The sequence below is a fragment of the Diadema antillarum genome, unplaced genomic scaffold, assembly GCF_040938485.1.
Source record: "Diadema antillarum isolate AM-2024a unplaced genomic scaffold, OU_Dant_1.0 seq00000472_RagTag, whole genome shotgun sequence".
Taxonomy (NCBI): domain Eukaryota; kingdom Metazoa; phylum Echinodermata; class Echinoidea; order Diadematoida; family Diadematidae; genus Diadema; species Diadema antillarum.
The window spans coordinates 114,614-177,231 of NW_027271440.1; the positions used below are offsets into that span (position 1 = coordinate 114,614).

Sequence of the window (62,618 nt, forward strand, 5' to 3'; positions counted from 1 at the left end):
CACAAGCAGAAGCTCAGGACCGTTATTTTTTTATTTTTTATTTTTTTAGCGGCGTCGTCTTACGGCATTTCGACTTCTTCGAGGTTTGCCACAGTTTACAGTCAAGTCAGTCAAGCTACTATCTGCAAAGTGCATTTCTTGAAAGGAATTACTATGGCATATCTATAAGACAGGAAACTGAGATTACCGTTGTATCACTTTTATTTAAGCCTTCGGTGTCATTCATATAAATTATCAGTTCATAAGATACACCTGGGACATTACATGAAACGTATTGTCAAATATGTCTTTCTGACTGACATAGAACTACTGTTGTAAGCTACTGAAATCCCTGCACCTGATTGGCTTAGAGCAAATCTGACCGATAAATTTTCGGAAAAAGCTATATGTTCATGAAATGCCCCAGGTTATATCCCTAGTCCTTAGTACAAGAGGTCGCGTATTAAGACATCACTATGATCTTCTCCTTGCTTTAAAATCAACATGAACACAGAGATTCAGACGAATCAGACCAAATGAATAGAATTTGTGTATTTCATTCTTATATAATCATTAGCATGTGATAAACATAACTTCTCAGTAACTGGGAATCAGTGAAGGCAACGATTTGATCTTTAAGGATCATATTCTAAAGGGGTGCGCTTTGATTTATTGATAAAGTACACTCCTTGCGACAAACTTATACCGTAAGTGTTGTCGTCGGAAGAGTCCCTTTGGTGTATCGATGCATAGCAGTCAGTCAGTACACATAATAATACTCTAACTATACTCTATAGGGTACACACATACACACAGAAAGACGAAGAGGTACACAGACACACACAGGTACTCACACACACCAAGCACACACATATAAATATACATCAAAGAGAGAGATAGATAAAGACAGGGATAGAAACATACTAGTGAGAAAGGCTGCTGGGGGGGGGGGGGGACTGTACAACACGTTTATGTATCAGTACACTTTAGATGAATCGTGTTTTCTTATGGTCTAATGACTTTGTGCTGTCATTGACACAACCCTCTTAAAACCTCAGCTAAGAGAGCACCTTTGTGATCGCTGTCAATTATAGCTGTTTACTCAAACACGAGAAGCTGGAACTATCGGGTAAGAAATTCACCTCAGGAGGCCGCGAAATCAGCTGTTTCTTAGTTCTGAAAATGAGAAGGTGGATGAAGTGAAGTGCGTGAAAGTGACCTTGTACGCATTGTAAAATCTAGAGCTCTACCAAAACAAACAACGTGTGCCACTGCAGTGCTCTTTTCAGAAATTTTAATAGCTGGAAATCAAATATTTACCACCACATTGCCATTGTCTTGCTATTCGTGTTTATTCTATGCGGTCTCAGGATAGGCGTCCCTCATGCGTTTACCAGGAAAGAACATTCTTGTCACGTCATAGGCCTATACGTTTCAGTCGTGTAGATTTTCATTATGATGATCGGAGAGCTCATTCATGTCGGGATAGTGTTTCGACAAGGGCTAGAGATAACTTCCCTACATTTCGTACCCTGTGGTAACATTTCGTACCCTGTGGATCACATCAGTACATTTGTTATCATGGTTATTGTTTGAATGAGGATTTGAGGGCACGTTAAGAGCTGCTCAAAGAAAGAGTCGATACGCAATATGTCCGTTTTTTTCCTCACTCGGAAGGAAGAAAAAAAATACAATTTTTTTTCTACTCACATTGACAACAAGTCTCGTTTCCTCCTCCCCCTCTTTCTCCCTCTTTTCCTCTTTCCCTAATCCTTTCACTTTTTCCAGTAGCTTTCCTTCCCCTCTCCTTCTGTCACCCCTCCTTTCCTTCACCTGTTCGATTCCTTGAATTCCTCTGCCCTAACCCCTTTCTTCACCCCCTCATAACCCATTCGTCTCCTTTCCTTGCACCTCCTTTCCCTTCCCCTTTCGCCTTCCTTGCCCGAGGACCTAACCCCTCTCCTCACACCTTTTCTTCACGTGCCCCTCCCATATCCGTTCCTTCTCCTCCTTCCTTCTGCTTATTCCACTGTAAATTCTTATGACATTAAAACTCATAAACGCCGATTTGAAGACAAATATGACAGCTGAATGTTGAATGTGACATTGAAAACACGAGGCAGAAATATTTGCCATGTCAGATTCGTTTACATTCCAAATGCCTTTGCAGTATCAGCCAAGACAAAGCTATAAAAGTAAAGAGATAAAATTCATCCTATACAGTTCTCTACGAGCACTGACAGGGAATTTTCAATTTCATGTTTCGGGGAATTGGGAAATCGTATATTGTCACAGACAACATTGGGATGACGATGAAGAAAAGACTTTAAAACAAACTGCAAACGACTTCGAGGCAACAAACTTCGGTCTTTTTGGTTTAAAATTGCAGACACGTAAAATACTCAAAAGGTGACAGTATAGAGATACGGAAAGTATCGTTACCGTCAATCAATGATTTCCTGAAATATGCTTGAGTCGAATAAATACTTATTCAAGGAGATATTATTTCATTAAAAAGTTAGGCTATTCAACATGATATTCATGATTATTCGTTTCATTGCTATCTTGTCGATTTCAAGCATGAGATTAGATTATTCAGATATACATCACTCAACAGCAAACGGTATAGAAACATGGATTTAAGAAAAATATATAACATATACATCAAAGGGATGAAAGCATGTATGGGAAATTTAATTTCTGAATCTCTGACCGATCTTGAATTATAAACTTTTTATTAATCTTAAGTGCCATCTATTTCTTCCTGTATTGGACAAGTTTAGAATGTAATATGTGTTGTGTTCATCTGTGATAACAAAGAGTTTATTTTCATTTTGTGAAAAAGCAAAGTTATCATCCATACAAAACAAAAGTGATAAACCTAAACATAGTTCTGCATAATGGCAGTGTATGCATGGCGTGAACGTCAAATGTTTTTGAAATAGGATCCATAACATCAGGCAGGTATAATCTGCCTGATAGATATTTCTGTCTAAAACACATCAGTTTCTTACTCAGCTCAACCAGGTACCAAAGGACCAACGATACGAAGAAAATGTTTGACTCATGGTATGTATAGAAATTAAAAACAGTGCTTCTTTTATGATTTAGATCGCGTTTGCAGAAACTTTGTTTGGAGTAAGGACCTGGTAATTTTGTGTATGTTGCACTAGAAGTTGGCTCCGCTACGCGTATGTGTATAATACCAATGATGGGCTAGCTGTTAACAATTAAGTCATAAATATTTGTGTGAAAACACAAAATTTCTCTATTTAGTCACAGTCTCCAGGCATTCTTTGTGTTTTCTGGGGTCCGTTTCATGAAGTTATCACATTAAAGTCTTTACATAAATCTTAGTTTATGTATCTAAGGGGAGACTTTTAAAGAGAAGTAAAATCCATTTCATAAAGTCTCTCATAAGTGTGTCCTAGGAATGAGCGTAAATCGCTTATAAGACTTCCATAAAGAAACGGACCGCAGTACAATGAACGCACAAGAGTGCATGTTATGACTCACACAAAAACTAATGTTAAAATTCAATGTTGAACAACTTTCCTTATAGCTAGGCCTTAGACCAACACTTTCAGAACTTCTTAAGTCTCATGACTAGAGGAACAAGAAATCTGTTAAGCCTATAGATATACACTCTAAACTTAAAAAAAAAACCCCACACACACACAGGAGCACATCGATATTATCGCGGAATTTCCTTCGTTTATCTCCAAGTCTGCTGGTCTAGCTTACTTGTCCGTGTCATAGAATTATTGTCCTGGTCTCGGATATCTCAAACTCTGGCTTTATCCCAGGGAAATGTTCACGGATTCATGTTCATGACTGAATAGTATAACCGACAGAGGATGTTGTAATTGGAAAGCGTTATAGCGGCATCTCTCCTTCTCAAAACTTTTTTAAAAAAATCTTCACCTCAAAACAAAACAAACAAATTAAAGTGTTAAGTGATAATTGATTCAGGCCAATTTAAGCCATTTATTCGGCAAAATAAAACATATAATAGCGGCGTTTACAATGAGAGCCAGGCAGCCTTGAAAGCTTCTTGTGCTTGTACACGACTGTATTAGCATGCCTATACATGAAAAAACTATATACTTTTTACAATGGCAACATATATTACAAATAATTCTGTGTGAAGTCAAGTAGATTTGATAAGACACAATTACATTAATACATACATATCATATACACTCACACACACACACACACACACACACACACACGCAGTATACAAAATCATAATAATGCTAAATTTTAGATGACGATATACTATGCTTTAGTCACGCAAAAAAACCAACAACAACAACCCACATATATCATTTCAAAGTGCTTTGTATGTTTATGTTCGAGACATTCCATTATGAAATAAAAAGACTCCGCCAGCAACTGACCACCGTCACCAGTATTAAAAGAACTACTGCTAGAGTGGCGCCTCGTACTTCAATGTTCTCAGTTTGATGATTTGCATAGCAAACTTTTCGAGCAGATGACCTTATAATTCGATCGAGAACCATGGGAGAACTATTGCACAATAACTATATAGTTTGGAGTGTGCAGCATCTCCGCCGCGATGCCCTTCACCAATGTCATTTGCATACAATGCTGGCCGTTTAGCATAGAATAGGTAAGCCGTCAATTGAGTTAACTTTTGTAAGGAAACTTTTCTTTCAGACTTTTCAACAGTAATAACAAGAGAAACAAGAACCACTTTCCACCACTTGGCACTTTCTTCTGGGAATTGATGTCTTTTTTCCCCTTCAGGATTGAAACGATGGCTTGATGGAAAGTTTGTCATAATAACCGCAGTAGGTCACGGCTCTGCAAGTTAGAACAACTATACAGCTGAGCATGGGGCTTTGTGACCTTTGTTCTGAATCAGCTGATCGTCAACCATGGTCTCGTACAATCGTATTGCAGATGAGCTGAAAGAAACTAGGTTAGAAGACACCGTAAGCAGCTGGATCAGGACACGCCCACTGTAACATTTCTGACCAATAGCAACGTTGTTTCGCTGTTGGCACCAGCTGTAGTTTCGTGCTCCCTATTTATGTGGGCAGAAGATAGTGGCTTCGGTGTCGGCTGAATTTAGTGGTAAATACGACGACGTCCCTTCCTTGTCATTCAAACTGACATCTTGCACCATGAAGGTTACCGCAATCCTCGTCTGCCTGGCTCTTGTAGCCGCCCAGGTGAGAAACTTGATTTCTTTAAGTCTAAATTAGCTCTCATTATACCTTCTTTCACTGTATATCCATCTCCTTTTGATTGATTCTAATGATAAATTTATTGATTCATGGTCACGATTTTCCTCAGTGTTATTTTCTCAATTCTCTCTCTTCTCGCCATTTCTCCGTCTTTCTTTGCTGGTATGCCGCACTTCTATTATTTTGTTCTTGTTAGATTTTCCCTGCAATCTGTGTTTACAACGAATTGAATATTAGACAATTTATCTATGGATTTTTACTTATCCATATCTGCGTGTCTGCTCGTTCGTATATACAGCTCCTCTTTATTGTTTTCTTTTCTATCAATGTAATTATCAACATGATCGTCTGACGAAATGCATTTCAACACGAATTATTTATCTAGCTGTTATTAAAGTTACCTTGATAATAAGTTTATATCCCTTTACTGAACTAGTAAGGGAGGAAGTGACGAAGCTTTTCTTGATTCTGTAATTTGGCGCAAGTCAGATTTAGAGGTTAATTGACCATCGACTGGACTCAAATCTAAGCACATTTGATAACGCATAATGCTAATGTGTTCAAGATAATGGATTGCAATAAGTTTAACGTTTGTAATATATTTGGTTCTTTTACGATTGATTATATTGATACTATTGACACTATTGATATCTTTCAGCAATTCTTAAAGTCAATACTATAATGTCTTAGATTGTCCCTGATCTCTTATGTCTCAGTTCCGATTTAGTGCATACATTTTATCCATTTATTATGGACAATGATGGAGGCTAATGCTGCAGGTCGCTCGCAATATTCAAAGTAAAAGAAAAATATATATGTACATACATATATCAATGTATGTGTGTGCTTATACTCAGCAAAAAAAAAAGAAAAAAAGAAAGTAAACACTTTTTCGAGTTCATATTTTTCAATGTTTAGAAGAGTTTGATGAAAAATCAATGTATTATATACCATATTAAAAGTAATTTAATTGGCTAACATCCCCAATATAAATGGGAACGTTACGCATAAGTGAATACATTCGTTTTTCTTTATATTTTTCCTTTTTATTGACCTATCAGGTTGATAGCCTGTTAAGTTATCTTTCATAATGAGCATGGTATAGAATACATTAACTTTTAACCAAATATCTAGAAGAAATATAAATTTGAAAAGTGGTTGATATTTTCTCTTTGTTTTTGCTGAGTGTATATTCAAATTTCAATTCCTATAAGGATTTCAAATCCTATTAAGATGCATGGCACAAACAGATTATACAAGATATTGAAGAGGAACGTGGTCAAAGGTGGCATGAATCTTAATCGAAGATTCTTAATTATTTTTTATTATTAGCGGTATTATATTGCTTGAACCTAGTTCTCTTAAGCCTAGACGAACACGGCTTGTTTTGCAAATCTTTTTCATCCACTGAAAATCCCCAATTTTTTTCCAAAACGTAAAAGGAGAAAAACTTTAAAGAAAGTATTTTTCTGGTGGTTCAAATTTCTAACTTCCAATTGGAATTACGTTGTTGAGCTTTAAATTATGTATTTTCTTTATTTACTATCATGTTTATGATGCAAAATCCCAATTTTCAAATGAAAATGTGAGGCTGTGCGATTCGATTCAAATCACTCCGCGTGCAAATGTTCTTACAATGTAACGTCTGAGGTATCATTTTCAAGATTTGAATAACTTGCTGATAAGAATGGAGTTTTCTAAAATGGAAGGCGAATTTGTTGAATCCATGCTTTCCTCATTGCCGTGATTAAATGAAGTCACCTATGACGCTAACTGAATTTTGCACTTTCTTAATCTTTCAATACCTAAAATTACTGTCCAGCACAAATTCTTCGAATCCAACCACACCAGGATAATGACATGTGTGACAGAAAAAAAAAATACATCACTTTGTCATACTAATGACACGCCTGTCTCGAGATGTTAAAGTAAAACTTTCTAATAACTGACCCAATGGTAACTGACTTAAGCACCGTAGCATCGGTTTCACCTGTATACGACTGTAAAGTGTGCAATGATCCAAAGGGTGGGAACTTTACCGAAATTCTTTAAAAGCGGATAGATAAATAGATCCAAAGATAGAAAGATATTGTTAAGATAATAGTATCATTGAAACATAAAACAGGCAAACTTACAAACAAGCAAACACACATACGCCTAGATATGTAGCTATCGAATGCTATTTCCTGTATAATCAGGACAATTCTGAAAGTCTATGTTTATAAATGTTTGATTAGCGACGAGCAATCAGCGTCTTTCTTCCCATCTTCATCTACTGTGACTTTTGCCTTCTTCCTGCGGTAGGTCAGTGCCCAGTCCGCCAGGCCTGCCTACACCACCGAGGAGAGGGAGTCCCAGAGTTTCCTCCAGGCCGTCTACTCCTGGTTCGTGGACACCATCGGCAGGGACCCCCGTGAAGATGCCCGCACCCTTGCTGATAAGGGTCTTCAGCTTTTCGACCAGGGATACATGAATATACAGGATGCCCTGTCCAACTACGAGATCGAAACTCCCGACATTGACGTTCCCACATTCGACCAGGTGAGCGAGGATTTCCAGGCTAAGCTTGATGAGGCCAAGGCCAAGATTCAGCAAGCTTTCGAAACAATGAAGCAGACCTTTGAGGACGCCCTCGACGTCATCCCGTCCACCAATGAGGAGCCACGCCCAGAGCCCACCCCTCAGGCGGAGGAGGAGGAGCAACAGGGTTTCCTCAGCTGGTTCATTTAAATGAACACTTGATCAACAAACATGCCTAATCCAGTGAAAATGGACAACGCAGTGAAAACTTTCCTTGTTCCCTTCAAATTAAAGCTGATGTGAGGAGCAGTCACAAACCATCCAACAACACAACGTGAATAAATTTGAACTTGATTCAGACTCGGATGTCGCAAGACGTTTTTCAGCTTTTGGAGAGAGAGAGAAAAAAAAAGAACAACAACAGCAGAAATCTTGATAATAATAGAATAAATGAAGTAATGTTCTGTGCTCGATCCTAGCAATTCATCATAAGTCACTCTCTACGGATGAGCGTCGGACTGATTCAAACTTTGACAGGGTAAAAAGAAAATAAATAATAATCTGAAAAAAAAACTTTATGTCTTCCAGCAGTAATCTCTACCGGTTAAAATATGTAAAGATTAATTTATTCTCATCGTTTTGCACGTTTTCTAGGTGAAGATTGTACTCTAGAATAGGATAGATAAAGTTAGACAGGATGTGTATTACTTAGATGCAATACAGAAAATTATGTTCAAGAAATAAAAATTGTGTAAAATCAATGCTTCTTTTGAAAGCATGATGCATGGTTTTTAGTCTCATGGAGATGATTTGTGTGAGAGAATGCAAAAGACTCTAGGTATAGCTTGTGTGTCATAGTTTGATTGTATCATGAATAGCTGTGTGTATAGATACACATTAGACAATGTATCAGCGCACACATACAGTTACACCTGTCATAGCGGCCGCTGTCTATAGCGGTCATTCGATATAGGGCCACTAAAAAATTCCTTCCGAGAGAAAATCCATGTTATAGACCCCTTTTTGTATAGCGGCAATCTGTCAATGGCGGTCACCTTTTTCGTCCCCATTAGATGGCCGCTATAACAGGTTTGACTGTATGTATATTTTCATGTGAAAAGATAGCAGGTACTGGCCGCAATACAGAGTAATTGAGCACTTTCTTTTCAGACACTGGGCGGCAAATACGAAGAGAGTAGTAGGAACGATATGGCAAGTAGACATTTTTTTTCTTTTTCTTTTTTTACAATTTCAACCTTGTGTGTGTGGTTTTTTTTTTTTGAGAGCGAATGAATCTTACATAGAAAATAGATCAAAACAACGTACAACGACAAATAAATTTACATTGACAAAAAAAAAACAGTTTGTGAAATAACAAGAAATGACAACTGAAGCAATCCTATTAAACAGAGAAATATTTTGAAATCATCAGTGACATAATCACACAGATGGTGTATGGATTTGTGTGTGTGTGCGCGCGTGTGTGTGTATTGTGTAATCGTCCATATGCAATAAAATGGTCCGTACAACTTTACCGCAGAAGACAATCCCATCCGATTAGACAGATAAGAATTGTTCTTCCTGCTCAAAAAAAAAAAAAAAAAAAAAAAAAAAATCATTCAGCACACTGGCATACATGTTTGAAACGCACAACAAAACCGAACAAACACACAACACGCAATATACGCAATTATAATGCAGAAATACGGTTCACTGATATAATACTCATCCAACACAGACAAACGCATACTCAGGTCATAATCATGGCCGCAAATTGCATTTATGGGGAAAAACAACAAAACACCAAGAATGCTGACAAGACTTGAAAAGAAATCGCGATGAACTGCATGATGAGGGGAAGTACTTGTACATAGATGCACTTTTGGGTTCATTTTACATACTCATCTCGTTGAGGTATTTGTGGTCTCGTGATTTCCCCCTTCTTTTGTGTTTGCACAAAAAGGAGATAAATTTATAATCAAGAATAGAGAAAGAGAGAGAGAGAGAGAGAGGGAGAGAGATTGGGGGAGAGAACAGGAGAAGAAAGTAGCAGTTACCAGGCAACATACCATGCCGTAGGTTCGTCAATCAGAAAATCTAAAAAAGGTCTTTATTTTGACTGTTCATTAATCCGAAAATGGAAAAAAAAAGTTCGTAATTTCAAAGGTTTGTTAGTACGCACCGCCTTTCCGTTTTCTCATTGACGAACCTTCGAAATAACGAAACTTATTTCTTTTCGGAATAACGAACCTTACGAACCACCTTAAAATGAAAGTTCTGATTGAACCCCTTTTTTATTTTCGTTTTAACGGACCTCTGGGTGCACGGAATTTGCGTGTTTCGGAATAGAGAATCGTGTTTCATTTTCGGATTAACGAACCTTCGGAATATTGTACATCACACACTTTTCAGGCACAGCTAAGGATACAGGTTCGAGTTCCAGACTAGTCAAACTCTCAGCGGTTTCCATTGCTTGCATATCTGTGACTCGGAACTAAATCATCTGTTCCTTAGAAAATTAGCGTCGATTCCTTCGGTATTTTAATGCAAGTAAAAAGGGACAAGCGCCATCTCTAAAAACTTCAGGTAAGTAAATCATAAGATAGAGCAAAATACATGTAAAATATTGAAAGCGCTACTACCTCACTTATTGGTACATAACAAGGTGTATACTGTACTACTTCATGGGCGTCACCAGGGGGGGGGGGGGTGCGCTGGGTGCGAACGCACCCCCCTTCAGAACCTTAAAAACAAAAAAAAAACAAAAAAAAAACAAAAAAAAAAAAACGCTTCAGTCTGCGAGCGACGTCAACGCCGGACGCTAGATAATTGTTCTTTTATTTAATTTTTCTTCTTATTTTTTTTTTTTTTGCACCAGGAGGAAAAAAACAAAAACAAAAACAAAACAAAAACAAAAAACAAAAACAATCGCACCCCGGCTCTGGCAGCACTGATACTATATACATACATCACGTGTTTACCATCTATCGCCCGTACTGTATACGTAAGGTATATTTCATTCATTGTGCAACGGATTATCAATTCAGAAAATACAAAAGCTCCGTCGCATGGAAGGGAGATAACCCGCCCACACCCTCCCCCGTTATAGGTCTCCAATCAGTGGCGTAACTGGGGGGGGGGGGGGGGGGGGGGGCACGTACCCCCTCCCCCCAATCCGCTGTTTTTTGTTTTTTGTTTTAAAATCTAAATGGTATAATTCAAGGGTTGGTAAACTGCTTTTGAAGGGAGAGCAAGAAATTATTTTTTTTTCTCTAAGATTTCTTTTAACCATAATTAAAGAGGCATCAATAGTGTGAAACACTGTTCAAAAAGCCCGGAGCCGAATAAAAGATTGTGATTCATGTGTGATTCCTGGTTGGCATTCCGAATGATAAGCAGGATGGAGCAGTGTACTCAGAACATCCGAACGGCAAAGAGTCGCTGCAATGTTGCGCAATGTGATGTACAATGTACACCTCTGTACCTTACACTTCGTTATATCAAAACTAGATCACTGTGTGTTGCTGTGTACATACTATAGTCTATATAAAAAGCCTTGCATTGCCAATAATAAGACTTGACCTGGGCTATTTCCCAACTTTTCCATGTATAAAACACACACACACACAAACACAAACAACTAGGGGATGCTTTAAAGTGCAGAATTTGGACATCCTTCCCCCGCTTGGTCACTTCGACGCCCCCTCGCTGGTCATACCTCCCCCAATCATGAACATAAACCGACATCCTTGACTACCAGTGGCGCACCGCCCCCCCCCCCCTTAATTTCCAAAGCGAAAAAAAAAAACATAGTTATACAAACGGCAGTTTTTGGACTGTATAATGTCAAAATTTTCACGCTTGCTCGCTCCGCTCGCTCGTATTTTAACGCTTTGCCATTCTCCTGATGTTGCTGCCAGTATTCAATAATGCCAGCAGTTGCGCCCGGTGCGCCGCCCCTCCTTGATTTCCAAAGCGAAAAGGAATAGCTATAAACGGCAGTTTTTAGACTGTAAAATGTCAAAATTTTCAAGCTCGCTCGCTCCGCTCGCTCGCATTTTAATCAATTCAATTCAATTCAAACTTTATTTCAATTTTCGAAAAGAACATAAGCATTTCACTTTCTTTGGTAACATAGAATAAGGTTGCATAATCAAAACAAAGTAAATTGAAAAAAAAACCAAACATAATTGCGGAACCTTGGGTAACAAAAACGTTGTAAGGAAAATTGATTGACTGAAGTGATACAGACGATATAATCGTTATGCCATTCTCCTGATGTTGCTGCCAGTAATTGCTAGCAGTTTTGCCCGATGCGGCACCTCCCCCCCCCCTTGATTTCGAAAACGAAATAATATAGCTACAAACGGCAGTTTTTTGACTGTGTCAAAATTTTCAAGCTCACTCGTTCTGCTCGCTCGCATTCAATTTTATGCCATTCTCCTGATGTTACTGCCAGTAATTGCCAGCAGCTGCGCCCTGTGCGCCCCCTTAATTTCCAAAGCGAAGAATATAGCTACAAACGGAAGTTTTTTGACCGTAAAATGTCAAATTTTTCAAGGTAGGCGCATTTGAATCTTTATCCTATTCTCCTGATGTTGTTGCCAGTAATTGCCAGCAATTGCGCCCGGTGCGCCCTGCTTAATTTCCAAAGCGAAAAAATATAGCTACAAACGGTAATTTTTTTAATGTAAAATGTCAACATTTTCAAGCTCGCTCGCATTTAATCGCTTTGCCATTCTCTTGATGTTACTGCCAGTAATTGCCAACAGTTGCGCCCGGTGCGCCCCTCCCCCCCCCCCCCCCTTAAAATTTCAAAGCGAAAAAATGTAGCTGAAAACGGCATTTTTTAAACTGTTAAATGCCAAAATTTTCGAGCTCGCTCGCTTCGCTCGCTCGCATTTGATCGTTGTGCCATTCTCCTGACGTTGCTGCCAGTAATTGCGCGCAGTTGCGTCCGGTGCGACACCCCCCCCCCCCCCCCCTCCATTAATCTCCAAAGCGAAAATATAGAGCTAAAAACGGCAGTTTTTGGACTGTAAAATGTCAAAATTTTCAATCTCGCTCGCTCCGCTTGCTCGCATTTAATCGTTATGCCATTATCCTCATGTTGCTGCTAGTAATTGTAAGCAGTTGCGCCCGATGCGCCCCCCTTCATTTCCGAAGCGAAAAAATATAGCTACAAACCGCAGTTTGGGATTGTAAAATATCAAAATTTTCAAGCTCACTCGCTCCGCTCGCTCGCATTTAATTGTTATGCAATTCTCCTTTTTTTTTCTTTTTACAAAAAGTCCCTCCTACACCCTCTCCCGCGCGGTTGCTTCGCTCCCTCGCCGAAGATCTCACACCGTCACATAATGTACCTCCGTAATAGTCCTTCATAGTATTTTTATTTTCACTATGCTCTGTAAACGCGACTTTTACACTCTTGTTTTTACAAAAAGTTCCTACCGTGGGAGGGGGTATCCCCCTCCCACATCCTCCGCACTGAAGGAGAGGAATGGATCATCGCCGAGGAACTCACACCGTCACATAATGTACCCCCGTATAGTCCTTCATAGCGAAAGATTCGTGTATGTACACAATCACATGTATAATAATCTACATAGAGTATGTATAAATGTACATGATGACACAGGAGCCAATAAATCAATTTAAAAAAAAAATCTCACAGTTTACATTTACTGTCAAAACGCACCCCCCTTGAAAAACAGCTGGTGACGCCCCTGTACTTGCATGCTCGCCACCTCAATTACTAAGCTTCGTCGTAAGTTGGCGCTATGCCTAGAATCAGCACTATCAAATCAACTCGAATGTCCCCTGAGACTTACGGTGGTTATCCTGTATGGATAGACATTATGGAAATAAGATTAACATCCTTCAATTTTTTTCTTGCTTCCTTTGGTGACAATTTATCACATTCTAGACAATTCTTCAGGCAATGCACGTCCAGAATACACATTGATCGTTGTAGCGAGCTATTGGACTGTTGATGAAACCAATTCAAATTTGGATATAGGCAAAGAAGTTCATTAAAGGAGCATTCAAATCAAATTTGTACAAGGTCCATTGGAACAGTACATTACTAAAAGTACTGCGTTTTAAATTGAATGTTAAAAACGTCTTCATGTGGATCACACATGATGATGCAAATGAATTATATTATGTAAGATGAAAATCAGAAAACTGTAGGATGATCAAAGATGTCAAGTGAAGATTGTAAACACAATATATGCTGATCTTAATGAAAATAAGATGTGAATTAAAGATAATATTTGACAGCCATGTGATGACATGACGAAATGAGGATTTTATATTGACGTTTACATAACATGTTTAGCAAAAGAAAACAATCAGGATGTTCAAAAAAAAAAAACAAAGAAATGCTGATCATGCCTACGGATGAAATGTAAGATACAAAGTAAAAATCACATTCAATGACCAGGTGGACATAATCACTCTTGCCTATTCATAAGTACTCAGCATACGTGCGTTACGAAATTAAATGCTCAGTTGTGAAAATCGCTAATTGCTTAAAAACGAAATTGAAAGTGCTTTTCAGTGGTGCTTACCGAGACCGTCGAACGAATTTGAATGCACAAACTTGGAAATCCATGCCCAAACACGAAATTGAGTGCTCACATCCAATTGAACTTGTGACCACGAATTTGGGTGCCTAAAATCGAATCTGAAAGCATTTAAAGTGAAATCGCCGACCAAAGTCACTGCACCGTTTCAAACATACCAATTCGAATACACGTAAAAAGATATGACACGTGTACGAAATGACACGTGTACGAAATTAGCAGGTAAAACCTATATATTTCTTTTATCAGGACTATGAATGCGAGATTCATTGAACCCACCAAAATGTGGATGTGAGCAAAACAATCTATGTCATTACCTGATGCATATACAGGCCTACTAGAGGGTTTTATAATTATGTGAGAATTTCACTATAAGGATGAGAATAACTACGATGTAAACACACTGCAGTTTTATAGGTCTGTCATGATTATTTTGTCTTTCTTTTATTATACTAGGAAATTCATGCCAAGTTTTTAAAATAAAACCTATCTACAATTTAAGTTAGCATTAAATAAGCATATCGTGACTTCGCGAACATATTCCACGAATGTCGAGGGTATCTATACAATCTTTCTCCACCCCCCCCCCCCCCCCCCCACCCCACAGAGTGTTACAAGTACAACTGTATGTAGCAATTATTATGGCACCGCAAGCGATGGGTGCATCCTATTACCAAAGATTTTGAAGCTGGCGTAAACTTACATTCTGCGAGATATTGCGCAAGGATTACAAAGGTGGGTAATCCAATTCTGGAGTTGGATGGACGCCGCTATAGGCCTCGGTGCACCGCAAGCCTGAAAGATTTGAACTTCTAGCTCATTTGACGTTGTTATTACCTCTCACCCATCAACCGGGACCATGAAACACGTGGTAATTATCATGAGTTCTTTTGATAGACTGTAAACATACTGAATAAATTGAGATAATAGTTCGCGTTCTACAACATACAGTAACAGCGCCAAGCAAAACGCCACTGGTGTGAAATAGTCCCATGTACCTCATTTCATGTAGGGTGACATGCTGCGATCCCTTCGGCCTTCTCGCCTTTCCTGACACTAACTGTTAGTCATTTGCAACACTACAGTACGGTAGATTAGTTTACCGCATGAAACGTAAATGAACACGGATATTTAACGCAGTAAAATTCACCTATAACCTATTTTGATATACTGTGGCAGCTAGAATATATCAGTCCGGGAAACCCGCTCATGAGGACCGCTCCCAACCAAAACTATATACAGTCCTTTTATTACGTGCACATTTACTTTATATTACTTCTTTTACCTCCTATTGCTTGCATGGCTACCATTACATGCATACAGGGCTCTCCCAGTGGGGTAAAGTCAACAAGGCATGCTGGTCCTGTCTGTGTCCATGACGAGCCATTTTGATGCTTAATGTGTATGACAAAGGACGGAAGCTCAGTCACCATGGAAACAACAGGGAGTCCCTCACAGCAAGACTTCTGGATAGAATGCTTCTCCCGGAGGAAAAACCAACCTTATTACTTCAATCCAAAATCAGGACAGTCAGTTTGGAAAAAACCTGCCCAATTAAGAGTGGTAAATTGTTGTTTTCATCACTTCAATCTCTGCCCGTGTTCAAATGTAGAAATGAAATGTCAGTGCACTAATAAAGGGAATTCTTATCCATGGCAACTTTTCATGTTGTTCCCACATGAAATTTTTGACGTTGAATCCGTTCTTAAATGGGTTATTTCTTCAACTACCCTCCCCCCCCCCAAAAAAAAATCATACTTTGCATGATGAAAAGAAAAGGTGATAATTTTATGAATATCTCCTCGAGCTAAAATAAAGCCGAGATAATACGTATGTGATGTAGGTCGGGACAGAGATATTATTCTTTCGAGATAAACGTGCTACAGAGTAGCATGCCAGGGAATTGTTTCCCTCATTGTGCCTTGTCATAGTGTTTTAGAATTTAGATACATATGTACTGGATTGATGCAATGACTTTTTATTTTCCTAATCATAATTGTATCTGTATTTAAATACTGTAAATACTGTAAAACACAATATTTTCTCGATGGCCTTATTCGCAGCATGAAATTTTCATGAGTTGCCTCTAACATTCAATACATATAGTGTAGACAAAATATTTGGTGTGCATTTTAATTTCGCGAATCTGGGCTCTTGCAAAAATTTGCTAAATTAAAATGCTCACGAATATTCCTCGTTTTACAGTATAGATTTCATGTATATTGATGATAGTAGAATGGAAGAAAATAGTGTTTCCACAAAGCATCAGTTTTTATTAAGAACTTAATCTGATGATTATGTCTTGTGCACTTCTGTTTGAGAAATATGATAAATGAGAAATATAATTCTTTCCTGAACAGACACATGATGTGTTAAAATCAAGAACAGCAGAGACCAGAGAGATGATATCTCTGCAAACATCGGGGAAATTTCAGAAGTCATTGCCAGCTAAGGGGCACAAAGAGTCTGGTCAATTTGGAGCTATTTGTGCACTATCTGGCAGTGGAGGCCAAAGCATGGGGGGAAAATCTACACCCCTTCATCAGGCATCACAGAATAGAAAAAAGAAGCAGACCCAAGCAACGGCATCTCTAAGGGGGAGGAGTAAACCAGAGGGTCAGAAAGTGGACATTCCTCAAAAAAATGTTCCGTTGAAAGATGTGAAGGAGAAGAAAGAGAGGATCAGTGAAAAGAGTGATAGCAAAGAGTCTGGAGCCAAATCAATCCCAGGACACAAGTCGGAATTGAGTCCAAATTGTGAGACAGAGTCGGGAAAACCTCAGCTAAAGCAGGGACGTCCCCCAAGAAGAAAAAGGTCACTTGGTGATGAAATCTCTCGTGCAAACAATATTGAGAGATGTAGAGACTCTACCAGAAGGCGCTTAGACAGAGGTGAGAAATCAAAGACACCAGTATCCTGTCCAGTGCTAGGGAAGATTGATGAGAAACATAATACCAACTGTAACTGTAATAATACCTCCAGGAGTGAAGAGGTTAAATCTTCTAGGAAGGAAAAAGTCCACCAGGAGCTGGAGGCCCCAGCTCCGAAACGACATAAGGGTGAAAGTTCTTCAGTGCCTGAGAACAAGACTAGAAAGGAGAGGACAAAGAAAAGGAGAAAGGAGGAGAAAGTAGTGGCAAGATCTGAAAGAGGCTTGAAGGTAGAACCTGTCATACCAGAGACAACTGAACCTGTGATCAAAGCCTGTGAGAGAAGCAGAAAAGTTCCATCATCTCTGACACTTTCTGAAATAGACTCATCCAACTTTGACTCTTTAGTCCAAGGGAATGCCAGACTAAAAATTTCACCCCCTGGAAAGAATGTTAAACGTGATGAAGAGAAATCTCAAGATTCTGTTCCTCTCAGAAGTCAAGGAGCCAAAGCTCACAGAAACTGTTTAGATTCTAAGATTCAAGCCAAACAGAACCAGGAGAATAAAGATGGTGGACGTTCAAGTAATGACCTGAAGAAACCTAGGACTGCTTCATCCAAGGCTACCTGTGATTCAGAAGATTGTGTTGTACCTAGATGCACATCCCATACTGCAGATAAGTTCCAGAGTGAAGGGGTGTCTCCTGGAAGTGTTTTGAGTACAGACAAGAAGTTAATAGGTTCTACTAACCAGAGTAATCTTAGCTCCAGTGACAGAAAAGGCTCTACTGGTAATTCTTCACTGTCTTCCAAAATATCCACCAGCAAGAGTGCAGCAGTCGACCATGTAAGACCCACAGTGAACCAGAGCACGGGTCCTGTTAGCACTGAATCCTGCAGATTTCCAGAGGTGGAGGATCACCAGATTTCTGTCCCATCATATGCCATTAGCCACAAAGGTTCCACAGCAGTTTCATGTGACTTTAGCGACAATTCACCCTTATCCAGAGTGACTGGTACCAATAAACCATACCAATATTCATCTTCCAGTAAGCTAGACTATTCAGCAGCTTCCTGCTTCACAACCTCAACTTCCGAAGAGCCACAAACGTTTCAGGAAGTCCATCACCAGCCAGACCTGTCCAGCCATCATAAGCCGTTGCTTCAACCTGGTCAGTTACAGCCAAGTCCTGTGTCCAGTAACTCTGTCTGTCCTACTCAGCCGTGTCCAGAGTCCTCAGCTGGTGGAGCATCAAGATCCCAGGGAGACTCCAGTCAGGATGGAATATCACGGATGGAAGTTGATGTCCCTTCAGAAGACAAGGTGAGTAAAAGAAATGACCGCCTTGGAGTAGGCCTTAAGTACCCACTTCCGAGAGAGAAGCCATCAAGAACTACCATCAAACACTCTGATGTCAGAGTGTTGAAGTGTATTCATTTGAGAGCTACACTTTATTTTGAAAATTTGCATTTTGCAGATATAATTCAAAATGACTTAACATTGGTGATTGTATACAGGAAAAAAAGAACAAGTAGATCCTTATCATGAATTTCGAACTTCGAGTTTCAGTGGTCTATAAAAGACTTTGTAATCAATCATTGATGGCAAGGCAAAATGCTAATGAAAAGCTAAAGTTCACATGACTGCACACTCCACAGAATTCAACAATTTCAGTCTCCACAATATCTAGTGGATTCTGCCCAATAAACATGACATTCAAGTAGCATATCTTTGCTGTTAAGGGAAAAAAGAAAGTGAGGAGATATTTCACATCACACTTACATCATTTATCATTTGACATTGAGAAAGGAGTGCTACACTGTTTAATAACTGCATTCTCACCCTGAATTTGTCAACAAAGTAGACAGACACATTGAAATGTGCTATGTATTAACAGATGTCAGCTTTATTGTCTGAAAGAAGCCAGACATATTGTTTAAAAGAATCATACTTTCAAATTGCATTACAGATATGACAAAATGGTTTTACGAAAAATTACCTTTCTAGTCTGTTAATGATACCTGATGCTCTTACGGTTCTTTGACATTCCAAGTACTGTTGATACTTTTCTCTTCCTTTCCTCTTCTTGTCTTTAATAGGATGTTGTCCTTGTGATTGTTGACACCAATATTTTCATCCATGACTTGTCCTTTCTGAGAGGAATCTTGGGAAAGAGTATCCCAGGTGAGTAGAGATGGGAGCAACAAAAAATATATTTAAAACTGCGCTTCCCTTCTTTATCCAAAACATCACCACTGAATACTTTGATGCAATGATTTTATTGCTATGTAGCACAAGTGCATGAATGAATATGAATAAAAGTTTTACAAAAAAAGAAAAAGAAAATCCAGTTTTCTTGTAGTGCAAAGTTACTTCTAAGCATGCAGCAATTAGCATAAATATATCAATGAATTAATAAAACTGGTATGGATTGATATGCATGGATTCTATCACTCTCATGAAATTGCTTATCTGCACGGGTAACTGTATTTGCCGGTAATGAAATGAATGTACTATAGTGGCAGTGCTGTGTGTGCATAGTGTTGGACAATCAACCAAGCATACAGATTTAGCATTTAGGGACAATATTTATGTGGTGTTTTGTTTTCATGGTGCATGATACAAAATATTAAGTTTACAATTCATAGAGCTGTGGAACAACATATGTTTGATGCCTGCCAAACTAGAAGAAGAAGGGAAGAAAAAAAGAAGAAAGAAATTGAGCAGAGCTTAACATACAGTATACCATAATTCTAGTTTCTTATGTTATTAACCAGTAAAGTCAATATCACAGACATTTATATTATATTGGATGGCTATGAATGGGATACCAGGGAATATTGCACGAGTTAGGGCCAATATTGCACGATTGCATACAGATGATAATTTCCATTGCCTTACACACCACAGACATGTGGCTGCAATATGCAAGGCTAATGATGATGGTGTCATACATGATACATTCAATTTGTATCATCTGTATGTTTCTCTGTATGTCTTGAAAGGTGTTGGAGATGTTGTCATTGTGGTGCCTTGGATAGTTCTCAGAGAGCTGGATGGCTTAAAGGTAAGATACAAGTAATTTGAAGTGATTTGTTTTGACTTATATCCATATGTGCATTTGAAAACACGTCAAGTCTACATTATGGGGAAATATATATGATTTACAGTATACTAATATATACTTTGCCTATAGATCACTTCTCAGCTGGGTAGTGCCTTGCAATAGCTGTTCTTCTGAAGGGCTGACTTTAATAACATGTAAACTTTCAACAAAGGCAATTTAAATGCATGATATATTTTGAATTAAACTGTTATGCATGTAATCATGACAATCCAAGAAAAAAAACAATTAACATTCCAAAACAATATTCAATGACCCTGTGATGTATTTGTTGAATATCATAAATGAAAAATGACGAAATGCAATTGGTGTCAGGAAATGGCAAACATAAGATGAAATGTTTCCTGTCTCATAAAGTACATTACATGTTGTAAAAACAGAACCAAGGTACATGTCAAGAGAAAAGGGCTTTGATGTGGCTGACATCTCTTTTATTTCTGTCTTAGTTCACTCCATTGATGCCTAATTCATGATATTTGTTTGTAAAAATGTCCACCAAGTTTTGACCAAAGAAAATTGACTTATACCGGGTGTCCCAAAAAAAGCGGAACGGTGGATTTTAAGTACCTTGCAGTCTAAAAGTTATATATCTTTTGACATCATTAGAAAGAGCATCTTCCGCAGAAGACTATGATACCAAAATCATTAAATTTGGTTCAGTACTTTTTATTCTACGCCAATTTCTGAAAATGCAGTTATTGTCAAATTTCGCCGGATTTTTGCGACTTATGAGATAATAATTTGAGCGCGACACGCGATCCATACGGTGACTATTGTGTAAGCTCGGTGATCCATGTCAACAAAAGATACAGCTTTCACATTGGGCATGGGCCAGGAAAAAACAGTGTGTGTGTGTGTGTGTGTGTGTGTGTGTGTGTGTGTCTGTGTGTGTGTGTGCGCGCCAAATATGAAAGCGTTATCTTTTGTTGACATGGATCAACGAGCTTACACAATTCACCGTATGGAACGCGTGTCGCACCCAAATTATTATCTCATAAGTCGCAAAAAATTGAAAATGACTGCATTTACAGAAATTGGCGTAGAATAAAAAGTACAGAACCAAATTTAATGATTTTGGTATCATGGTCTTCTGCGGAAGATGCTCTTTCTAATGATGTCAAAAAATATATCACTTTTAGAACGCAAGGTACTGAAAATCCACCGTTCCGCTTTTTTTGGGACACCCGGTATATACAAATTATCTCTTGATCGGATTTTTCGAATGAAAGTACTCATTTTTGCAAGAACAAAAAGTTGAAAATGAATGAAAAAGTTGAAAGTGATCTGTGCTTCTTTCATTATCGTCTAGTATCTTATATTTTATTCACGCTTCTGTTAGGGTAACAACCTCGACTCCAAGAACATGCGTTCAGCAGCCGCCAGGAAAGCTGTGAATTTCTTGCACAGAAATCGAAGCAACCCTCTGATCAAGGGACAGTCGTATTCACAGGTCAGTTGAGTCAGCTTGCTCCTCCTTTCTTGTTGGTCTTCCCAGTAAAGACCTCAACAATCTACCAACAGAGGTTTACATCTGCATACAGTTTAACGTGCAGAGCTGTAATTTCTTGATTGCCAGTCCCCAAGTGGGTTTAGACGAAATGGAGAGTAACTCGCAGGCAGGATTATGTAGGATAATGTGAAGACACATAATATACACGTTAAAATATGCACCCCACCAACACATGTAATGAGAGCAGCCTCAGGCAAGATGATGGAAAGTTAATTGATTGCGAATATTTTTGTAATGAATGAAGGAGTGACTGCTAAATGAATATTGACTTGAATACAGAGTATACCACTTCACTGATGTTGTTCATTTGTTATGAATGAATGAAGGACTCGTGAATGAAAAACTGACTTACAGAAAATGTGTTCCTTTATTGACGTTGTCAGTTTGTGACAAATACAGAGAAGAGGTCCGATGACTCGACGGACGACCGCATTCTACAGTACTGTCTTCACTGCAAGCAGAAATGTAAGTCATTTGTTTTCCCTATCATTACATGAGCTTACAGTCTCAGTTGATTTGGGGACTAACCAGCAGGAATTAATCATTAGATTAAACTTCCTTTGTACTTCATGTGTGTATGGAGGGAAACATGAACGTATAATTAACATGTGATTTGTATTTTAATTCTTGGTCCATTTCCTTCAGATACGAACAAAACAGTGGTCTTGTTGACCAATGACAAAAACCTGTCGGTGAAAGCATCTTTCAGCCACGTACCATCTTGTGGATCGCAGGTGAGTTATAGAGGACAGTTTGGTATAGCTTGTTCGTTGTTTATGCTTGTCAGTTTCTCTCGACGCTAGTGTGTGATGATGTGTATGCCATATATTTTGCGAACATTGTGTTTAGCAAATGAGGATATGAAGGACACTATCCCATAAGTAGTTTAATTCAACTTCATTTGCATGTGGATTGAGTGCGTGCAGCAATATTAGTAGAACACATCAGTGAAAGTTTTAGGAAAATCAGATAGTCTGTTCAAAAGTTATGAATTTTAGAAGTTTCAGAACTGCTATCGCTGGATGAGAAGACTGCTACTGTGATGTCACATGTGTACAACGACATAAAGAAAATATAATGAAAATTCAACATATTTTCATTTTGCTCTCATAATAAAAGAGCACTTGACTTGCCTCTTTCAGAAGGCAGGGGGAATAATATTACCCTCACCATACACCAGTAATAAGTCAAGGGAATGTGTGCTTTTCCAAAAAAAATAATAAAAATGTGGAATTCTCTTCGTATTTTCTGTATATTATTCTATGCATGTGACATACACGTTGTATGACAAGCTGTAGTAGTCTTCTCATCCAGTGATGGTGGCATTGAAACTTCAAAAATTCATAACTTTTGAACAGATTGTCTGATTTTTGTCAACCTTTCACTGATTTGTTCTGCTGATATTGCTGCATTCACTCAGAAATGATAAACTGGGCCCCCACATTTTAAAACGTGGTGCCGGCCATGCATGAAAATGAAACCACCCTAGAATATGTGATGTCTGCATTTGTTCATAAACAAAGCAAACATAAACTGAACAAAGTAGTTTTTGATGAAAACGCTAAATGCACATTCTGTTTGTCGTGTCTTACTCTAACACAGACAAATATGTGTGGAGTATATAAGGAAAAGTTATCTAAGATGAAAAAAATGCAGAGTAGGACTGAGCCACATATGTGTTTTTATGGTCACCACCACAAACAGAACTTCATGAGTGAAATCCAGCAGCAGCTTGGTGTACAGCATGAACTTGGATTATCCTCTGATGACTCGGAGACATTAATCCAAAAGCCTGATCGTCTGAAACCCGACAACTTGCATCAGAAAGAGGGAAATCTTTCCATTTTGTCTCAACCTTCTGAGGGACCACACCTCGAGGAGAGATGGGCAGTGACTCCAAGTTTGGATGAGGACATGAGTGAACTGATGTATGTCGAGGATGCAGCGGGAAACCCAGTCTTCCGGTATGAGAAAGATGATGGTTTCCATGACAACAAGAAGTTGCACAAACCAGAGACTGCATCCTCCCACTTTGAGCATCTCCTTCCAGATATGACGCAAGCTTCTACGGAGGACAAGGGAGTAAAAGACGTTAATACCTCACATATGGAGCATCGTGTGCAATCAGATGATAAGGAGACGGTATGATTATTTTTCCTGTCTCTTAATTTTATATTTTTCTATGGGAAATTGCTCTGATCAGTGATATCTTTGTGACTTACCAATTCTGGTGCTATTAGAAATGAAGAGCCAAATTTTCTGTGTCAAGATATACATGTATGTCTTTCTCTCTCTTTCTCTTTTGCATTGTGAGTTGAAATTGTAGGCAGAGGAGACAAATTCATTGCCATTACTTGCTCTTGTCTTCAAAATAATGGATTCTATTAAACAAAGAATAGAAAAGTTTTCATCAATTTTGATGGTATGAATACAACATAAGCCTAATTTGCATTTGCTAGCAATTTTTTTCCATCTTTTCCATCTGTCAAGCTGATAACTTTATTTTTGTTTTTGTTTTTTCAAATTAGCTTAAAGACTGATAGTTTCACAATGACAATAAGACAGGGAGGGGTGATACACTTTCTTGTGAAGTACGTTGATTTTCAGAGAATAATTGAAATGTTGTCAAATACTTAAGAATGAAGAGGTACATGATGAGTAGACCTGAATAACACTAATTGAATGTTTGTTCTATCATGTTCTGATCATATGCATTGTACACGTACATCTGCTTTATTTCTACCAGGATGACAGCATCAAAAGTAAAATGATGCGATGCCTACAGATGGTCCTGGCTTTGTTCCTTCGACGAGAGATGGAAGAAAGCTACACTAACCATTGGTATGTCCAAACCCTGACTTCTCAGTTTAACAATATGAATACAGTGCACTCCTGTTATAACCAACATGGTTGTAACAAAATTTCCATACAATGAAGTAAAATATTCAGGTCCTAAAACCATTATCAATGTATCTTTATTTACTTTATTTGTTCTGTTATAACAACATTTTGATAGAACGAAAGAAATCTGCCAGTCCCGAGGACTTCGTTATAATCGTAGTCACTTGTATGATTATAGGGTGCATTTCCATATTTTGGAATAGATTGTTTAAAGTATTCTTTACAAACGCATTTGCTTGTTTCTAGGATAGCCTGTCAAGCGAAATCAATGATTTGCATGTCAGTACTTCTGTTTGGTCATTCTCGCATTCTTACCTGCAGGTGCCCTTCTGATATGGCCCCTATAGCGCAACCTTCAAAAATTACTCAATTTGAAATGCTTGCAGCATTCATTTTTCTACGCCGTGATTATGACATTAAAAAAATCCCATTCACAGTACTCTTTGTTACAATACCAACCAGTGAGGAGAACCTTGAATCTTCAGACATTGGTTGTGTTTTTTTGGTTTTTTTTACATTTTCATGCAGGAATATTTAAAGATTTGCCATTATCATTGGTTGTTCCCGGAAATCGAATGAAGAGTGTGGAATGAAGTATATCATAACGCTGCACTGATACTTGTAGTGTATTTTCCAAGGCTTGGCATCGCTATTGCCAAATGTGAGACCATGAAAAAAAAAAAAGATGCCTTTAAATCAATGTAGATTCCATTTGTATACCTTATGAGACGTGATAAGTTTAATATATTTCAGACGCTGATAAAAATATTTTAGCAGTCCAAATTTGAATATTTTATTTTGATGGTATCCTTCATAAGATTTTATCCGGATTGCTCATCTCAAATAGTGATGAGTCAGTTATGTAAGATGTATTTGTGAAAAGGGGTCACGTAGATACTGCTCATGGTTCTTTATGTAATTTATGCTTTGAAAATATGATGCTCTATCAGAAGGAAGTTTGATAACATCTTGTTCTTATTTTAAGCAAGTTTTCATGACAATTTCATCAGAGTTTTTAGAATTTAAGTGGGATCTTTTGGGGGTTATTTTCAGGCTGGACATAGTGTACAGAAAACCACCCTGGAGTCTGCTGGATATTCTGCAATCTCTCCGAAAGTGAGTTGACAACCACATTTATTAAACTTGTGTGATGATTTAGTAATTGCATATTTCTCTACCTCCTCCTCCTCCTTTTTCTTCTCCTCCTCCTTCCTCTTCTTCATCTTCTTCTTTTTATTCTTCTTTTTCTTCTTCATCTTCCCCCTTCTTTTTCATGTTCTTTTTCCCAGTAGTTGTAGAAGTGTATGAATGTAGTATTTGTTGTTAATCAGTTTTGCTACTATATTTACCATGGTATTTGTACCTCTGCTGCTGCTGCCAGCTACAACTTCCATTATTGGCATTGCTATAATTGGTAGGAGACCAAACTGTCTTCCCATCTTAAATTAATGTTTTCATCAGTGATGAAATTCATTACAAAATATGTAATGATGTGCAAAATTAATTTTGTAAGTGTATGTCAGTACTGAAACTCTATCACAGAATTTCACAACTTAGGGTGACTACTATGAGTTTACAAGCATCCTTTGGGTGTCATATCTAGTGTACATTGTTATTTCACTAGCAATGTTACATTCTCCAGATAAAGAATACCAAGCTCTTTGTTTTCAAAACTTTTGTGTGTCACTCAAAGTACTATGGCTATCTGTGACCCTTTAGGCATTACATGGCTGTCTTTGGTCTCATACTGGGGCGCCAGAGGGAGACAGAACTCACAGAACTGATCAAGATAGCAGAGAGTGCTCATGATCATGGTAAGACTAAATTTCATCCATCCAAAAATGATAATGATAATTGATATCATTTATAATGTGACAAATCTACTCTAAGGAGTGCTCTAGGTGTAGATTGAAAAAGAGAAGAGAAGGTTAAGTAAAGGAAGTATAAAAAAAGGACATGGGGAATCAAAGGAGGCCATTAAACAAGTGGGTTTTAGACCATTTTTAAAGGAATCTGATCTTAAGGGTGGCTGTAGACCACTACTCAATCTTTCTCTGTGTGAATCTGAGAACAAATGCTGCTTATAATGACTCCAATTTAATTGATGTGTAGAAATATAGTTGACAACGAATCCCTTATCAAGTTGACCCTTAACAAAATTTTGTTATTATTATGTGTTCTAAATGACACATTAATGCACAGGCCAACATACCAAGAAACACAGAAAACATACTTTTCTCTTTTCATGGTGTCCATAGTTGTATTCCTCCCCCCCCCCCCCCACTCTTTTTACTGTGTTGAAAGGATGTGATATTCCAAGCAAGGTGAATGCATGGAAATATCTGATAATCTTGTATTCGTTTTGATTCACTGAACAGAAGAATTCACCCCATCTCAGATGAGCTCTTTTCGATGCAGTGCAAACTCCATTCTTGGTGTACTGAGTAAGAACCCAAAGTGAGTGTACTGTATGCTGTTCTCAAGATTCAGTCTGAATATTCCATTTCTATCCTATGACTAGCCATAGTCATCAAATGATATCAAATTTGGACATTAGGTCATATTGTTGAATAGATGAATGAAGAAAAATATGAATGTATGAATGATTTTTCTTAAGCAGGAGCCACTTTTTTAGTCATTAGGCATGATTATGATGCACATTGTAATTGCAATGCATCCTGAATTGATTCATTTAGATTCTTCAGTTAGAATTCTTTCGAAACTTGCTGTCACTTGAACAAGCATTTTCCATTCAAAACCACCTGGTTCCTTGTTCGATATTTAAATACAAGAAACTTGGAGCAGACAGATAATAGACTGCATAGTGTAATTGTGCTCTCGGGATCAATCAAGATAGTCCTGTCACAGTTTATCCATTGGAAGAGATGGTTTCTAGAATATTAGCTCCACACAAGGCCCAAAGATTCTGCAACAAGAAATACTCAATTCTGAGAGGTCATTTTCTGGACAATACTCAATTCTGAGAGGTCATTTTGAAGATCAAATTTGTGATCATGTGCCAAATTTTGTGTTGTTGTTCCCATTTCATACTGTTGGTACATTATCATATCTTCATGATAACCTTTAACCCATTTAGAATGAGCTTATTTTGCCATAACATATATTACCCGTAGACACCTGCCCGAGTATATTTGGGATATGTTTTTAACAGGTAAAGATTCAACCAATATATCACTCTATGATATACATGTATCTCTATTTTTCTCCCATATGGCTATAACAGGTATAAAGGGGTCACTTCACAATGTAAAGAAGAGCTTGAAAATCTTAGTAATCTGTGGAAGTCCAACCAAATGACAATCATACCACCTGCTGAAGATACAGGCTTGAAGAAAGACTATCACAGTGCAGAGAAACAGCAAACTGATCTAAAGAAGGAGGGTGTAGCAACTCTGACATCAGTGTTTCCTAGAGTCCCAGAACAGGGCATTGGGGATGAGAAGGATAGCCTCTCGGGAGGGAGAACTGCCGAGGATGGTGATACATGTATGAATGCAAAGAGATCTGAGGAAGGCATTGGTGCTGGACAAACAGATCAGGCGGAAGGGATGGTGATATCTCCTGATGCTAATGCCATGCCCATTACTCCCTGGACTGATGGGGGATGGAGGAATATATCTTGTGGCAATCATCAATGTGCTGATGCAAGGGATGTTGGGGGAGGAGGAGGAGAAGGAGGAGGAGGAGGAGGAGAGATGGACCGTGTGACGTGCCTTGTTCTCTCCATCTTTGAAAGTATCTGGAACCTTTTGAAGGAACACAGGCAAGTCTTTTCCAAGTTTCTCAGCCTCGTCCTTCTATGTGACATTCCTATAAAGTATACTTATATTTCTTTCAGTCTGCAAACAATAATCACTTTTTTTTTGCTTTTTAACCATGTTACCTGCAAGCCAATCCATAATTGAAATGAGGACTGCAGCCATAATCCATACTTATCAGCTATTATTGATATTTGCACATCTTGAGAAAACTGCCGTTTTTTAGTTCTGACTCATATGAGCATGTTGACTATGCAGGGGCAGATCCAGGAATTCCGTAAAGGGGGGGGGGGGGGCGCAAACAATATTTCTGGTGCTACTTCCGGGTTTCGTGTCATTTTTTTCTTTTTATCCTTTTGTTTTAACAACAAATAAAAGGGGGTGCGTGCCCGGTGCGCCCCCCTCTTGATCCACCACTGATATGTCACACATAGCATTCATTTCTCCCTTTGTGTTGCTGCTGTCGGTAGCAAAACTTGATTCAGTGTGTGAGCTGGGCACAGAGGACCTCTCATACTAAGATTGAATATCTATTATTATTATTTTCTATCGATGATTACAAATGTGATGTCATGCATAGATACTACAAGATATCAGATATTCCAAGAGTTTTATATCATTATGTTCTAGTATAAAATATGACAATGATGACCCTATTGTGCTTGATGATGATGATGAATATGATGATGATAAATCACAGCATTTGTGTAGTGTCATATATTTCCTTGAAACATTAAAGATTATCAGGGTGTGCACTTTATATTTCATGTCATGTATTTAGGGACACCATCGTCTCATCACTACAGTTCCTTGGATCCACTGTACCAGTAGAGGGCGTCCCAACCAAAGAGCAAAGTTTGGATCATTTGGGTGTGGTTATTCCTCTTCTGCAAAGGATCATTGAGGCAGTCAAGAGGTAAGTATTGCTCTACCCATCGTCAGGATGAGTTCTTCCAACTGAAGACTAAAAGTGATTGTAGGCGGGCTGATGTCATAGTTGTAGGGATAAATCTCAGCCAAGTTTGCTATCACGGATGTCACAGAAAATGTCACATGAATTCATGTTTGATTATTTGTTATACTCCATGTTTGATGGATTTCCGATTATGAGCTGATTTCGATGTAGAAATAAGGCAGCTGCAGCATATAATATTATTTATGCTTAAAGCAGAAAAGTCATCCTTAATTATAAGTGTAAGGATTCAAACATTTGTTGCTAAGTTGTTTGATCGTAAATAGTGTCGAGAGAATTCGAAATAAATGAGATTTGCTTCTCTATTTATCAAAATGAGCTTACGTTATGTGCAATAATCACCAGATTGAGTTCATAAATCAAGTGTTGCAATTTAGGTTTGGCCGAATGATGCCCAATCTATATACCTAATGGTAATTGCTCCGGTCTTATTTATGGTCGTGAATAGGGTTAGGGTTATTTTTGTAGGTAGAATTTGTCTTTGGCTGAGCATGCAGATATTTCATGGGAGCAATTGTCGCATGAGCAAATGTCATGGAACGGTCAGGAATGGGCTTCAGTGGGGAAATACTAGATCTCATAATTTATTATGTGTGTGTTACAGTATCAGAGGAATGGGTGTTATGTGTTACATTATTATTTGTTCAGCTTGACCTCTGGTGTGGACATCACACAGCTTGTGTGGTCAGCTGCAGTGGTCAACTCTCTTCAAATATTCATCGACGCTCTCAAGGTGAATGACTGCCCTAAATACATGTACTCACTGTATCCATGAAATATGTGATATTATTATCAACCAAGAAATGATGATTATCAGCCTATATGGGCTAGAAATAGCTATGAAATTAAATTCTTTTCTACACTGTACAGTCCGACCTCTGTTATCTCACCTTGTTACGACCGTCGGCAGTCTGGATAAGCGATTTGGCCGGATAAGGGAGAAACAATGTTAATGTCAATTTGAGGACAAATAGGCTGCTGACCCAGTGATAGCTACGTAGGTAGTGTACAACGCTACGCAGCAGTATAATTCCTGCTTGTGTTCTTGAAATCATAGTCATGAAATTGAAACATTTTCCCCCAAAATTCATGACATTTTTTTTTTCTGTAGGGAAAATCATGGGTAAATTGCATGAGTTTTGTAGGAGGTATTGTAGTTGAAATCATTTTCTTTGTTTGTCTTTACTGCTTGGAGGCGTCCAGATAAGAGAGGGCTGGATAATGGAGGTTGGACTGTATTATCTTTCCTGAGTAGCTAATACAAGCACAGGTAGTTGACATTCATTGCAAAACAATATGAGTTGATAGTTGATACATGCAGCTGTAAAATAAGATGTTATAATCAGGCTATATTTGTTGAAAGTTTTGAAGTCTTCCAAAAAAGGTAAGAACCTTTGAAGAAAGTCTTTTGTGTAGCATAGCTCCATAAACATCTTATTCTGTGTCACACACTGCTATCACTCTTTATCTCCCTGCTTTCCAAACAGATTGATGTTGACACGAGTCAGTTGACACCGGCTGTCTTGCAGCAATTCGTGGCAACCCCGGACAACAGGGATAGACTTAGTGTGGGCTGCCTGCAACTCATGCAGCTGTTGGAGCAATTCAAAGAATGTGTGGTAGCACTCTCGCAATAAAAAAGAAGAGAAAAGGAAAGTGGCTACCTTCCTCACGTCATCACCTTGAATGCCGATATGTCTGTATGGTATAGTCACTATGGCATAGAGTTTATAGCAATATTATAGGCTCTCTTATACAGCTCAGGAAAGAAGAAATATTTATACATTTAGTACTTGCAGCACAATATGTATGTATCGAACATGCATGATCTTTCACCATGATATCAAATAAGTCAGGCAAATCAAGCTTAAAATAGTTTGCAATATCTGCTAATTCTCAGTATTCCCTATATCATCTTGCTGTATTTCTTGGTCAACAATACACTATATCGGATAGCATGCATTATCAAAATCTTTGTGTAAATGTCACAAATACTGTATATGCCATATATTTAGTGAGATGATTTTTTGGAAATCGGGACGAATTTGTGATCGTGGAGTACAGTGCATAGCCAACAGAGAAATGTACACATGCACCTCACATTTGTGTCGGGTTTAGAGTTAATTTTTATGCCTCCGCCACGAAGTGGTGCCGGAGGCATTATGTTTTCGGGTTGTCCGTCCGTCCGTCCGTCCGTCCGTCCGTCCGTCCTTCCGTCCGTCCGTAATAAATTTTGTGGACAGGGTAACTATCAAAACCTTTTATGGTATCCTAATGAAACTTGGCATGTATGTGTATTAGGGGGTGAAGTTGTGCCTATCAACTTTTGGGTGCACATGGTCAAGGTCAAAGGTCAAAAGGTCAAGGTCAAATATGTAAAATTTCACTATTTCCTTCATATCTATGCAATGCCTGAAGATATTTTCTTGAAACTTAGTTTATACATATGTTACCCAATTAAGATTCTCTGGTGAAAGTTTTGGGTCATGAGGTCAAAGGTCAAAGGTCAAAAAGTCAAGTTGAAATATTAAAACTTCGCTTTTTTCTCCGTACCTTGGAAATTATTCAAGGTATCTTCATGGAACATAGTATATATACATGTACTGACTGGCAGTTATTATCTAGAGAATCTAGGGTTCATAGGGTCAAAGGTCAGGGGTCAAAGGTCAAGTGCAACACTTCAAATTTTTACTATTTCCCTCATATATTTATGTAATTTTTTTTTTTTTTACACTTGGTGTATGCATATTTCCTCCATATCTCGGAAGTGGCTCAAGTTATCTTGAAACTTACTACATATTTATGCATGTTCTGCCTGACAGTGATTATCCTATGAATTTTAGGGTCAAAGGCCAAAAGAAAATGGTAACAGTGTACTTTTCAATACAGAAATTACACTTTTTCTCCGTACCTTGAAAATTACAGTATTCATACACTTATGAATGGGTCAAAGTCAAGTTAAAGTCCTTGAATCCCCAAATACATGCTCTCCTATTCATCTAATTAAACCTAGGTAAAGGAAGGTGAACATTCAACACATTTGTGACAAACATGTTATTTCAATATTTTGCCAATATTGTGAAAATGTAATTATACATTGTCCACATGTACTATAGACCTATTAGGAGAATCATGCATTATGGCGGAGGCATAGCAGTCGCCTTAGCGACATTTCTAGTTCAGCATGTTGTTAGGTTTGCGATTAGCACTTGACTTGCAAAATTCATGAAAATAAAAACCTTGTGAAATGTTTTCTGAGACATTGCCTGTTGATAGTCACATACAAAGAACAATGCCTGCTTTCACCAACCTCTCAACTTGCCACCCCCTCCCCCCCCCCCCCCCCCACCACCAAAAAAAAAGAACAAGAAAAGTTGTTTGTTGTGGATAGTAATGGTTAGATGACTAGACTGTGTTATTAAAAAACAAAACAAAACAATTGTCAAAAAAAGCAAAGAAACTCAAACTTTGCCCTGATCTACCTAGGAGACCTTAATACTCTTTTTCCCCCCCTATTTCTTAAACTGCATAACTGACACTCTATTTGCCTGCACAAAGGGTCTCTAAATTTGTTTAAAATTTTATTTTATTAATGAAAAAGGAATAGAACAAATCAAATCCTGCCAACAGTCTGTCATGCGATCTATCTGTCTCTTATTGTGTATATCAATGAATTGAGGTTTGTAGGAGATGTCTGAGGCAACGACATAATCAACATATCTCATTTGTATAGGGATATTTTTCCGATGTCACTGTTTAATGAAAACAAGTGAAACTTCAAAATTCCAGAACACTTCTTTTCTCATTGTTTCTGAGTTTGATAAAATTGTACCCTGCAATTACTCTACAGTAAACGTGGAGTGTTACGTGTATTTTATTGTGCTAGAAATTGAAAGTTTGATAAGTTCAATTAGTTTCTTACAAATGAAACCTCTGAAGTGAAGACAAGATAATTATCAGCACAGATCTTGGTACTAGACTGGGTTATTGCTAGAGTGTGTGTAACTGCAAATGTTGAAAAATGCGCAATATAATTATACTGATTCATAAATATGATGCATTCATATAATTTGTACAGGAGAAGAGATTATTTTATAAAATAGATTAATGGACATGAAGGACCATTGTCCACCATATAAGTTTATCAAGTGCAGAAATATATCGATAAATGTGAATGTCTGCTATTCTGTAATGATAATGTTGTGTCTTCTGTCCTGTATTATTGATTTTCTGGGAGTTAGTGGCAAGAAAAGACCACTTTCAAGGGATCGTAAAGTTGTACTTGAAACCTAATGTCACATTTCTAACATTTTGGGGTGAGATAATGAGAAACCTCTTGTGAAATATGAAAGAGCATGTGATTCCGAGAGGGATTCAATGTTTATTTGATGAAAATTGGTTTTGAAATGGATGCGGTATCCAAAAGAGAGCAATCCTAATAAAAGACGGGACCCACTTTTTATTTCGATTGCGTTGTTTTACTCTGTTTTTGGATGTCTCAGCCACTCCAAAACCAATTTTTACCAAATAAACTTTGAATTCTTCTTGGGATGGTATTTGTGCTATCTTATTGTTATCTTACAAAATTTAAAAGCCCAATCTTTATCTCCACCAATACTATAATCCCTTTAAGATCCCTTTAAGATTGATATGCATGAAGATTAAACTCATTCAGAGAATCTTCATTTGCCATCTGGAATTTACTTGAATTGGATGTATTTCTTCACCATCTTGACCCCCCTCCCATGTCAGAAACAGGGGAGATGGAGTTTGCAGGAAATTCAGTAAGGTCGTCTTGATATTCAGAGCCTAATTACTGGCCTGAAGATGGAGAAAAAAAAGGGTTTCATTTTATTTCTTTATTTAAATGAGTCTCCGTTCTCTAATGACAAATAATATTCATTACAGGTCACAGAATGTGAGTGTGCTGTTAAGTAGCTTATTATTCATTGGTAACCGAGATGCGATTATGAAAATGTTACTTTCATGTTTTGTCGAAATAAATGTTGGTCGAAGATGAAGACCACTCTACGTACTGCAATTATCCTATTGGTGGTTGGCATTCTTTTTTTTTTTTTAGTTTTGAGTTCTTGGTCTTTTGTGAATCACAGATACCCCCCCTCCCCCCACCCACCCCGACACAATCACACTTAACACATTACAATGATGTGTATACGCTTTGCAGGGTACACCTTTGATTGCAGGTTGTTTTGTTCCATGTACACATAATTAACAAGTTGGGTTTCTGAATCCCACATGCTTGACGGCATTGAGCCATCGCAGTTATCCATGTAAGGATAAAACACACACACACATACCCACACACATTCATGTCACAATTCATATTTTGAGGAATGCACATATATGCATAATATACATTTCAAATGACAGTTAAAGGTCATTTTGTGAGTATCTGTACCAGCATTTATTGTGTACTATATGTAGTAGGCCTATATTTGTTGCACAGGAGGTAGAGACACGAGTAGCGATGCATGTCTTTGCAATAATTTGTCCAGGTAGATATTTCAATACGTGTCACTTTAAAAGAGTGAAATACATGGGAATACATTAGAATACTATACTCCATACAACATTAAAAATGGTTTGCGTGTTTCTCATACACTTACACATGTACTATATTGCCGTACTTTGATAATGATACAACCTTTTTTATTACTGTTCAGAATAAGTTAGAGGGAAACTCGATGAAAAGACGATCTTGAAACCAATAAAATAAGTTCATTACAGTGGAAACTCGATATAACGAGATGGTCGGGACCGAGTCATTTTCCTCGTTATAGCCGATATCTCGTTATATCAGTAGGCATAAAAGAAGGCATAACATAAAGACATTAATTTGCACATGTGGGACTACCCATCATATTTCAATCAATACTGATAACTTGATATTGTGTGTGAGGGAATTACTCACCTTTATGGGTAAGAAGATGTTTTTCGCCAAGGAAATCCAATATCAAGAATGTGTTTCTTATTAATTGTAGATGTTTGAATTTGTAAATTTATATTTGTAGCTTGCGATTGTATCAAGATCGTCTGTGTGGATTGGTATGTGGTTATCGTATGGGTGTGTGTTGCGTGGAAAGCTTGAATATGGTCTGCACAATGCTGTGTGTGTATGTGACACATTCTGTATACCACGTGTACATTATGACTGCGTGTGTGTGAAGATGGGGAATTCCCTACGTAGAAGGCCAATCACAGCATCAGATTGCCTCACACCTGCTAAACGTCATGATGATGTCATGTATACATATGGCCGTCCCACCACATTTTCTGCATGTATCAGTGTGCGCGCACACACACTTGTACAACATGCAGTGCTAGCTGGAGTGCACTGAAGAAAATGATTATGTGTGTACAAGACAGTTTTTGGCGCATCAAGCTTTACAATCTCGGAAGATGATAGCACAGGCGAAGTAAAGCTTTACCGAAGGCATTTTGCTTTACCTCGCTATAGCAGGTTTGATTGACTATGTTTTTCTTTGTTTGGAAGTCACAAAATTTATCTCGTTATAGCAGTTATTTCGTTATAGCCGATCTCGCTATAAGAGTAGCATTTTACATAGACTTGTGTGGAAGGAAATTTGGGACCGGGAAAATTTCCTCGTTATAACCGATATCTCGTTATAGCAGTGTTCGTTATACCGAGTTTCCCCTGTATTTGAGATGTGTTTCATTATAAGCAAGACACACTGAACACCATATGAAAAGGTTTCAATCATGAATATACAATGTGTTACATCTAGTGTACAAATACACATTTACATTGCTTTTTTAGTTTCTGGTTAAAACTATGGACAGAGGTGACTAAATCAAAAAGTACAATCCATTCATAGAGGGCCGCATCAAAGTGACCGTACGAGGTAGGGTGCGATATCGGAGTTGCTTTGTGATGTCACAATTGCTCTTTTATATTTCACAGAGTGGCCGTACGAAGCAGTGCGCAGGTCTAGCGTGATGTCAGAATTGCTTTGTGATGTCACAATTGCTCTGTTAAATTTCACAGAGTGGCGATGTCAGAATTGCTTTGGATGTCACAATTGCTTTGTTACATTTCACAAAGTGGCTGTACGAAGCAGCGCGCGATGCCAGAATTGCTTTGTGATGTCACAATTGCTTTACATTTCACAAAGTGGCCGTACAAAGCAGTGCGCGATGTCAGAATTGCTATGTAATGTCACAATTGCTCTGTTATACCAAGCAACGCGGGATGTCTGAATTGCATTGTGACGTCACAATTGCTTTGTTACATTTCACAAAGGGGCTGTACAAAACAGCGCACGATGTCAGAATTTCTTTGTGATGTCACAATTGCTTTGTTATGTACAACTTCACAAAGTGGCCGTACCAAGCAGCGCGCGATGTTAGAATTGCTTTGTGATGCCACAATAGCTTTATGATATCATTTCACGAATAGTGCACTCTTTCGAAAATGTTTTAAACAGAGACGTCATTTTCCAAATAGTAAACCATGGAGTGTCGGACAGGCCACAATTCTGAAATGGCTCGATATACGTATCACATGAAGCTCTTTCAACCAATCACCGGAGGATTCTTGTTTTTTTTTCTTCTATAATCCAACATAATATTCGTTATATCAGATCTCTCAGTACTTTCCACGAGATATCACTCCGCGCCCTGAGGTGATGACGTCACACACACGGTGGAGCAAGAAATCAGCACACGAGGAAACCTTGTAGACAATACACTGTATCAACTTACGACCCGTGATTATGGCAATGTCTTTTAACAAAATTAAACTCCTTCACTGTTACATTACCAGACGGAGAGTTAATTCGGTGTAGTATTCGACACGCAGTTCTAAATGCATTTTATGCCGTGTAAGATAGAGACGATAATAGCCTCACCTTTCTTGCTAACGATATGGGCTACCTTGTATCAATAGAGCTACCCTGTCCATTTATTCAGTCGGGCAGCTGTTCGTTAAACACAAACTTGTGCCAATTTCTCACGACAGCAGGTGAGGAAATATGAACGATGTACGTGTATAATCTAAATTATATCAGAATAAAGATTACCCACTCCCGAGGAGATGAAGGTTATGATTTACTTTCTTTTCCGATTATAAAGACATATGTGCAAATAGGTCCTAACTGCAATTATACAGGTTTATGTGAAAGATAAAATACGAAGAAGGAATAAGGTATCTGCAGCAAATCGCAGCATATCACGTAGTTTGAAGCGGCCTACATGTGGCTGGTTCTTCTCACACCCTGTTGTGTCTTTTCGTTCACGTACACCAAATCTCTTCTTGTTTTTATTTTATTGTCTTTGATTCTCACCTAGTATCACTTGTTTTCAAACCCGATAGACACGAAATTCTTACTCCGTCTTCACACGCATTATAGGGGCCTACACTTCACTGTAGAACACTCTTTATAGTCTCTGTGTGTCTGTCTCGTCTGTCACACACACACACACACACACACACACACACGCGCGCGCGCGCACACACACACACGCGCGCGCGCACGCACGCACACACACACACACACACACACATTCATCAACGTATGCAGCAAATTTGTGCAATAGCAGCAATCGCCCATCTGTATAAAATTGCCATAATTTACCGAAACGGTGATCTGGCTGTGCCACATTTACACACAGGAATACACACAAAAAAGAAAGCTTTACTTCCAAAACTACATGTATTCTTCATCTACAATGAACATTAAATGTAAATCATTCTATAAATCAGGAAAGACACGGCTTAACCATTCGACCTATCGATGACGTTTTTTAAACGGCTCTCGATGGCATGCCCTTTCGCAAGGACTTAACATTTTGTCCTCGGTCGTTACTTCATACAAATCCAAACACCTTCGCAAATAAGATAGCACACACACACACACACACACACACGCGCGCGCGCACACACGCATGTTCTATATAATTAACTATTTTCATTTCTAATAATTATCTAGTGTAAACTACATCTACTTCTATTGACCCTACCACCGCCTCTACAGCGGGGGCCGGTTAATATCCCTGTCGAACCCGTTTTGACGGTGAGCATTCTCCATAGCCTCGGGGTCCCGACAGGCACACGCCTGCCCGCAGTTAGGCATGAAGAGGTTGACTTCTCCTCCTGGAGCGGTAGACGGACAACACGCCCCGCCATCCCACAGGCAGAACGCCCGGTTGTTTTCCGCCTCACACTGATCGTCGTCGGCGAAAGCCTTGCAAGAATAACGATGAATGTAAAAACGTCACAGTTTTCAGGACATTTGGTATTATTAGATTCTTTCCAAACTTCTGATATTGTTGCCATAGATATCAGCCTAAAGAAGTAAAAAATTGTTAATACCTTATCCTTGAAATTAGTCGAATGTGAATTCGTATTTTAGTGTGATAGTGCGGAATATTTTCCCCCTCTTTTGTTCGAAACAACAATAGGTAACTACATTGGTCGTTCGATTAAAGACAAACATCAGTAGGCCTACCAAAGAATATTCAGCGTGAAATATTTGCAAGTTAGATCTCTTATTTCCTAATTTTGAAATTCTAATTGGCGTTTGGTCTTAACTTCTTGCTGTGTTGGATTTCATGCCCGTAATTGACATTGCCAGCAACATTTCATTTTTAAACTTTGCAATGAATAGGTCTTGCAACCGAACACTGAAGACTTGGAAAAGAAAGATAAAGAGATGTAAAACTTATATATCAACTAAGTTTGTGGACAAGAATATAAATGCCTTCATGTTTTTGCTAATCTAATCTCCCGCAAACTACTGCCATTCCGAACGAATATGCAGGCTCATACCTTATAATAAAGTATATTATTTTGAACACAATTACTATGATATACGTCCCCGGCTTATACTCACTTCCCAGCACCTTTCTTGACATCGTATCAGGTCTACATCCGGGTACCACTCTCCCCGCGCCGTGCAGACGACAAGGTTGTTGTTTCCTAGCAACCCGCGGTCTCTAAATGTGGCGCCCTCAAGGGCAACCTGATGAGAAAACCCTTGACCCTGGCGACACCGTACACGACATCTCGCACCTATGCCACAGGAAAATGAGTTTGAGACAGGGGTACATATACAGTAAATATACTGGCATGTGGCAACTTTCTCTCACACACGCACACACCATGCAGTTACCTTGTATCGTTTCATATCTCCGGTAGATAGCAATACAAGATAGCACGTTTCTACTTTTTCGACAAAGTTCAAACTGATTTAGCACTTAAAGGCCCAAATTCACGAAGGTGGTACAATCTTTGTCCACGGTTTAAACCATGGACAAAGACCGTAGTTTTGTATGGGGCGCTAAGTGTCGCATGGCCTATTTCGTAACGAAATAGGCCATGCGACACTTGGCGCCCAATATGTTTGTCCATGGTTTTGCATGGACAAAAATTGTACCATCTTCGTGAATTCGGACCAAAGTGTATCATTATGTAAATACTCTGGATATCGACATTGTGACATAAAATAGCATTATTCGAATAACGCCGGGTTTATGATTTTTAAATTTCAGTGAATTATGGTGGAAATTGACACGAAACAATGAGGACCATATTTGGGATTCCTCTGAGGTGCTATTCCGTGTCACAAAGTTTTCAGGGTGTTGATACACTTTCATCTGCTTAACCAGATAGGCCCTATAAAAGGATAGACTCAATATGTAGTCATCTCAAGATATGAGCGTTGTATCTCGAGGATATTAGCCGTTGCATCATGTCATCGCATTTTCATTCCAGGGAGTTTACAACATGAATTAAATTTTCCAAGAAGTGGACAAGCATATTCGTAAAGCTGCATAAAATACATTAGCTGAGGGCGAAGATTGCGACGGCTGAAACAGGAACTCACCGACTCCATGGCCACTCGGGCAGTCGATATCAATATCTTGTGATGGCAAAGGTTCCGGGCAAACCGTGGACGGGTCACAGAGGGCGAACTCTCGGTCCCACTGACCGTCTTTGGTGCAGGTAATTGTGTTGGACAACTATGGGAAATAATGTGAGACATATACGGTATTCTGCAATGCAGTTGATATAAATAATGAACTCAGTCTTGGTTGAATTAAGTACCTCTAAAGTTTCATTATTAGCGGCTTTAGGTCTGCGACAATAGGGAGTTTTCGCAAGCACGACGCGGCCGGGATTTTAGCGTGTCGTGTGCAAAATTTGCTTCTGCGCATGATCAAATCCGAGAAACGTCCCGTCCTGGGGAAAAAGAGTACGGTATTCAGCCAAAATATCGTTCGGTCCCGATGCTGGGCAGGAGTGAGCCAGCCAGCCAGCCAGTCAGCCAATCTGCGATCTTGACCCCACGCCTCCGTCCTGCACAGGAAAGCGAAACTGCTTAGTTATGGGAACGGGAGTCCGAGTACGGGAACTGTCACAGGTGATTGCTTCCGCGTATTCTCGGTCTTCCCGTCGTGTAGCGAAAACTCCCTAATAACCCAGCGACGCGGTTCAGGGGGAAAATAAAATGTTGTTCTGCACATGCCCCAGATAACTGTTCCCATTGTCCATCCCGGGAGGAGGCGCATTATAAACATTCGCGTCTCAGATCTACAGCTCGCTGTTGTCACAATGTTGATGTCCCTAGTGTCAAAACTTTGTTTATAGCCATAGAAAAATGAGATGATTAGTCAAAGTCTATAGAATTACTATCCAATTTGAGGTCCTAAATCGTCAGCTGACCCGACAAATAGACAAGCACAAGTACTTATAAGAATATTAAAGTAAGTGTGGCATGGGTAGGAAAAGAGGGGAAATAGGGAAAGAGCTTTGGAGAAAATGTCCTTCTATACCTATTACAAGATGAGAATTCAGGGTGAGAGTTGAGTTTGGCAAAGACAATACTATCTGACTATAATCCGCCATTTTTCAAGGGTGAGCTGAGATAAATTTCAGAACTGATGGTGTTGCAGTAATTACCGAAGCGTTGGAGCAATGTAAGGTACACTGGCTCTTGTACATAAAGCCGTTGGTGCAGTTGTATAGTCCGTGGAACCACGGGGCGGGTTCAGGGCAAACAACTGGAGTGCAGTCCGCCCCCTCCCAGGTCGAATTCTCGGTGCATCGGTACCGAACAGTTCTAGTTGCTCTGTGACAAAAAGGACGAACAGGATCGTACAGAAATCATCGTTGAAACTAGCATACACACACAAACACACTCATACAAAAATAGATACGACTCATACACATGCTGCCGAATTTTGTAGACAAAGTTTCATATTTAGGGACGTTTTGTTTACATTGCATCTAATTTGTTTTGCAATGCATAGTAGAGAAGATTTCCCGACAAACGCCATGCGAGGACTAATACCATACACCCCTTCTTTCTCTGGGGCTAGAGCGTACATACGTTTCATCTGAAATCACTCTGTAAATGTGTACGTTTTGTGCAATGTCGAACCAATTATCGTATTCGAAAAATCATTCTAAATAATCGTAAAGTTTAATTATGAAGTATAAAAATCATTATCGCTTGAAAGTTCCACAAAAGTTTTAGCCCTTTGAAGTCTTTGTCGTTACCGGGAAATAACTGAATTTCTAATATTTTCAAAGTAAACTTGCTCGTAGTAGCCTAATCTTGTAATGGTTAAATCCGTTACCGGGTTGGAAGAGAACATTTGATAGCAATGTCTGGTTTTCATCCTGTGATGTGTTAGGACTTAAACTGCATGGGCTACTCGTATGTATGAGTATTGGCCCTGACACACGCCTTACCATTGAGAAAGAAACAAAAGCTTGGTACCAAAAGCACCTGTGTCATTCTGTATTGCACAGTAAAAGAAATACACATGTCTTGTAGACTTCCCGTCCAGCCGCTTTAACATAATCCTACCTTCCTTTCTTGTTCGCTGCCGTGTAACCCGCCTTGCACTTGAATTTGCATGTGGTGCCAACGTTGTGGCCATCGCCCCGGCAGTTCTGACTCTGTAGAATGGCGTGTGGCGGATCGGCCGGTTCATCGCACAAGACCTGACAAAACGACTGGGCGAGGGAGAATAACCCGTCATCCTCGCACCTTAAGGAGTTGTCGTTACCTTTAATATTAGAAGTAATTGATAAAGAAACAGAGAGAGAGAGAGAGAGAGAGAGAGAAAAGAGAGAGAGAAGAGAGAGAAAGAGAGAGTAGCTAGATGCAATCTCACCCTGAACGATACAGTCTTGTAGCATAGAGCAATGATCAGCGCTGCTGTGTAGTTGGTCCAAAATAGCAACACTTCTACATTAAAAGGAATATATTGAAAATTTGGTGAGGAAAGCCTCTTCGGTAAGGGGGAAGTAATTTAACTCCTTCGGTATATTCAATTACATACCTTGCAGTCTAGCCGGCGGAACACAGTTTAGGAAGCACTCTTGACCAAACGTTGTTCCTGCCGGACAGTCAATACTGGTCAGACTGGAATCGAGGAATGGCGCCCAGACACAGTCCACCGGACTACAAACCAGGGCCGGACCCTCCCACTGTCCGTCCACGCACTGCAACTGAAGAAAAACGACACAAAAACTAGCTCCTCATTCACTTCATTATGACTATACCAACTACAAAATGTCACTGCCTCCCTTTATGTAGATGTTTATCATGTCGTGCCTATGGAAATTTCCGTGAAATTTGTACAAGCTATCAAAATAATGCTAAAATCTCATCAATGTCAGCACGTAGTCGGGTCACCGTGGACGTGAAATCCCGACAGAGTCTTTGAGCATCGACTGTTATGAGTTTGACACCATACAAATTCCAGACAGTGATATACAATTTGTCCTATTTCATTTCTGAAATTAACAACAGAAACGGGAATAATAACCGGTCAACAAGAAAACAGATTGGGAAAAAAATTCTTAGAAATGTACGTATCCAGCGAGCAATACAGTAGGCATCAAAACATAATCGGCCACTTTTAAAAGAAATATAATCAGAACATTTTACTTAAACCTGACATTGATTTATTCAACAGCACTAGCAACCTCATTAAATTCGATCATCATGGTAGTAAACATTGAAAGGCTATAGGCGCTGCAAATTCTAAACTGTTGATTAGACAGCAGGTTGAATGAAACACAAAATTGATATCCTCATCCAATAACTTTTGATACCTTTGAGTGAACATAATATCTTTGCAATGAGTGATTAACTTTGAATATAAACATACCATAATCGGTGACGATGGTCTGTATCCCAGAATGCAATTCACTTCACAGACGTCACCCTCATTGAGACCGCTGCACGTGACATCAGCGAATGATAAAGTAGGCGTGGCGCACGTAGGTCTTTCACATTGGTAATCAACGCATCTTCCTAGAGCCGGGTTGAAGACTTCGTGTCCGGTACATTCGGATAGAGCTATGGGGTTAAAGTTCACCAGTGAGCGAAGTCGGACACCGGAAATAGCGATTTGTGGGGACGAGAGCTGGATTCGTACGTACTTAGTGTAGACGAAAGGTTTTGTCAGGTCATGGCTGATGTTAAACTGGATCGGGCTGTCTTCACAAGAGGCTACAGCAACCGTCGACAGCTGGGTGTGAGGTTGACCCTCAGGGTTGAGGAGTTCGGCTGACACGAGGGGTAAAACTTTCTCGACGTCGTAAACGCGTATTCCGCCGAGATGGACGATGACAGCGGATGCGATGACACCCTTTGGGAAACCTACCTATCAAATTAACATCAATCAACCATCAAAATCTTTGCTTTTCACCACCATTGATCTTTAAGATCTTACACTGAAATTGACAATTTTGGATAAATGAAGGAATCTAAGAATGCAACTGTGCTAGATTTGATAGTGATTGTAATAACCTATAACAGTCATTCAGGATTATGAGGCCATCTTCATACCTGACGTCAAAGTGCCTTAGTCAAAAAAGTCAAAAGTTTCTCTGAGCACTTCTACTGCGTACTCCGTTCAGACAGTGTACAGACCGAGTGTACAGTATAATCTGTTTTCCTGTTTGAACCTAAAAGTGCACTCAAAAAGGTGAATACAGGCAGGGTTTTACGATTATACTAGTATACGGTTTTTAAGTGTCGAGGGAAGGGAGAGTTATGACTCGTTATTTCGCCTTACCTGAAGCCACAGTTCAGGCGAAACTTCGTATTCTATCCCACAGGGGAACCAGGCATCCAGCAAGGTCAATTTGTTTATGCATTCCTGCAGAAAATAAAAAGGTAACACTTCATTATGTCGGGGCTTACCACACTAATCTTGTTCCGTGGACCCTGCCATGGATTAAATAAAAAAATACGATAAGAATTCCTGCAGAGAGAAAAATATCTCAAAAAATTAGTCAATTAACAGTAAAATTATGCAAGTTGATACAAACTACAATAAAAGTCACATGGTATATTAATTCCACCATGCACTCTACAGGTTGAGTTGCATGACTTGCCTAGACACGCCTCTTTTACCTTGTTAGGTCTAGGTTCCCCTAGCAACACATCCTCAGAACACTCGGGTCCTTGGTACAGAGGATTGGCTACGGCAGAACTGGCCCACTGGTCCAGAAACCCCGGTGGAGTGTAGAAACCACAATCTTGCTGACTCGTCGGACGCTCGAATTCCTCACAAACGCCATCACCGTCAGTTCGCCTACATCGACTTGGTTCACCTATGAATCGAAGAAATGGTAACCACTGATAAACTGCGTCTTATGAAGATGAGGATAAGAATCGCATTCACCAATAGCCATCTTACCTTCTCTGATTTTGGGCAGTAAGAGTGGACTCACTGTTGTATCAAGCGGGGTTCCCACTATCACGATTGGCGCCACGATCGAAATCGTGGTCTTAATCGTGCAGCAAGCGTGATGGTCTTATCAGATTGTATCAGATCTTAAGGTCAATCGTGGCAATCGCGTTAATCGTAGGAAAATTTTGGACTGTTCAAAAATTTTCTACGAGTAACACGATTAGTTTTTGATCGTGATCATCGCATCAGATCATCTGGGATCGTATCCAAACGCAGCAAATCTTTTCTAATCGTGCTTCTTAATCGTGTTGATCGGGATCGACTTTTTCACTTCACTTCCGCTTATTATTATAATTATTTTTTGCCCATTTGCCCTTATTTTACTCATAAATTAATTTATTTTGTATTCTGATAGGTGGTAGCCTGCATCTTTAGATTATTATTTCCAAATGGTAAATTGTATGACGGTGTGGGGTTTAATTGTCGTAATTCTTAAGGTACATTATCAAAATCATTTTTTAATGATTTCATAAAATGAAAGTTGTATTACAGATTTTAGATGTTTTCATACATTATGTTAATGATGTTTTCATTAATGAGTTGTTATTATCATTATACAGATACACAAAACAGGATATGGGATAACTTTTGTAACGAAAACAAAAAATGAGCAAAAATAAAATGGCAATTGTATGTCTGCACGTATTGACTAACGTCAGTACAAAGATGAGAATAATTTAATGAATCGTGCTTGAATGGGTACATATCAAAGGCAAATGGTTAATTTTTAAAAGTATATTACAGAATATTTTTTTTGGGGGTGCAGTATCCTGCTGTTTGTGTATTGTACATAGTAATTAAGAGTTGTTGTTTCATCAGCCATCGTTTGACTCCATTACATTTATTTTGACACTTTTCAATGTCTTTTTTTGTATATTTGGTAGAGCATAATTTTAGAGGAAAATGGTTATTTTCAACTCTCATTATTACTGCAAATGTAAAGGTGACCATTGTCGTGGATGTGAGATCACCCGTATGATTATGACAATGAAGATCACTCTTATTATTTTTCACAGTTAGTTATTCAATAAATGTAGCAATATACCCCAGCGAAATAATTTTGCGTAAAACCTCCCTTTTTGTTAAAAAGTGACATCATTTTGATTAGGGAGTCACTTTTCTGTTATGTGTGTATCAGTTATGTTAAACATTGTTAAGTAAAACACTAAATCAAGCCGAATAAACCAAACTTTTAATAACCCATGAGATAAAGACATTTTGAAATAAAAAAGGCATATGATACATACACTTTGCGAATGTGAAATCGAACACATAAGCAATACTATCCATTCGGCCAACTTTCTTATATCAAGCGTATATAACACATAATACTATGTTACATAACATTCAAAATGATCCCATCCTCTTTCTTAGCTTCCATTTCATCATATAATTATTTTCTTCATGTATTGGAGAGAAAGGTAATTTTGTCTTGCTGGGTTTTTTTTTCTGGGGAAGAGGGGTAATCATCTGATCTTATGTATTTGGGTTCGTTATTTCATTCTTTTTTGTGAGGGGGGAGGGTGAGCATGTCGATTTAATAATCTATTAATTTCTTTACGTTTAATATTAGACGAGGGAATATCTGAGGTTATGGCTGGCCTGGGTGCTGCTTTCTCTCTGATAACATAATCGTCATTAGCAATACAGCAAACGTTACGTTGTCATCATCGTCAACCTGTCAGCCTTGCCATCATCAATGGTTGTGGACAAAATTAATAGGCCTAATCACTCTGCATAATTTAAGGGAAACTATGAAATCCATCGTCAGCCGGACTATAATATTCCCATTCGGGTCCAATCGCGCCTTAAATGGGGGTCGCTTCTGATCCCGATCGTAAAAGATATCGTATCTTATCTCAGCAGCCCGTATTGGTTCGCGGTATTCGTATTGGAACGTATCAGTACGTTGCTGCACGTACCAGATCGGGGATCCTCATCGTAATGGTCATGTTAGATCGGTACCAATCGTGAACTCAATCAGGACAATCCTGTCGGATCGTATTTGAACGGCAGACCAGATCGTGACAGATCGTATCGCTTGAAATAGACCAATCGTGACCATATCGCATCCAAGCGTACCAACACGTATTGACTCGCATAACCTCGTATCCAAACGTGAAATTTCAGACGAGTTCAACAAATTTTCCACGATCAGTTACGAATGTCCAATCGTGGCGTTCGCAATGGATCGCACGATAGTGGGAACCCCGCTTTACCAGGTCGTCTTACTTCACAAACACACACTATCAAATTTGTCCTCTTTAGACCATCTTGAGGCCATTAAATTCGTGCAATGTATATCATGACTTCACTTAAACGCTACCCAATACGTACTCTGCAGGTTATTAATAGAAAGATTGTCTCCGTGGGTTGTCGTCTATGTCTTCTTTTTCTGTCTGACAGTAAGTGGATCAACTATATGTACGGTTTGAATTTGAAGTCAATCTAGCAATCAGAAAATGACGACTCAGTAATAACATGGCATGATACATTACCTATGCCATCAGCGGAAAAATCTAAAGTCCTGCTACGTATGTATATTTTACACAATTTGCAATTTATGTAATATCTAAAGAGTCACGTATCATCGTCATCTCTCATACCTTCGCAGACGAAGCGGTCTTCGACCAGGCAAAGCCTGTCGCAGCCGTCACCATCGTCATGGTTTTCGTCGTCACATTCTTCGTCGAGTCTAATAAGGATGGTATGTGTGTGTGTGTGTGAGAGAGAGAGAGAGAGAGAGGATCAAGGATGCTATCAATCTGATTTTTCTCTGATACAAAGAGTACCATCCAATTCATCGAGAATTTCTCCCACTATTAATCTTTGAACGGCACTATTTATGTCATCAAGTGAGTTGGACTGAAAATCTGATGGTATACCAATTATACATAGAATGAAAAAACTGGTACGTTTGCAAAATGTGTGCTTATGGTACTAATTTAATTGAAAAACATAGTGTTTATAAGTACAACAACTGAATTATTCTGCGAAATACCTTCTTCTGATTAACATCTTTGCATTCCCTAGATCACCGTTTACACAGATTTCCGCGAAGCACAACTGTCAAAGTAAGACCTTTGGCAAAGTTTGGGGAGCATTTACAGGATTATGAGAGAAATTTCGACTTAACAGTTACTAATTTATTCATGGTCGCACATTTGCTATTGCGCATTCCCCTTTGACAGACATAAACTGGTCATACTTTGTATCTCTCGAATATTACCGAGAATTAAATGTAGGCTATAGTATGACTATTACCCATCAATCCGGCCATTGCCACAGAACATGTCGCCTAGAGTATGACGGAGAGGAGGCGACAGCGGACCGAATGAATTGCCCGTGATTTGCTGGACGCGATACGAGTATTGGACGCCATCTCTTGCCGATCTGAAGGGGTGGAAGACAAGAAGGGAGTGAACAAAGGAAGGGAAGACAAGGACGTTTAATTCTAGATGCTACTCGCACTTTAAGAAGAGACTACTAACCGTACCCATATTGTAAACTCGATGGTCATCAACCGCTAAAGGTTATTTTTTAGTCATATCTTACTTAGTTAGTGGGAGTACATGAGTCTCTTTGATACATCACAAGCTAGTCAGACCAGTCAACTCATAACTCTTTGACTAGCATGTTTTCAACGGCAGGATAAAAGGTGAACCAATGCTGTGCCCAGTCATCAGCTTGCGGCAGTTCTTTACTATGGGGCGCCAAGTGTCGACGAATCATTTCGTAACGAAAGGGGCCATGCGACACTTGGCGCCCCATACTTTACTACATCGTCTATTCTTGGCGTATAAAACTCAGAAATCATAAGAGCCCGTGATCAAACAACCAGGCAACGGATCATCTCGTTCCACACGATTATTGTGATAATCAGTTGGGAATATTTTGTATTTTATCTGAGATTTCTGTAATATGCATGTTTTGTTTTGTTTTTTAATTTTTACTCTGAGTTCACATAATGGAAACTGAAGCTTTTCTCGCAGTCTTCACCTCTCGAATTTTTCTGTTTTCATATCAATTTCTAAACCTACTTTCTAGTCGCATGTGGGAGCCTAGGTCATAGGGCCTATCGTTTAGCATCACTGTTATACTTTTTGGAATTCATCAACTTGCAGATCCGTGTGATTATTTTGTTGTTTTTACCAAATTACCAAAGCTTTTGTCAAATAGTCATGATCTCAACAAAATGAATGCGCTTTCGCTTGCATTTCGAAGTCAAGCCGAATTTAACCCCTTCGCTCGACTATTTCGTCTTAGTTTGTAATAAAAAGTGTTCAGTGGGGTTATGGCTGTCGTCAAAATGGAAAAAAGTAAAAACGCCTCCATTAATTCTGACGTCATAATGCCAATAGAAAACTTCTCATAACATTACATACCGATCATGAAACCACGTGGTCTCAACTTTGCGAAGAGATGACTCGCCGTTTTCCTCAAAAGGCGGATCACGTGTGATGCTGTAACGCGCATGCGCGCAAGACTGACAGACGGACGAGTTTCGCGCCGAAATAATTTGCACGGCGTCGACACTCGTCCAAGACCGATGGATGAGAATGCGCAGGCGCAGGAGACGCTTGGTTGCGAAGAGACGGGTTGTAAACGGCGTGTCACAGTCGGCTGATATTGATCCTAGGGACTCAGTCGTTTGATCTTTAGTGTTTGGGAAAAGAGACAAAACATTGCTATCTGAAAATATTTTTCCGTTGTCTGAATAGGTGACGGCAAACCATGCTGGTTTTACCATACTTCGTTCGAAAGACAATTAGTTGCAGTTTATAAACCAATCAGATAAGACAAAACATACTTTTTGTATATTAAATCGAAAAATCAATTTCTATTTAAAGCACAAATAAAATGATGAAAGACACTGAAATCTGCAAGAGTTGATCTGAAAAATGATCATTTTCCACATTTTGTTACTGATCTTTCACAATAATCTTCTTGTTCCTCAAGTGATCCAAATAAACTGTAAATATGCATGTATATTTTGCATGTGTATCGTCTGATCAAATTTTATTAAAACTAGATCGCCACTATGATTATGATAATATAGTTTTCTGTAAACCATGAAACGAATACTTAAGATTTGAAAGAAGACCAACCTTCATAAGTCAGTATGACGTCACTAACTGTATCAATGGGTTGATCCACGTAGTTAAACCAGATTGACAGTCTTGCTGGAACGACAAGGTGGTCGAACTCGAGATCGAGGTAGCATAGTGAGCAGTCGCGGCTACTACGAGTTGCAGCCAGCCAGGCTTGGCTGTCGAGTTCACATTTCCCGGCGTTTGGAGGTCCTGTCAGATAGAATATAGTATATGCATTACATCGGAATACACGTCGCCATAATAATCAGTAATGGTGATGTCGCTAAAATTTCTCTTTTAATCCAGAACATATACGTCTAATGAAGTCAAATCATTGCGACTATTAAAAAAAAAGTGTCTGGTGAGAAAACAGGTTCACATCAGCAGTGCCGTTTTGTTTTAGTTGTTAAAACTCTAAATCTGCGTACTAAACTTATGAAATTATACTGAAAACTCTTTGGAATATTATTAAAGACATTTATATGGAGAAAGGAACATATTTCCCAATATTGTCGAAAGCCAGCAGGTCCAAAAGCAGATAGCACATGGCATCCTTTTTTTTATCTAGAAAATTTAAACAACCCACCTGTAGCCTCAGAAGGGTCCACATAAGCCGTTCGCTCGTTCTGATTGGTCGTCGCTCTGCGCGCGTACTGCGCGAAGGCGTCGTCAAGCGTGCAATCCAAACAATGCACAGAGGGCGCTTCTCCTTCTTCGTGCTGCTGCTGCTGCTGCTGGGCGTGTCCACTCAGGGGTGGGATCCAGGCAATTGTCACCCCACCCTCGGGGTCCTCTGACATGATCCGTGGGGGGAGGGGAATGGTGCTTGGGGAAGGGGACGGGGCCCACGAGGAGTACATCAGGTTAATGTAACAGTGCATCCTCGCTCCTTGCTGTGGGGTGAAGTGATCCGTACATCCTGCGTCTGAACACAAAAACAAAATATGCACACGTACAAACACAAACACACAGACAAACAAGTAAGTAAACTTCCAGTGTAGTGTAAATACTTTAAAGCGAGAATCGAGTGTCCCTTATCTTATGTGGTACATGTATCTCTTTTTTAACGTCCATAATTCAGAACTAAAAAAAAATATGAATTATTTTTAGCGTATGGTTAATGTTGATGAATAGGCAAAATGTCTGGATTCGAATGTTAAGATTTCAGATTTCAGAAGTGAAATTACCCAATGAACAAATCTGGCCACTTATAAGAGATGTTCGTTGTTTGTCTTCACAAAGTACGGCTTAGATGCCTGTAATTCAATCGGTAAAGCTTTGTGAACTCTGTGATTCAAATACGTGTAATATAAAGAAACGAGATAAAAAAACAAGATAAAAAGAAACGAGATTAAAAAAAAACAAGATAAAAAGCATCCAATCTTACTGGAATAACCCATATAATTTCTGTAGGGCGTGTTGGTGTATATAGTTGGCCTGCCATCACACGAGGCCATGTCACTCTCAGCTGGACACGGGTCTCGACAATGCATGTTGAGAGGCGTAGGGTTGGTGTCAGCCACCAAGTCGCCCGTTTCTAGGGATGGCGCCAACTCGCGGCAAGGGTCGTCGCAGGACATGGCCTCAATGCCGTGATGGACGTGTAGCAATCCGAGCACGTGACCGGTCTCGTGGATGAGTGAGTTATCCGAGAGATGCGACCCACCTTTCAGCACGACGCCACCTACGTTAAAGGTTAAATTGGTTGAAGCAATTTACACATTCGTTTCTCATACAGTAAAAAGGCACTAATATCTGTACCATGACAGAACGTAAAACGGGGTTTGGACGTAAAAATAAGTATAATGGTGTTAACTAGTATGTATTCGGCTCGTCATGTATCTCTTTCTTTTGTTACCTTGCGTATGGGTCATACACACTCAGTTATGCCTACTGCAATTTTCCGTTCTCAACAAGTATATGGTTGCTAAGATAAATTTTCTGATACCATGCATTTTCATTCAGGTATTGTATTGATATTGTATTGAGTATGTCCATCAAATTTATTAGGCGTACAATCGTAAACATTTTTTTTATCTTGTACGCCGATCACATTTCGATAGATTTGAAGTAGGTATCGGAAAAAGGTTACGTAATATCTATTGATAATTATTACACAGTCTTCATAAAGTTACAAGAGAGGATATCAGCGGAGTATTACCTTGAGTTCTGAGGGCATTGACATTCCACGGCAAGGTGGAAAACCCCTCGACGTCTTTTTCAACAATGTCCACAAAGAAAATGGCCAGAGCATCACTGCCGCTGACGTTGATGGCGTGCTTCAGCTCCCCTGATGTCATATACGCCCTGGGAAAGGAAGGAAATCAGTCAAGATTTCGTCTTGCACAACAACTTGTGTAGACCTTCTGGTCCAGGATCTATTTTATTACGATCATTTTGAAGATATCACTCAAGTACCTAATGCCTTGAAACCTTGCGTTCTTGAATAAGATGAACACGGTCTTTACTTTATCCGCCATCTCTTATATAATTCGAAAGTCAAATCAGAGAGACGCATCGCCACATTTCACTACAAAGGGTATGTGTGAAAACAGCCGTGGATAATTCCAACGCATTTGATAGTAATGAGAAATTTCTTTAATACTAATCACAGATGAATCGTTGCAGTGAATTTTTTTGCCGATATTGCAAGTAAGATCAGAGTTTTGTCTCACAACAAAAATGGGATTCTCGTTTCTTTTTTTTTTTAATTGAACAATACAAATACGTGATTCTATCTGCAAGGTTCAGATTGGTCTGATTACCCAATTTGATATCTTTGATGCTTAGAGCATAAATAAATGAATAAGGATATTAAAATGATTTGAGCTCTCACCGGATCGAGGAGTATGGATCGAAGCAGGTCTCCAGGGGATCAGTTACATCCGGGTCACAGCAATCACCGCCGTCCCAGTCATGGTAGAACTTATTGCATTCTGGTTGGCACACACTGTCCGATATCAGCGACTGTGCGCATTCACTGCGCACCCAGTCACAATCCCCGCCATCAAACCTAAGAGCAAAGAAAAGAGATATAGAGATGAATCGATGAATAAGAATGAATGAAAGCTTTAGCTATACATAGTCTATGTGCGTATATAGTCTATCAATATGTATTTGGTATTACTGTAACCATTCTCATCTCCATTTCCATTTCCATTCCCAAATTGCTAGTTTGAGCAAAATTTGCGAGAGATCAAGCCACAAGCTTGAGATTCTTAATTAACATAGTTCACATCGTCTCAGTTGACATGAGCTACATCACGGTATGGTATATTCAAAACAGCATACTCTCTCTTCGTTGAGAAAGTGTACAGTATACTCACCCTGTAGCCGTATGGTTGAATCCCTCGTCACATTCACCGTTCCCGATCCACTTCTTCCTTCCCGACAGCACAAGCCTACGCCGAAGGGACGAGTTCCTGACGAGAAGGGTCTCGACACTCTGCCACGTGATATTATGCGGCCGATACGCAGCCGACAGAATGCTATGTTGCCTCCGAAGATCATTCGAAGTTATGGTCGGATTTGACCCGTCATCTTTCGCCAGCACGATCGGGCGGTATCGGATAATTTTCTCCTGTCGTAATTCCCAGTTGCCAATAAAGCTGCGCGCGACCTCCGGATGATCGCAGACCGTCATTCCGCATCTCGGAGCCAGCATCTGAGGATGCGTTGGAGGTCTTCGTAGATCCATTGTCACTATGCGTGGTTCATTCATCTCTCTTGGACTCCACTCAGTCAAAAGTTCTCCATGGAAGTCTTCAGACAGGACGATATCATCCAGCATGCTCGTTGCCATGGAGACGGCAGATGATGCGATCTGCTCGTGCGACAGTGCCACTCCGTACACGCCCAGGTGACCGACGGCCCCACGAAACGGAGCGTGGGTGATGAGACTTCCACCTAGGGTTAACTCCTTGCACCTCTGCGACACCAGGCTGAAGACTGCACCCCTCTGTCCGACAGCCGCTCCCATCATGGCTCCATCAAGGTACATCTTCACTTTCCAGCCATCATAAGTCACAGCTACGTGCATCCATTCGTTGGGTTGTAAAGGTCGCTGCGATCTCACCGTTGTATTCTCGATGGAACGGTCCGTCTGGAGGTTGAACTGGATCTCGGCATCGCCACTCGTTGACGGGTTCGTGGAGTCCACAAAGAGAGACCATCCCCGCACCGTGTTGGAGGTCCTACACTTGTCTGAAAGCTCTGAATAGGTGAAAACAGAAAAGATTCAATAACATCATAATGTCACATAAAGATATTCATTTGGTGGTTATTTGTCGTTGGGTTGAAAGATTGATGTAAAAAAGTGACAAAATTCCATTGAAAGCTAGTAGTTCTTCCGGGGTAGTTCTCTGAATTGGTTAATTTCAGTTCTCTTAACTGAAATCTGAGATACGTTTGAGTTTCAAAGCGCTTTCTCCATTCGAGCACACATTTGCTTGAGGGATGAGATTGAGATTGCCACAACTGATTTACGAGAGAAAACTTCATCCAAGAAATAAAAGGTTAACTTGAATGAAGGATGTGAAATAAAGGACTATGTCCCAGGAACACGAGGAGACAGATGGCCAGCAAATAATGGCCACTTAAATGTTCCAATGTCAACTACTCATCCATTATGGCCTCCTTTGAGTGTATTGATCTTGGTTTCTAACTGACTTCAAGATTGCCTACATAAAGCTTTTTACTTTTACTGTGTCTGTGACGTAATCACAAACATTAAACATTCTACCTGACCTTTAGATAGGGCGTCAGTTCATTCCTAAACAGTAGTAGTAGTCTTGGTGTAATAAGACGAGGGTCTCTCTGTTTCGCTTCAGCTTGAAAGGCTTGCTAATCACAGAGATACATTCCATTAATGTGTGTGTGCTTAGGAATAATAATGTGGTCCTGTCTTACAAAACTGATGATTTTGACTCACTAACGCTAATCAAAAAAGAGATAAAATAACATAATGTTACAGAAAGTAAAGCATCAGTTTGTGTCGGAGAACCGGGAGATAATATCGGCGAGCATTAACCTAAACAATGTAATCACTCAATGTCAAAATGTCCGACCATGGAATAACAAGTTGACATTAACCAATGAAATCATTGACATTTGTGGTCACGTGATCAGAGTATGCGACCTTCAAAAAGACAAAATCAACAACAACAAAAAAAAGAATAGCACGGGGTGACTGGGAATTTTACGTCATGGATCAACTCGACCATTCTCGATTCTATCACACGAGAGAAAACCTTGATCGACGAAAACATTGTTTGGTCTTCACAACGACAACTTAATGGGGTGTTGGACCCCGCTCTACCGTTACAACCATAACGCGCGGTAACTAAGCAATGGGAACACGCAGCCGCAGGTGTCGCTCAATGGTTTCTGGTGTGACGGTTCTACTGCAGTGACTGCGTTCAACAAAGACAGATTCATGTGTCGTAGGCCTACCTGGTTGCTCTTGAAAAGTGCGTTGACATTTAGCCTTGAATTCTCGTAATGACGTGTGACAAGGGCACCCTGTCGCCCCTGGGTATTGTGTCACAGAAATTGCTATTCAAACACACACGCACACGCACACGCACACTCACATACGCTCGCTCTCATACTCGATACATAACCCGATTGTCACTGCCCTGGTGAGGGTCGACAGTGAATCAAATAGGCAAATATTTTCCCTAAGGAAAACAAAGCAACACATGAAATGAACAAATCAATGTCAATTCTAACCTCTTCTTGTGACACAGATTCAACAGCATCTTTACACATATTCAGATCGCAGGATCTGCAACTTGACTCTTTAGTTTCGTATTTTTTGTTGTTTCAGTAACAAAATAAAATCAATGCTATGATGCATCGCTTGCGTCACATTTAAATGAAGTAAAGGGCCTATCTCGCTGTAGTAGACGTCGCGATGTCTCCTCTAGTGAGATAGGCCCTTTACGTTGCCGCGTCTGATCTATTATGCGACTCGACAGACCAAGAAATTGCTTGCGCTTTGACCAAGACGTCGACTCCAGGGCGACTTCCGAGACGTCTCCAAACGATAGGACAACTTACTGACCCTGAAGTCACGGTACGTCTCGGTAACGTCTCCTCAGTCGCGGAGGCGTATCCGCGACGTCTCCACATCGTCGCCGGTAGGTGGCCATGGGTCTCCGCAATGTCACGAAGACGTCTCCGAGTCTAGCTAGAGACTGGAAAAAAAGGTCAATCACGTGACTATGGTATTACGATCCGGAAGAAACATTCTCATCTCAGCCATCGATGTGGTAAGAGTAGAACATAAAGAACTTCACAGCGATAAAGCACAAGGAAGTACTTGCAAACCAGAGGGTATAGTTGCCAACTGTTTGTGAAGGTCAGTTGTGATACAGTGACAACACGAAAGACCAGAACGAGCCATTTCATAGGCCTATGGACACGCGTGTTTTTAAAGCTACTTCATCATAGCTCTGCTAACTTTCTTTGTCTACTCAACATTGCTCAATTGTCCATAAACATGAAACCAGTTGGTTTAATGAAGTTTCCGCTTGCTCACATACGAATGGTCCTCGGTTAATCAAATCTGTGACTCATTGATACTCGCTGCGTATTTTCAAAAGTAAGAAAAAAAGGGCAATGTCATTAACGCCATTGTGCCCTATTTCCTTACTTGTACACTGCTCAAACAATGTTATTTCTGTCAGCTATACGTCTTGTCCATAGCAAGTATCTCATTTCCCTTTACACACCCAAACACACACACACACACACACACACACACACACATTATTATGTTGACTGTATTGATGCCTCGTCCAATCTACAGGTAACTCTGCGTACGTCGAATTTGTTAGGACAAACCAAAGATGCAAAATTCAACTTATGAAATGTATAGTTTGGCTCAAGAAAAAAGTTTCGACTTAGGTGAATTTCTACTTATGTAACTTCGGCTTTTTCAGGCTGAACTGTGCAAGTTGAGAAGTGATAGTACTGATCAGAATTTCGTCATGTAGGCCTACTACCAAAGTTTTCATTTCTTTTTAGGAGGAAATTATTAACAGAAATTAATTTCATATGTTGGACCCGATTTCTTCTTTGTTTTCTCTATAAGGATGCACATGAAACGGATAGCTTTACAAAAAATGCTCCAGTTTAAACGTTTAAGGATGAATTGCGCTTAATAGAAATAGTTTTGTTAACAAGCAATATCAGGATTCAACAATGAAGTCAATTGCTAACACCTTTGTTCACGTTAGAAAAATTTCCATCTGTGATTTATGTGCTTCTTTCAAGGTAACTCCCATTTCTGGCGCTCTAGTTACGCTGAGGGTGTTTCAAACATTCGTATTAAAAAAAAAAAGAATCCACGTGCGTATCGCGTGATCAACTTTTGTTTTTTGTTTTTGTAATCGTGGCCTGGCCTTTACCCAATCAACTAATCTTTTGATTCCATTGAGAGGTTTTTTTTTTCCTTTTAAAGCGATTATGAGTTTCTTTCATTTGATACTCCTTTCACAAGGAGTACAAGAGATAGGGAGAGAGGGAAGATACAGAATGGAAGTTATCATAATCAAACAGAAAGGGATCGGAGGGTGTATCGAGAGTAAGCAATGAAGATAATGAAAATGTACACGTGTCCATCATGGTCATGAGCTATGTAAGCATTACTCATAGGCCCATGAGCAAATGCACACACGATTAGTGCACATGCATCTTTATGTCAAATTGTATATTCATGAAACAGCAAACGTCGCGCATACTTTATCTTAACACATCCATAAAAATGCAGAACATCTGCATAAGTAAATTGGGGAAAATTTTTCAGTAATGCCACCAAAATGCTTTTTCATCAACGAGCATGGATCCAAACTATCAGGACTCTTTTATCTTTCTTTTTTTTTTAATGAAGCGACAAACCACCAAAGTAGGAACAGCAGCCTATTCACTATTTGTACCACTCTATTTTGTCAATTTCCTATCGGCACAGACAGATATATTTCATGTCAAGGTGACTTTGAAAGGATTCAAATGACAAAAACATAATTCGTTGACACCTTTTTTTTCTCAATCTAATTGTCCCGATAAAAATATTTCCAATAAAGCGCTTGTAATGTATTAATCTTTTGTCGCCGTCACACAAAGCGAACTTTTAAGCCAGCTTTGCTTACTTAGCATTCTAGCATGAAGGGATTGACAAGACTTGGCAGTGTTTACTCACCACGTTTCCAAAAAGTGATCCACATTTAGAAATTTTCAGTGATCATCTTCCCTGACGTCCAAAACTTTGCAGAGCGCCACATGTGTGTCGTTTGATATTGATATACTGTACAGCATGGAAGTCACCTCGATGCGACAATAATCACGGCATTTCACCCCAGAATTGCTTATACTTCTTGATAAAGTTCATTTCTGCTTGATTTTGTGCTTTTTATTTTGTTATTATTATAATAACTATTACTTTTGTCTGTACAATTGCGGTATAACATACAGACAAAGGCACATGCATAAAATCTAAAGGAATGACACATATTAATTGGTTAGTTTTATAGTTTATGCACAAAATTGAATTCAAAGAAAAATTCTAATATTTCCTTAGAGCCTAACAAACGTTCGCAATCATGGCAATAGGATTTCGACGTACATCTCATAATCAATAGATGGACGAAACGTGTCCGAACTGTATAATTTTTGTACATTTTTGCTGTACATTATTTTCAATGGCCCGTCAGACGTTGTCGGTGAATTTCATGAGTGGACATGGGATAGCAAGTTTCTGTAGAGAAATACGATTCCCCTTACGAAAACAGAACGAAGACGGGAAATATTTCATGCAGATTGCCTTAGAAGTAGACATTTATTATTCACAGCAATTTGTGACTTGGGGGAATTAGAGCACACGGATGAGGAGATGATCGGAAGAAGATGACGAAAAGAATTTCAGGGAGCAGGAAATCAGAAGAAGGTATAAAGAAGAAAAGGATGAGAATAAAAAGAGATTGAGGAAGAGGGAAAAAAGTAACAGAAAAAGAACGAAAGCAAAAGGACACAGTCTTCCCGTTACACCTGTAATCCCTGATAACATCACTGCAGATAGTTTTTTAAAAAAAGAGTCTTAAATACGTACGACGCGTAAGTCTTAGGTCTTGTTCGCTCTTTGGGATTCAGTGTCGATCGAGGCACTAAAGCTTCTTGTCAAGAATTACAACTGATCAATGGGGACAAAGTAAATCGACATCGCTTTTCATGCTCCAATGTATGCTAACAAAGGAGCAAATTAGGAAACCCTTCTGTGACGTCAGCAAAATAAGATGGTTGCCAGGTTTGAGAGAACTTCTGACTCGGGAATTAAACTAAATCTGGTGAGAGAAAAGCGCCAAATCAGCCCAAAACATGCGAAGCTGGAACATGTTTTGAAAATTAATGTATCTCACTTTGAGGGATATAACTATGTCAATCAGCGTGGTTGTGTCAATACATAATGATATCAAGTATATTTAAATCTTTACCCTCTATCTTTCTTTTAGACATCAGCTTCGTGAGCGATCGTTGATAATTCGTTTTGTACATTAATAAATTTCTGACATTTGTCATTACATTCATCCAAAAAGCGTAAAGCGAACTATTACCACAAAGTTATTTAAAATTACGTGGCTTGGATTCAACAGAGCAAAGAACTTGAGACTGAATTAAGAGATTATTATTGATATATATATATATATATATATATATATATATATATATATTTGGCTCTTTTCATACGCTTTGTCAATGAATTTATTTTTGTCTCAGAATAGAATTACTGTTGATCGTTTTTAGGATGTTTATTGTTTATGAAGTTGTTTTTGTTTCTTGCCAGAGGTAGTCAGACCAGGGGGGTGTTTCATCAACGTTTTTCAGCGCTGACAACTGTCAGCGCTGACAATTTCAGCAAAATCCTTGGTTTTGATTGGCTGAGATGCTCTAGTCACTGACTGTTACTATGGTGATTCAAGTTGTCAGCGCTGACAAACGTTGATGAAACACCCCCAGGAAGGTTCTTACCTGCTATGACGGCCGGACTGGACTGTCCACCTTCAGGCTTTACCCATAGTTCTAGAGTGAAATTCTGTCGTGGAAACTGAAAGCCATCTTCGTGCATCCTCTTGTAAAGCAAGGAGTCCGACCTGCCTCTGAAATACACCGCCTTCTGGGGACCATCGCTGAGGTCGGTGGTATCCAGGCCGTGGGCGTGGCGCGGGAAACGAGCATGGTCCTTTCCCTGTAATCTATCGGTATCGTGACATCGATTCGATATCTCCCGGCGTCCTCCTCCGTCCAGCTCTCTTACAAATCGCCAGAGCGGCTCGTCACCAGCGAGCTGGGCATCCTCAAAGGGGAGTTCAAGACTTCCGTAAGACGGTGGATATAGGGCAAGGCCAAGTAATATCGGTATACACAATTGCGACATGATCGCGCAGGGCTGTAGACGAGGTCGTCTGCTTGTCGTGGATGCTGCCGGATTGTGATCGACCTCCTTCGCTGGGCGTAGAAACGCCAACACTCTGATAATCAGTGACAAATCTGCGGTTTCGAGGACCGAATGTAAAGTGACAAAGCCCTTGTCATCGTACAAAAGCGATTTGTTAGCTGTCGGATTCGACCTTACGAGCCTTCTGTACGGTTCCCTGTAACACGGTTACGGCGAATGAACCGCTTCGTGAGAGCCCTGTGGGTTTTGTTTTTGCCTATCCCTTGAGTCCGTAACGAGCGAGTGAGCAAGGGTATCAAATTAAGCGGCGGATTAAGACAGCTATGTGGAGATTCCAGGGTTAAATGCGTGAATGTATTCAGTTATAACGACAAAATCCAAGGTTTAGATTGGTGAGTTAATACAGGGCATGCACTACAGAACTAAGTCAATAACTCTCTATCGTGGAGAAACTCCAAATTAATTTTGCTGTTGTGGTCTCAGTTGTTGCAAAATTTGAGAATTAAAACAACGACCTCGAGAAGAGAAGTTGAAAATTGTGACTTCCTCAGTGGATGAATACCTGACTAAAACTCCTTTGCAGTGCCCAACTTAAAAGATTGTTTTTTTAAGACAACAAGCAATTGGTCAATTGCTCCGTTAAAGTGCAGTATAATGGTAACAAAAAGACGAATTTTAATCTGTAGTTATGGGTGCGCAGGGGGAATTTTTAGAGCAGCTTTTATTCTTCTTCGCTCCTCTTTTATGCATGATAATCTCTAGACTGTAACAGTCTGTAATCCGGCACTAAACTCTTGAGAGTTGAACGCCCTGCTACAGTTCTCTATACGGTGTCCAAATACACAGTGAGCGCTTTTAGCATCTTGATAATAATAATGATGATGATAATAATAATGATAATGATGATAATAATAATAATAATAATAATAATAATAATAATAATAACAATAATCACAACAACAATCCCTTGACAATGATGATAAGGTCTTATCTATTCAGGGTACTAGTATATAGCCTCTTCAGCAGTTGCTCTTCAGTGTTGCCACTGCTCTACGAGAGGGCCCTGTCATTATACCCTATAGTAGCGTTGCCAGGTACCTATTTACACACCTGGGTCGAGAGGGACATGGTGGGTAAAAACATCTTGTCCAAGGACGTAAGCACTGGGCGGGAATTGAACTCTGGTCCTCTGATTAGGAGTCGGGAGTCTTATCCGATATGCCACAGCGCCCCTCAGAGAATGAGAGATGGTACTGAATATCGATAACTACCCAGTATTCGGTCTGGACCGAATCATCAGTGATCATACTTCATTTAGAATGTCATTGGCATAATGATTTACCTGTTTGTCACTTGATTTGTTTGTTTGTTTGTTTGTGTGTGTGTGTGTGTGTGTTGTGTGTGTGTGTGTATGTGATAGGGCTTTTATAAAAGATTTCATTCTTGAGTTGTGCAATGTTCTTTTTTGTCTGTATATTCTCTTACAAGTAGAATATGATTTTATGTTTACATATTCAAGTGGAATATGGCTCCTATATTATGTCAATGTTATTCAAGTGGAATGTAACGCATATTATAAACAGAATATTGTTTAGTTGGTTTGACTCTTGTTGGTTTACAATCATTGTCGATGGTTGAGCGAGAGACTACTGCAGTAATTAAATACTGCAAAATTGTAATCTTGTTGTCTTAAACTGCATGTATCAAATATTTTTGTTTCTTAGTACCCAGAACGAATCGTTTATTCACGTACGACTTGAATGGAATAGATAAATATCATGAAAAAATTATATGTATATGCATGTATTCAGGTACAAACCCACGCACAAAATGTATCGCATACATCAAAAT

The 62,618-nt window shown here is 39.3% G+C and overlaps 1 protein-coding gene across 1 annotated transcript; it reads right to left on the reverse strand.

Moving 5' to 3' along the window:
• Positions 1-38,470: 38,470 nt before the first annotated feature.
• Positions 38,471-60,746, reverse strand: LOC139733370 (pappalysin-1-like). The gene is made up of 18 exons (XM_071644206.1): positions 60,341-60,746; positions 53,641-54,526; positions 53,151-53,327; positions 52,476-52,621; positions 51,702-51,998; positions 50,901-51,239; positions 50,330-50,524; positions 49,607-49,877; positions 48,486-48,614; positions 47,828-47,916; positions 44,882-45,081; positions 43,629-44,126; positions 42,795-42,963; positions 42,317-42,518; positions 41,404-41,572; positions 40,328-40,463; positions 39,335-39,513; positions 38,471-38,686 (listed from the first exon to the last, which is right to left on the reverse strand). The coding sequence occupies exons 1-18, from the start codon at positions 60,744-60,746 to the stop codon at positions 38,471-38,473; spliced, it is 4,704 nt and encodes a 1,567-aa protein (XP_071500307.1).
• Between the last annotated feature and the right edge of the window lie 1,872 nt (positions 60,747-62,618).

Bases quoted from the DNA above. Each gene is read 5' to 3' on its own strand.
- LOC139733370 (XM_071644206.1), bottom strand. From the start codon at position 60,746: ATGTCGCAATTGTGTATACCGATATTACTTGGCCTTGCCCTATATCCA. The intron at 52,622-53,150 runs GTGAGAGCTCAA...TTCCTTTCCCAG, and splicing joins GATCCATACTCCTCGATCCG to GGCGTATATGACATCAGGGG. The intron at 38,687-39,334 runs GTGAGTATAAGC...TATTCTTGCAAG, and splicing joins GTCAAGAAAGGTGCTGGGAA to GCTTTCGCCGACGACGATCA.